The sequence below is a fragment of the Erinaceus europaeus genome, chromosome 15 (genome assembly GCF_950295315.1).
Source record: "Erinaceus europaeus chromosome 15, mEriEur2.1, whole genome shotgun sequence".
NCBI classification, from domain to species: domain Eukaryota; kingdom Metazoa; phylum Chordata; class Mammalia; order Eulipotyphla; family Erinaceidae; genus Erinaceus; species Erinaceus europaeus.
In genome coordinates, this window is record NC_080176.1 from 72,516,784 (window position 1) to 72,588,872 (window position 72,089).

The 72,089-nt window shown below is 41.7% G+C and overlaps 1 long non-coding RNA gene across 1 annotated transcript; it reads right to left on the bottom strand.

Annotated features, from left to right (window-relative positions):
- Positions 1–2,608: 2,608 nt before the first annotated feature.
- Positions 2,609–28,894, bottom strand: LOC132533173 (uncharacterized). Its single transcript, XR_009545087.1, has 7 exons — positions 22,913–28,894; positions 21,824–21,951; positions 20,257–20,349; positions 17,987–18,114; positions 4,736–5,304; positions 4,007–4,088; positions 2,609–2,755 (listed from the first exon to the last, which is right to left on the bottom strand). It is a non-coding gene; the product is annotated as an uncharacterized LOC132533173 (long non-coding RNA).
- Between the last annotated feature and the right edge of the window lie 43,195 nt (positions 28,895–72,089).

Sequence of the window (72,089 nt, forward strand, 5' to 3'; positions counted from 1 at the left end):
ACATGGAAATAAGGCAACTGGGATTCAGAAAACAGAAAGGGATTTATCAGTCCAACTAGCTAGCTGAAATTAAGAACTCAAATCTCCCAACCACATGACTGTACTCTACTACACCGTCCTTTAGATGAAAAGTTGACAATTCATTGTAAAAGTATTTGCTATAAGTTAAGACAAAAGAATGTGATATCTTCCCTCACTTACCCTACTTGGTTTCATCATTTTATTTCAGTATCATTTTTAAGAATGGTATATCAATGTAGAGTGAGGAACAAAGCTCTTTGGAGTGATGTTGGAACCAAAAGATCAGGAAGTGGGAGATCAATGACTAAGTTATTAGAGGAATGAGCAAGAAGCATGTCAGAGAAAATAAATGTTTCTTATATTGTTGTGGCCATGGAGCTCCCTCTAATTTGATGGATTTGTTTTTGCAAAGTGTCATCTTATGCTAAGGGACTGGCACTGAAGACCCCACTCCTTCTCAACCACATCAGGAGTTCTCCTGTTCAAAAAGCTGGGGTCCTTAGGAATCAGACTCACATCTCTAGTGAGAGGTAGCCCCAGCTGCCAGGCTGACAGCCATGGAGACTCACAGGAAGCCAGCACTGCTGAACTGAGGAACATGTAAATATCTTCTACCTTCTTGGTAAACAAGGACGATTATCTTTCTTTTGTAGAGGTAATTGTGTGTATATTGTGATTGTACTTTGTGAAGAACATACAATGGTTTGCTTTGACAGCCCCCAAATGTCCCTATTAAGTATGAATGTGCCTGCCTCATTGCCTCATGTGCCAAAAACAGTACTGAATGCATTGTTTTTAAATAAACTTTTATTGTGCATTGGAAGATGTTACTGTGTCTGTTTCATTTGGAAGACCCCATTCACACACTAACACTCTTCTTTATTCAATGGAAGATAAAATGTACCTTCTATTTTTCTCTTTCTTGGTGTTTTGAGGAATTCTTATGGGGCATTTGTAGGACTCCATAAAGTTTGGGCTTGCTCCACTACAGCCATAAACTAGTAGCAAATACTGAAAGCATCTTCATGCATGTTATCTCATAGTTATTTCCATGCATATCATACAGTGGGCTTGAACATTGCTAAGGGACAGATTTCTCTCAGCCCAGAAGGTATCACAGTGGATAAAGCTTTGAACTCTGAAGCATGAGGTTCTGAGTTCAATAACTAGCACTACATGTGCTGCAAAGATGTTCTGTTTCTCTCTCCTCTCATCTTGCTTCTAAAATTTTTTTAAAGAATACTGGTGTTTTGTTTTGGTTTTGCCTCCAGCGTTATCACTGGGGCTCAGTGCCAGCACAACAAATCCACTGCTCCCTGTGGCCATTTTTTTTCTTTCCAATTTATTGGATAGGACAGAGAGAAATTGAGAGAGGAGGGGGGAGACAGAGACAGAGATAGAAAGATAGATACCTACAGACGTGCGTCACCACTTGTGAAACAGCCTCCCTGCAGGTAGGGAGTGGGGGCTTGAACCCAGGTCCTTCTGCAGGTCCTTGCATCAAGTACTATGTGTGCTTAACTGGGGGCACCACCCAGCCCTGGAAAAAATTTCATGCATACAATTTTATTTCATTAACAACTAGATAGGACAGGATTATGATATTACCTGGTCCATATTGCAGTTAGTGACAGAGGTAAGAGGAGACTATATAATATTGCGGTGGAGGTGGGGTAAAGAGAAAGACACAGAAGTGAATGGTGGACCCCATTACTGCCTCTGAGCCACCAAGTTGCAGATTCTACCATGATGCCAACCTGACTTCCCCGGGCAGACAACCTCACCAATGTGTCCTAGAACTCCACCTCCCCAGAGCCCAGCCCCACTAGGGAAAGACAGAAGCAGGCTGGGGGTATAGATCAACCTGCCAAACACCCATGTTTAGCAGAAAAGCAATTACAGAAGCCAGAACTCCTACCTTCTGCTCCCCAAAAACAACCTTGATCCATATTCCCAGTGGGGGAGAAGTGATAGGAGGAAGATAAGAGGGCTCTGAACTCCAGCTCCATCAGCACCAGAGACAGAGAAGGAAACTGAGAGGGACATATAGAGGTAGTAGTGTTGTCGTGAGTGGCTTGGAGGGAAAGAAAGGATTGTATCGGGTAAAAAAAAAAAAAAAGGAGACAATTATGTATAAATGTGGACAGATAGTCGTAGAAAAGATGGTTGGCCCATGTCTATAACCTTAGGGGAAGTCTGGTGGATTACAGTGGGGAGGCTGAAGATTCAGAACTCTGATGGTGGGAATGGTGTGGATTCAAACCCCTGTTGACATGTAATTTTGTAAAAGAAAGAAAGAAAGAAACAGGCTGGGGGTATGGATTGACCTGCCAACATCCATGTCCAGAGGAAAAGCAATTACAGAAGCCAGACCTCCCACCTTCTGCACCCCATAAAGGCCTTTGGTCCATAACTCCCAGAGGGATAAATAATAGGGAAGCTTCCAATGGAGGGGAGGGGATGTGGGACTCTGATGGTGGGAATTGTATGGGGTTGTACCCCTCTTATTCTATGGCCTTGTCGATCATTATTAAATCAATAAAAATGATCATAAGATAAACATTCAGAAGCCAGAGGTCACATATAGTACCTGTAGTTTCTGAGGGGTATTTGCCACATTGTTGAACTCCTTCCACCACCTTCCAGAGAGAAATGGTAAGTGGTCGAAGACAACATTTCACAGACTTCAGCAATACATGACATTGACATCAAGTTTATTGCAGGTTCTCTTTGCCTGGAGCCAATTAGTACAAATTAAATTTTTAAAGTAGAGTTTTTCCCCCCAAAGGGAAAAAGAAAATACTGCTACAGCTTGATCAAGATAAAGATGAAGAAAATCACTCATAAAGGAGTCATCTTAATCCAGTGCTGCCAGTCTCTTAAAGAAGGAGGGTTTCTGTTTGCATGGATTTCTCCCCCAGCAGACCACAAAGGCTGGTGCAACCCTTTAAAAAGGTATCTGTAGAAAGTCAGGTGGTAGTGCAGTGGGTTAAGCACAGGTGGCATAAAGCACAAGGACCGGTGTAAGGATCCTGGTTCCAGCCCCTGGCTCCCCACCTGCCTGCGGGGGGGTCGATTCACAAGTGGTGAAGCAGGTCTACAGGTGTCTATCTTTCTCTCCCCCTCTCTGTCTTCCCCTCCTCTCTCCATTTCTCTCTGTCCTATCCAACAACGATGACAACAATAATAACAACAATAAAGGGCAGCAAAAGGGAACAAATAATTTTTTTTAAAGTATCTGTATTCTGGATGTGCTGTTTATTCCTAGTGAGTACAATGGAATCAATAAAAAGGTCACTTTAAGTACTATCTCCTGCCATCCAGAATATCAGAGGTAACCAAAAACTTTAAAATTACATTAATTCAGGGGGCCAGGCGGTAGCGCAGGGGGTTAAGCGCATATGGCACAAAGTGGCAAGGACTGGCCTAAGGATCCTGGTTCGAGCCCCTGGATCCCCACCTGTAAGGGAATCGTTTTGCAAGCGTTGAAGCAGGTCTGCAGGTGTCTATCTTTCTCTCCCCCTCTCTGTCTTCTCCTCCTCTCTCAATTTCTCTCTGTCCTATCCAACAACATTGACAGCAACAACAACAATAATAACAACAACGATAAATAACAAGGGCAACAAAAAAGGGAAAAAAATGGCCTCCAGGAGCAGTGGATTTGTAGTGTAGGCACCGAGCCCCAGCAATAACTCTGAAGGCAAAAAAAAATTACATTAATTCAATGCTCTCCACAAGAACTCAAGCCCTAGGGCCAGGTAGTGGAACACCTAAAAGATCTACGAGTTATAAAGTTCAAGTCCCAGGGTTCAAGTCCCCCCTTCAGGGGAGAAGCTTCCTGAATAGTGAAGCAGGGCTGCAGATATCTTTGTTTGTCTCTCCCTCTTAGTCTCCCCTTCCCTTCTTAATTTTTCTATGAAATAAACAAAAAAATAGAAGTCGAGGCTCATAGAGTGCAGCATAACTTACACAGTACGGTTCCTACCTTGCTGCACACACAGTTGGGACTCAAGCCCAGGCCCTGGTGGGAGTAGCATGGCCTGCAGGGAATTTCTGGGGCTGTCACTCTGATGAAAACAGTAATAAAAATGTTGGGAGTGGTGAAGTTGAGTACTCACGAGGTCCCAGTTCTGGGGGAGAGAGAAGAGGAAGAAAAAGAAATCAAGGCTCAGGAGAGCGCGAGCATCACTTGTGCGCACACATTCCTTGTGAGCGACAACTTGGCAGGCTTTATCCATTTCTGTGGGTAGCCAAAGGTGGGGGAAAAAATTCTACTTATATCAGCTAACAGTTCTAATCCTCAAAGCCCACAGATTCTACTTAAAATTGGCTTTATTGCGAGTTGGGCTTTAGCGCAGTGGGTTAAGCACAGGTGGCGTTAAGCTCAAGGACCGGCATAAGGATCCCGGTTCGAGCCCCCGGCTCCCCACCTGCAGGGGGGGTCCCTTCACAGGCGGTGAAGCAGGTCTGCAGGTGTCTGTCTTTCTCTCCCCCTCTCTGTCTTCCCCTCCTCTCTCCATTTCTCTCTGTCCTATCCAACAATGACGACAACAATAATAACTACAACAATAAAACAACAAGGGCAACAAAAGGAAATAAATAAATGAAATAAATATATTTAAAAAGTTGGCTTTATTATCACAGAAATATTTAAAGATAATTAGAAAATGGAGATAAGCAAAGGAATATAACTTAAAATATCTCAAGTTTTCACCTTTTTTATTGTGTGCTTGTTTTGCACCATACAAATGGTGGGTTTTTGTTGTTGTTGTTCTTTATTCACACAATTTTTTTTTTTGTCTCCAGTGTTATCACTGGGGCCCGGTGCTGGCACTATAAATCCACTGCTCCTGGAGACCATATTTTCCATTTTGCTTTTGTTATTGTTGGGTAGGACAAAGAGAAATTGAGCAAAGAGGGGAAGAAAAGGGGAAGAGAGAAAGACACCTGCAGACCTGCTTCACCGCTTATGAAGCAAACCCCCTGCAGGGCTCAAACTGGGATCCTTGTGCAGGTCCTTGCACTTTGCACCATGGGCACTTAACCTGTGAGTTATCGCCTGGGACCCAGTCACATAAAATTCTATCAGGAGTGTCTTTCTGTCTCATTAAATATTCTCTGATAAAGTCACGTTATTGTGGCCCTATAACTTATTTAACCAACTCTCCATTGTTGTTTCAAATGTAAGTTCTTATCCATGTTTCATAGTTGTATACAGTATTCTGATGAGTATCTTCATAATTAAGTATCTGGATATTCCATGATTATTTTCTTAGATAAATCCTGTGAAGTGAATTTTCAAGAGGTAAGAAAAAAAAAAGTGTGTAAGAGGAATCTTTCTCAAAGTCAGTCAGAAACATTAAAGTAGAATTACAGTCACCTAATGTTTAAATCTTTATTTCCTCACAAAGCTTGAAAATTCCCATAAAAAGGCAAAAAGTTTGTGAGAAATGCACACATCATCTTTGAGGATGACTGCTTCAGTGGAGAACTAGTGCCTTCTTATGTACAAAACTAGAGTGAAGAAGTAAGTTATTGTTGTGTGCTACTTAAATTCAGCTCCCATCGTTCTTATTTAAGAGTTCTTTGTTTAAGAGCTGGTAGAAACACCTCAAAGAGAGAAATCCCATCCAATCTCATCCTCATTGCTAATCAAATAAGATGCACCCAGGACTATCTGGGAGAGACGGACCTTCAATACAATGATAGATAGCTCTTTTCCTTATTCTGAGAGTATGTTTATTGCTTACTCAATCCTACTAACCTAATAATGCTTCCAATTTGCATTTAGTCCAAGAAATCAAAATAAGAAGGTGGAACTAAACAATCTACCTTGAAGCTACACAAATCCTCTGATTTTGCTCTTTTCATTGAACGTTTTTTTAAGATCTCCATGTATATAGGAAAAATATGACTATAAGCAGTTCAAATTATCATATAGATTTTGAAAGCAGATATGTCAAGGGTAGCCTAAGAAATCTCAACAGAACTCCCTTACACTGTCCCTTTTCCTAAGTAAATACCTACTTCCACATAAACATATTAATAATATTTCTGTGAACGTTAAGAGTTTCTGTTACAGCTCATCAACCCAATCATTGTAGCACAATAGTTGCCAGAGATGATATGTAAATGAGTGTGGCTCTGTATCAATAAAACTTTATTAATAAAAACAGGCTGCAGTGAGATTTGACCCATGAAGTTGTGATATGCTATAGGCCCTGCTATAAGGAACTAACTCCTACCTGAATAAAAGATATTTCATTTAACAACTTTCGTGGCATTCTTCTCCTAGAGCTGTCATAATAAATGATCACAGACTTAGTGTGTTAAAGCAACCAAAGTGTATTCTGTCACAGTTCTGGAAGCCAGCAGTCTGAAAGTGGGGTGTCAGCAAAATTCATTCCTTCGGAAGTCAGAGGTAGAATCTATTTCATATCTCTCGCCCTCACTTCCAGTGTCTTGGAGACATTCCTAGGTTTGTGGCTGCATAAGCCTATCTGACTCCATGTTCACATGAGTGTGTATGTGTGTGTGTGTGTGTGTTTTCTTTTTTTTTTTAACCACCAGGGTTATCAATAGGGCTCAGTGCCTACACAAATTCATCTACCAGTAGCCATTTCATTCTCTTTTTTATTTTTGAGACAGGGAGAAATAAAGTTGGGAAGAAGAGACAGGAGAAAGATATACCTGCAGCACTGCTTCACTGCTCACTGCCTGCAGGTGGGAACCAGGGGCTTGAACCTGGGTCCTCTTGCATAGTAATGTGTGCTCCTCCCTGATGCACCTCTGCTCAGTCCCCTCTCTTTCTCTTCAAGGACTTGCTATTGCATCTGGGTCCAACCTCAGCACTGGATAACATCAAGATCATGACTTTGATTACATCTGCTATGATTATTACAGCTATGATTACATTCCAAATGGATACCTGGGCATGGAAGGGGGGGGTTTACAGTTTACCATATGCATTTATTTATTTTTTTAAACTGTGAATGATACATCCCAATTTATCTTTTTCCATGCATTTCTTAAGAATACAACTACACGGGGGTTGGGTGGTCACCACATCCACTTATAAGAATACCCAGCCCAACAAGTAAGTAAAGAACTCATGAAGAAAACCCAGACACATACATCAGTGAAGCACTGACACACATATAACTCCAGATATGATCACTGCCCTTCAGAAGTGAAATATCTAATAGTATTACAGGGTTGAATGTAAAGTGGAATTGTCTAATGAGATATAGCTTGGAGAAAATTTGTCACAAGCCACTCTCAAATATTTTCTGATTTTTTTCTTAATCTTTTCAGTAATAATAGAACATAGACTCAACTACAGTGGTGATTTCAAGGTATTCAGTACACTCACAATGTTATACAATCACCACCTTTCTCTGTTCCAAAACATTTTCATCACTCCAGAATAAAATCCAAATACTCACTAGTCAATCTCTCACCATTTCCCCCACTCCCTAACCCCTAGAAATATGCATTATATTTTTATGATCTTATTCATTCTGGCTATTTCATACAGTTAAAATTATACAACATATGAATTTAAAAGAGCACTATTGGATGATAGAAGCCATTTCCTAAAATTACATTTTATAAAGCTCTTCAGTATCAACAGACAGATGTGCTTTTAACAACAAATTATGAAACACAGCAAATGGGGCCATGCAGTGGTGCACCTGGTTAAGTGCACACGTTAAACGAGCACAAAGCCCTGGGTTTCAAGCTTCCCTCACTCCCCAGCTGCAGGACGGAAGCTTCATGAACAGCAAGGGAGTGCTGCAGGTGTCTTTCTTTCTATCTCCCTCTCTATTCCCTTCCCCCTCAGTTTTTCTCTGTCTATATCAACATTGAAGGAAGGAGAGAAGTAAGGGAAGGGCAAAATGAAAGAGTGACCACAGGGACAATGGGCTTGTCATTCAGGCATTGACCCCCTGTAACAACTCTGGTTGGGAAGGGGGGGGGGAGAGGAAGGGAAGAAGAGAAAAAAAGAAAGGGAAAGAGAAGAGAAGGAAAGAGGAGTAAAAGAAGAGAAAAGAAAAGCACATAGGGCTGGGCCTAGTACAAAGCTCAAGGATTCATACAAAGATCCCAGTTCGAGCCCCTGGCTCCCTACCTATGAGGGGACACTTCACAAGTGGTGAAGCAGGTCTGCAGGTGTCTGTCTTTCTGTCTCCCACCCTATCTCCCCCTCCTCTCTCAATTTCTTTGTCCTATCCAATAAAAAAAATGACCTCTATGAGCAGCGGATTTGTAGTGCAGGCACTGAGCCCCAGTGATAACGTTGAAGGCAAAAAAAAAAGAAAGAAAAAAAGAGAAAAGAGAGAAAGCAAAAAAAAGAAAAGCACATCACCTCCCAAACCAACACATTCTAAAAACTTTCCAATATACAAGTATATAGCAAGTCACGCTCCTCATCAGGGAGGTGCTCAGTACCAAGGATACTGATCTTGAATTTGTGAGTTTTTTGGCAGGGATGCATGCACCACATTGAAGGAAGAAACACATGTATGGAGAAAATATGAAAGTTGACCAACCTATGACATGTAGTGATAAGCTTAGAAGAAATATCTAAAATGTTTCTGTGGATACAGCTGTTCAACACATAAAGATCAATTTAAAACTCATTCTCATCTTGCAGAAGATTTCATAGATATATAGATATAGATCTAAACAACGTTAGTCACAAACACTAATATATTTGATTTAGCTTCCAGAAACCTTTGTGACCTAATCAGAAAAAAAAAGCTGTTGGAAGCTAAGGTAGAGATATCTTTCTCAGAAGTGGAACCTGCTCTATCTGTCTTTAATAAAATGTAGGGGAGAGTAGAGAAGGGTGATTGTGTGGCTGAATGGAGAGAAAAGTCAAAAGTTAAGTTGAAAAGCAGAAACTGATAATGATCCACACAGATTTATTTCCTCCTATTGGAAAGAGTCAGTGCGGTCCCCAGAAAACAAAGACAACATCACTGAAGCACTATGCTGGGATCATGGAGAGGGCTGCCAGAGTTAACTCCCTCAGCACAAGGGGAAAAGTCAGGGCAGTCATAGCAAAAGGAACATGGCAGGCGAGGGGCATGGTGAGGAGGAAGAGAGTACTCTGGTTTCTTGTCTCTGGCTGACAATTCAAGATTCTCTCCCCTAGATAGTATATTAACCGACCTAATTATCCTTCTATGCTAAAAACACTTTGAAGTTAACCTTTTCCATCACACCTTCTCCCTCCTCTCATGTTTGCCACTTATCACATGGAAAACCCCCTCTGTCAAAACTGGTTCAGAGAAGAACAAAAGGCCATGGGTGCTTCCTGGCATCACTGGATACTTTAGGACCTACGACATCCAGATTGGTGGACACAGCCTTAACTAGATGAAGGACAAGGGATCTGAAAGTAAAGCATCAGGTAAAAATGATCAACCAAACAAGAGAAGCCAGAAAAGCCAAAAGACTCAAATGCTCTTATCACCTCACATGTTAAAAAAAAAAAAAAAAAAAAAGGTTAAGTGCACGTGGTGCAAAGCACAAGGACTTGTGGAAGGATCCCGATTTGAGCCCCCGGCTCCCCACCTGCAGGGGAGTCACTTCATAGGCAGTGGAGCAGGTCTGTAGGTGTCTATCTTTCTCTGCCCCTCTCTGTCTTCCCCTCCTCTCTCCATTTCTCTCTGTCCTATCCAACAATGACGACATCAATAACAACAACAATAATAACTACAACAACAATAAAACAACAAGGGCAGCAAAAGGGAAAATAGATTAAAAAAAAACAAAACAGCCTCCACAGAGTGCTATTTCAAATAAGTCACCTGTTTGTCCCTGGTGTTGCGATCATCCCCCCAGGGTTCCTTGTGAGGCACCTGCAGGGGAGAGACAGGAGCTCCATGAACCTCAAGTAATAACACTCTGAGACCTGACTCCTCAGGAAATGGGCAAAGACGGATATGCCTTGGTCAAAGTTAGCTCAGCACACATCCTAGAAACCAGACCTTAGGGGGTAACCTCTTTCAGAGAAATAAGCACTAGAAGCATCTACTTCTCAGATAGGCAACCAGAGGACAGCAGCAAGGGAAGGAGAGTCCCAGAGTCTCAGAAGCATGTCACACAGCTTGCAAAGTACTGAGGCAAGACTGGAATCTAAGTTTCTTACTCTGGGGCCCTTTCCATGATGTTGTCTGGGAAAAGAAGCATAAGGCCTCCCAGAAACAGTGCAACCATGTACCCCATGCCTTCCTGAAGAGCTGTGGATGCCTTTCCCACTTTGGTTGCCCAACGGTGTGACTTTTTAGGACCCATAGCAGGCTGGGGGCTTTCAGACTGCTCTCTGATCAAAAGGTAGCTGTCTAGACTGGAAACAGCCACTGCTTCTCTGTGATTGGGAATTGGCTTGGCAGCATTCCAATAAGCAGTAATGAAAACAACAATGTGATCCATTGAAAACTAAAAACAAAACAAAAGTTTTTCAAAATATTAAAGTAAATGTAAAAGAAATCTATCACTTGGCATGGGGATAGTCCTTGATTTCTTCTGAGAGATGAAGAGGAAATAAAGGGGTAAAACAGTATCTTTGGAGTGAAATCCAGGGGCTGGGTGGCGGTCACCTGATTGAGTGCACATGTTACAGTGTACAGGAACCCGCATTTGAGCCCCCAGTCCCCACCTGCAGGAGGAAAGCTTTCCAAGTTGTCTCTCTGTCTCTCTCCCTCTCTATCTCCCCGTTCTCTCTTGGTTTCTGACTGTCTTTATTGTATAAATAAAGATAATAAAAAAATTTTTTAAACTGTTCTAAAAGAGTGACATCCCTAACTGAGGTCTACTAAGTGACCCACTCACTGTCCCAGCTTCATGGAGCTGCTATGGTTTTAGCAATGAAAGTTCTTTGTCCTGGAAAGCAGTGGGTCATCCTAAAGAGAAGTTGTGAATGTGGGTGGGAAACAGGTAACATCTGTATTTTGACTAAGCTCAAACTGAAATTAACAAATTTCCTTCAATTATAAAAGCAGGCAACAAGTCACAGCAGCATTATTAATGCCTGTGACTCAGTCACCAAGAGAAATCACAGATATAATCTCAGATATTTCCTTAGCACCTTAAAAGGCAACAGGTAGAAACAGATTCCTTTTTTGTCTCCAAGGTTGTCAGTGGGACTCAGTACCTATACAACGACTCTGCCTTTTTTCTTTTCTTTTCTTTTTCCTGTTAGAGATAGAAGGGGGAAGGAGAGACAATGATAGCACTGTTCCACAGCTGATGAAGCATCCCCCTTGCAGATGGGAACTGGGTTCTTGAACTCAGATCTTAGTGCCTGGTAATGTATATGCTCTACCAGGTGTAGCACCGCCTGGCCCCTGGAAACAGACAACAACTTCTTATTATTATTAATCTTCTTCTTCTTCTTCTTCTTCTTCTTCTCCTCCTCCTCCTCCTCTCCCTCCTCCTCTTCCTTATACTCTGATATGATCTTTTATAAAGTTTTTCATAAGATTTTAATTTTATTTTTATTTAATTTGATAGGACAGAGAGAAATTTAGAGGCAATGGGGATATAAATGGAGAGAGAGAGAGAGAAAGAGTCCTGCAGCACGGCCTCACCACTTGTAAAGTTTATATATCCTACAGATGGGGACCGGGGCTTGAACGCAGATCCTTGTTCATGATAGCATGTTTTGCCTTAACCAGGTGTACCACCACCTGGCCCCAAAACAGGTATCTTAAAATACAAAATGTTCATTAGTATTTTTAAATAAACTGGTGTCAAAATCATCACTAAACTTTATTTAATACAGTAAGAAATACATATGCTATTTTAAAAGATTTTGGCTTCAGGCTGGCAGATCAGCTCACTTCATAGTCCACTACTTTGCTATGTTTGACCCAGGTTCAAGCCCAACCCCCACTGCACTAAGAAGCTTTGGTGCACTGATTTCTCTCTCTCCTTCTCTCTCTCTCTTTTTATCTCTGTCTCTCTTTATCTCTCTCTCTTTATCTCTCTCTCTCTCTCCCTCTCTCTTCCTTCTTTGCCTCTATCTAAAAACAAACCAAAAAACTTTTTTGGCTTCACAGTGTTGGTAGTTTTATGTAAGATAGCAGCATTTAAAAAATTGCATGGTGTGGTTTACACACTTCACTGTGGTGAGGGGGAGGGTGGACATGCGGCTTCCTGGGCCAGTGGGGGGTGGGGGTGGGTGGGTGTGATGGGACACAGTCTTTTGTGGTGGGAATGGTGTTTATGTACATTCCTAGTAAAGTGTAGTCATATAAATCACTAGTTAATTAATATGAGAGGGGAAAATTAATTGTATGTCTCGAAGTTTTTAAAACACAGACTGAGTCTTCTTAATATATAGGCTGTGTATTTGATATTCGGACTCTCTCAAAAGCCTAGACCAAGTAGATCAGAAGCAACCAATGGCACAGCTATATACAAGACACTGGGTACTATACAGCAAACCCTAACAAAAGGACTTTTCAAAGTTAACCCAATTACCAAGTAATGTGATGATAACATTAACTATCCATTGTCTTTTTGAACCCTAAGACAGCAGGAACTTCACATCTCCACTACAGAGCCTACATTTCCCCCAGTCCTGGAACCTTAGGATAGGGCCCACTTTCCTACATGCCTCTCCCAATCCATATCAAATAATATTGCATCTGCCGATCGCAACCTAATCAACACGATTGCCACCTCAACATGCTTCAGCTCAGACTGTGTCCAGAGACTTCACATGTGGAATGACAACCCTTCAGCTTCATTACTTGGGTGAGATCTTTCCTTTCATAGTATTCTCTAATTCCATCCCAGGTGGTTCACTTTCTAACAAAGTCCCAAAACCTAGATATAGACCAGGTTCTGTGACAGAGAACATATGTTCACACGTATCCATAAACTAGTGCAAAATATATACCTGAAAGCAGAAGTACACTAGAGTTTGCAGTGAGTAACCCCCTAACACTTCCTCTCCACTATTCCAAGCTTTGGGTCCATGATTGCTCAACAATTTGTTTGGCTTTGTATGTTAACTCTCTTTTCAGCCACCAGGTTCCAGATGCCATCAGGATGCCAGCCAGGCTTCCCTGGACTGAAGACCCCACCAACCAATGTGTCCTGGAGCTCCACTTCCCCAGAGACCCACCCTACTAGGGAAAGAGAGAGGCAGACTGGGAGTATGGACCGACCAGTCAACGTCCATGTTCAGAGGGGAAGCAATTACAGAAGCCAGACCTTCCACCTTCTGTAACCCACAACGACCCTGGGTCTATGCTCCCAGAGGGATAGAGAATGGGAAAGCTATCAGGGGAGGGGATGGGATATGGAGATTGGGTGGTGGGAATTGTGTGGTGTTGTACCCCTCCTACCCTATGGTTTTGTTAATTTTTCCTTTCTTAAATAAAAAATAAATTTAAAAAATTGCATGGTGTGGTTTACAAACTTCACTAGGCTTCCAGAAAAATCCAACAGCAATCAAAGGTTAAGAAGTATAGAGACACCATGAAGAATGTGAGAAATGAACTTTCTAGTAGTGGAACTTATGGAATAATGTTCCAGAGAGTATGCTGAAGGAGGAGTTAAACACTTCTACACATTGTGTCCTCTCTACTGCCCTCTAAGATAGTTACTGACCTTGCAAGGCCAGGCTGGCAAAGTCTATGCACTTAACCATTAGGCAATCTGACCTTAGCAAGGCAGACCTGAAACTGGCATCTCCACTCCTGGTACTTAGCACAGGCTGCAGGCACTGAACCCATTAGCAGTAAACAGAGTGGAAAGCTACCATCTTGCTCTAAGAGACTGGTGTTCTAATGCACAAGGACCTGAGTTTAAGCCTCTGATTCCCCCACCCACCCATCTACCCCCCGCAGGGTGTGGGAGAGGGGGGAGAAGGTTCACAAGAGTGGAACAATTCTGCAGGTATTTCTCTCCATCTCTTCTCTCAGTTTCTCTCTGTCTTGATCAAAAAGAAAAAAAAAACAGAAAAAAGAAAAAGAAGGAAGAAAGGAAGGGAGAGGAAAAGGGAGGGAGGAAAAAGATAATGGCTGCCAGGAACAGTGGATTTGTAACGTAGGCCCTGAGCATGAGAGAGAATCTGATAACACTGGTGATGAGGGAGGAGGGGGGAGAAAGAGAGAGGATGGAGTGAGAGGGAGAAGGGGAAGGGGGATAGAGGCTGATTTTATTTAGAAATAATGTGTATTTCTTTCTCTTTTTTGGCTCCAGGGTTATTACTGAGGTTCAGTGCCAGCCCTACAAATTCACTGCTCCTGGTGGCCATTTTCTTTTTCCATTTTATTGGATAGGGTAGCAAGAAATTGAGAGAAGAGGAGGAGTGTTATGTATTTCTAAGAGTCTGTGTTCCTTCCTAGTTCTGAACATAGCATTTATTCCATCCTCTAAAACCATTCATATCCCAAGATGTTAGGGAGTTTCACTCACTTTTGGAGCATTTTTACGAATACCTCCGAGATATTCTCTAGTCTGTACTCTTTTACTTATTTGATATACAAATGCATATAATCCAATGAATTTGTCCCTGACAGTTTATTCTGGTCATATGCCTCTCTTAGTAGACTGAGTTCCATCAGCATGATGTTATCACACTTCAGGATGGCTAGAACTCTAATCACTTAGGGCCCCCTTCCCAATCCCTTCAAAGCTTGGTCAGCACAAAGGTGACACTAATAGTTTGTAATCTCCATTCATTTTATAAATATAGTTACCTCCAAATATTGAAAAAAACAGGTGACTATTATAAAGGAGACCCATTATTTTCATATTATCAGAGCAGAGAAAACGAGATTCATTTTTCATCCTATTGAGAAATTAGTTTCACTCCAACAATAGTTTTTAACCTAGAAATGTCAGTGTTTTCCTATTGGAGTGTCTATTATTCCAGGGACTCACACGGCATTATCCCTTGACTGGAAAGGCTTGAGGTCCTCACTTCCCTCAAAAGTGGGACTTGTGAGATAACACTAGATCCAACTCCCAGATCCAGATCCCTGTTGCTGCCATCAGACTGTCATCTCCTTCAGTCTCATAGCTCAGATGCTTCAGAGATGAATGGGTGGGGGACCTGTTCATGCCACTTACCCAGGACAGGCATAGTTCACAACCTTCCCTTTAGTGTAACTATCAATAGTTTCTTTTCCCTTTCCAGAAGGCCATGATGTAGACAGTCTCTCATGTTTACTGGTTATCACCTTATTTATTGATAACCTATTCTATTCATGTCTTTTCACAGAGAGGAAAGGCAAAACAAAAGCAAAATGACTGGCAGAAACAAAGCAAGATGCTGGCACCAACTTGCCCAAGTTATTCATCAAGGCTAGTTCCTATAGCTCCCTTTCATCAGTAGTTGTGTTACAGACACTAGACATCACTGTGTTTCCCTATACTTACAATCTGGGGATGGTTAGTTTATTTGTTTCCTATTATGCTACAGTTTACAGAAAAGTATACAGGTCTCAAGTATTCAGTCTCATGACTATGGTCTCCCAAAACCACACATACAATATTTCAACCAGCCCTGAAGTTTCTATCCTGCCCCTTTCAGGCAATTCCCACACTCCACAGGCCAACACTTTCTGATTTCTACCTCACAGATCACAGTCAACAGAGGTCATAAGCTTTAAAAACAGAACAAAACAAAATAAAATGGGAGGCTGGGCGGTGGTGAACCCGGTTAAGTACAATTACCCATGCCAGGATCTGGTTCAAGTCCCTGGCTCCCCACCTGCAGGGAGGAAGCTTCACAAACAGCAAAGCAGACCTACAGGTGTCTATCTTTCTCTTTTCCTCTCTATCTCCCCTTCTTCTCTCAATTTCTTTCTGTACTATCCAATAAAATGGGGGGGGGGTGGATGCCAAGAGCAATGATTCATAGTGCCATCACTGAGCCTCAGAGATAACCCTGGGGCCAAAAAAAAAAAAAAACATATTGGAAAGGGTGAACACAAGGCTGAGAGTAGGGGGCATGGGGCAGGGATAGAGGAGAAAAATGTGGTTGTGGAAGAAATGTCACTAAAGAAACAGGCTCACTACAAGACTGAGAAGCCACTTCCTCAAAGAAGAAACACATAGCAAAGAACATAAAAATATGTTCAACATTGTTAACTAAGGGAATGAAAAGATAAGCAATAAAAATGCACATGCAAATTACTAGAATTTAAAAGCTAGGCTCTAAGTAATAAGACGATGGAGAAACTGGTACTCTTACAAGCTGCTAATTGGAATATAAAGTCTTACAACCACTTGAGAACATGATTCATTGGTTTCCTAAAAGGTGAAACATCTATCTGCTAGATGAATTAGCCATTCTACTCCTTGAATATGACCCAAGAAGAAAGCATATTAAATACTTGAGCTGTATTATAGGACAAATATAGCTCAATTAAACAATTGTTTCTGACCATCTGAAGTTCAGCTGGCCACTTAGCCCTACTTCTGGATTAAGTCCCTCCTTGGATTAAGTCCTCAATTACTGGGTTGTATTTCCTTTAAGTTCCTTTCTCTCTTTAGCTCTCTGGTTTGGTTTAGTTTGGTTTTCAAATTATTGCAAAATACACATGACACTAAACTTACTGTTGTAATCATTTTAAGTATTAAACTTCAATTAAATTTACTGTTTTAATCAATAAACTTACTGTTTTAATCATTTTAAGTAAACGTGTCAGCGACATCGAGTACATCATCACCACCATGCAGCTCCAAAATGTTCTCATCTTCCCAAACGGACACTTTGCCTCAGTGAAACCAGAGCTTCCCCTTTCTCCCTCCTTGACAGACACCAGTCACTCTTCACTCTCTCTCTCTCTCTGAATTCAAATACCCTAGGTATTTCATGTAAATCAGAGTATTCAGAACTGTCCTTTCACGCCTGGCTTATTTCACTGAGCATAACTTCCTCCATGTTACAGCATGTGTCTGTCAGACAGCCTTCCTTTTTAAAGTGGAATAATAATAGTCCAATGTGTGTTCATCCCACTTTTAGCTGATTAATTCACCTATCCAAGGACACTCAGTTTGCTGTTATGTCTGATGGGCTTATTAAGTTATGATTTTGTGGCTTGTCTTGCTTTTTGTAGGGTAGTAGTAGTGCTTTCTTGTGACTTCTTGCTCCCTAATCAAAATTAAAAATCATCACGTTAAGTTATAATTTTACTTTATTTTATTTTATTTATTGGATAGAGTCAGAAAGAAATCAAGAGAAGTGAGATAGAGGGAGAGAGAGGATTCAGGCATTGATGCACCTTGTTAAGTGCACACATTACCATGTGCCAGGACCCAGGTTCGAGCCCCCCTGCTCCTCACCTGCAGAGGGGGCTCTTCACAAGTGGTAAAGTAGGTCTGCAGGTGTCTCTCTTTCTCTCACTCTATCTCCCCCTCCCCTCTCAATTTCCTTTGTCCTTTTCAACTAAAAGAAATAGAAAAAAGAAAAAGAGAAAAAATGGCCACTGTGAGTAGTGGATTCATAGTGCTGGCACTAAGCCCGTTCAATAACCTTAGTGGCAGAAAAAAAATTAAAAAATGAAAAAAGAAGAAGAGAGACAGAGGGTACTGCTTCACCACTCAGGAAGTTTTTCTCCTGCAACTGATTACCAGGTTCTTGAACCCTGGTCCTTACACATTGTAATATACACTTAGCCAGATGTGCCACTGTCTGGCCCCAATTTTATTTTAATTTTAAGTCTTTAACTTTTCTTTCCCAGAAGTTTTTTTAATAATGTATTTATTTACTAATGAGAAATATAGGTGAGAGAGAGAGAAAGAAGCAGACATCACTCTGGTATATGTGCTGCCAGGGATTGAACTCGGGACCTCATGATTGAGAATGCAATGCTTTATCCACTGTGCCACCTCCCAGACCACATAATTTTATTTTTTAATCTGACATAAATCCTAGAATTATATCAAAACATAATTAATCATTCTTAAAAATCCATAAATAGTAGAGCACCAGATTTGGAGATGCAGTTATGTTTTTCAGTCTCCAAGGTGAGAAAGTAATAGCATAAACAGCAAGGTCACAGCCGGACAAACACCACAATTATAACTGCAGTCTGGTTGTTGTCTGTTGTGCTGTCTCTGTAGAATTAATAACAGATAAAACGTCACATTGAGAAATAAACTATCACATACTAGTCAATTTTCTCGCACGTTGATAACTTGAGTACAACACTAATTAAAATTTCAACCAGATTCTGAGATTAGAAGGCAGAGAGTAAGGTATAAAAGTTCCTTGGCAAAATCACTAGTGAGGTCAGCCTCCAAGACAGCTCTGCAAAAAATAACCCCAAAATTATTGAAAAACAATTAGTAATGAATGAATAGTCTTGGCAGATGTTAAAACATATTAGAAAGTCACTATAATTAAAAGTGTGTTATTAGTGAATGAGTGGACAGAAAAATCAATACATTCTGTTCTAGAACAGAAATTCTGAAAACAGATCCAAGAATTCATGATATGATTATAATGACATTTAAAATCATTTAGATTGGTGATTAAATAATATTGAAAATGATGGCCAAGAATCTGGGAATTAACATCACAGCCTTTCAAGTCACCATATGTGAAGAGATATGGTAGTGGTGGCTGTGTTTAACCAAATCTTTCACAAAATCTTTTCACACTCCTTCATTTAATTTCTTGTTTTATTGACCAGGCAGATTTTACCAGGTAACTCAAATGTTTGGATAAGTGAGTCATTTTGCATCCTTTTCTATTGATCATTTAAAAAAAAGAAGATGAATAAGGGGGGCAGGTGGTAGTACACCTGGTTGAGTATACATGTTATAATGTGTGAGGACCCAGGTTCAAGCCTCTGGTCCCCACCTGCAGAGGGAAAGTTTTTTGAGTGATGAAGCAGGGCTGCAGGTGTCTCTCTCTGTCTCTCTCCCTCTCTGTCATCCCCTTCCCTCTCGATTTTTGGCTGTCTCTATTCAAATAAATAAAGATAATAAACTTAAAAAAAAAAAAAGACGTATGGCTGAAGTAGAGAAATGTTTAGATAGTTCCAAAGGCTAGACTATTATTTACAAATAGTCAACAAACATCAAGTCTTTTCCTTGCACAAAGTACTGAGGATCCCAAAATAAGAAAGACTCTGTCCTTACTTTTGGAATCCCATTCAGTCCCAGGGCAGAAAGTTCCCCCAGACTGTCTGCAATATGAATCATCTCTTGGCATAAGTGGTTATGGTTTGGTTATAATAGGGGGTTATTGGGGGAAATCGGAAGCCCTGGGTGAACATATAAGATGTCTGAGAAACCGGTCACTGTGGCTTTTGTTTCTTCAGTCTCTGCTGGGAAGGAGCTGAAACCAGGGTGTCAGATGGGAGGACAGGGCAGACTGGCCCAGCAAGATGGATTCTCACGTCCCTCCTCTGCACCACACAGCTGGCACAGCTGGATGCTTCATCACGGTGCTGCCCTCTGCCCAAATCACCCTGACAAGCCAGCCACCTTCGGCTCTGACATACAGAATATGGTGTGATTGTAGCTTGAAATCATCATGATGGTAGCTGGCTTGAGAAAGAGAGGTCAAATCCCATTCTTTCATCCTAAATTTCTAAAATATGGTTTCATAAAAATAAAATAAAATAAATTTCTCATTTTTCTAGTGTTCACTTGCAGAGGAGATAACTGATCAAGCCTAAATCCCTTACTTCACCCAGGGTTGTGTGAACAGCTCCACCCCAACAAGCCACTTGAAGTAGGGCCAGGCAGATGGCAGCTGTCCTATTGCCTCTGGGCCGGAGCCGCTTCAGAGTGAGAGCACATTTTCTTAGCTCCTCTGTTAAGACTCTAGCAAAAGCCAGGCTCATGGAATATAGATGCTCAGCTGGCTCGTTTGGGTTTTGTGGTCCTATTTGTGGATAAGATATTTATAAAATCCGGTGATTACAACGCTGTCTCATTAACATTCGTTAAGTTGTAAACCACAAAGTGCAGGATAGGAACTCCAGTCAGAGGGGAAAGAGGAATGAAGAAGATGAATAGGAAGAGGGTTTTCCTATCTGCCACCAGAAAGAAAGAGATACCCCCATCCCACCAGTGGGGGACAAGGCCTTCCCCCATGTCCTTTAAGTTAGGCTTTCTTCTAGTCCATTTTGTTTGATTCCCAAAGCAAAGCAAATCTAAGATCAGCCCAAGATGATTTCCCAGAAAATGTGAATTCTCTACTCCTTGTATGATTCAGCCAGGGGACTCCTCCTCCAGGATGTTTACCTAGACTGAACATATCCACAAGATGTGCTCATGCTCAGCGAGGCTGCACATAGTTGTGGATGGCTGCCTTATGACTGATTTCCAGCCCTGTTCCTGGGGGAACACAGGGTGACTAGAGGAACTAATACCCTGATAGACCCCTGATACTCTCCACTTTGCAAGAATATTAAGGCAGAGACAAGGGGAGTGGTAGCTCAGGTGAATGACACAATATCTAAGGAGTGAGCATTCAATACATGGCAGCCACCACTCTTATGCAATAGTACTGAATTTTCTCTCCTAGTTAATATCAAACCCAAAGGTGGCTGTATAGGACCAGTGATGAAATCCTCCACTTAGTGGACACTGACTAAATGCCAACTGGATGGATGAATGAGCCTGTGTCCAAAGGCAGAATCTTGGAAAGTTGGATTCCACAACAGGGGAAATAGCATAATGGTGATACACAAAGATTCTCCGGGGGGCTGGGGGGGGGACTGGACAGTAGCGCAGTGGGTTAAATGCAAAGTGCAAGGACTGGCAGAAGGATCCCAGTTTGAGCCCCAGTTCCCCACCCATGGGGGGGGGGTCACTTCACAAGTGGTGAAGCCAGTCTGCAGCTGTCTTTCTCTCCTTCTCTCTGTCTTCCCCCCCTCTTGATTTCTCTCTGTCCTGTCCAACAACAGCAGCTATCATAACAATAACAACTACAACAAGGGCAACAAAAATGGGAAAAATGGCCTCCAGGAGCAGTGGATTCATAGTGCAGGCACCGAGCCCCAGCGATAACCCTGGAGGCAAAAAAAAAAAAAAAAAAAAAAAAGATTCTCCTGTCTGAAGCGCCAATGTCCTAGGTTCAATCCCCCGTACCACCATAAGCCAAAACTCAGCAGAGTTCAGGTGAGAAAAAAGAATTTTGATTGGTGTACTGCACCCAAGTAAAAGACTCTGGGGTGGGTAGGGGGAATGTTCAGGTCCTGGAACAGGATGGCAGAGGACCTAGTGGGGGTTGTATTGTTATCTGGAAAACTGGGAAATATTATGCATGTACAAACTATTGTATTTACTATTGACTGCAAAACATTAATCCCTCATTAAAGAAATAAAAAATTTTTTATTCCATTTTCAATTATTTATCAAATTCAACGATCATGATATATGCAGCAAGTGACTAGAGGACTCCACAAAAACTGCAAACAAGTTTTTCCTTTTTGTCACTTTCAGAGTAAACTGAGCTTCTGGACTTTCTTCTCTCCAAACACCTGAACCCCAACATAGTCCTCATTCCTTTCTTCTCTGTTTCTTCCCCCCTCCATCTCTCCCTTACACATACACACTGCAATTTCTTTTCTCTTTTTCTCACACTCTCTCTTTTTATGATTAACAAGATTGTGGGATAAGAGGGGTATGATTCCATACAATTCCCACCACCAGAGATCCATGTCCCATCCCCTCCATTGGAAGGTCCCTTATTCTTTATCCCTCTGGGAGTACGGCCCAAAATTCTTCATGGGGTGGAGAAAGTGGGAGTTCTGGCTTCTGTAATTGCATCTCTGCTGAATATGGGTGTTAGCAGGTTGATCCATACCTCCAGCCTGTTTCTATTTTTCCCTAGTGGGGTAGGGCTCTGGGGAGATGAGGTTCCAGGATACATTGATGGTGATGTCTTCCCAGAGAAGTCAGGATGGTGTCATAGCAGCGTCTGCAACTTGGCAGCTGAAAGGCAGTAGATATAAAGCAGGACAAACTGTGCAATAAATAGGAACCCAAAGAGCAGATGAAACTAGGGGTCTTCAGGTAGGAATAAACCAGGAAACCTATTTTAGGTATGTTCCAAGGAGCCCGTGACTAGTAATTTTTGCCTGAGCCCAATAGCTAACATTAAGGTAGACTAAAAATATTGTTTTGGAAGATGGCGTCAAAATTGAGAACAGGACTAGAGAGCTGGATCATGGCAGAAAGTAGGTCCCAAATTTTAGGAAGATATATAAATATCATTAACTGTAAACTCCATTGATCTGACCAAGTGCTCATATCTGTTCATATTTACCACAGGTGCCTGTGTAACCACCAGGGGCTTAGTGCCTGCATTATGAATCCATGACTCCTGATGACCATTTCTGTTTATACTTCTTATTATTATTTGATAAGACAGAGAGAGATTGAGAGGGAAGGGAAAGATAGAGATGGAGAGAGAAGAGACATCTGTAGCACTGCATCACCACTAATGAAGTTCTCCCCCCTGAAGGTGGGGACCAGGGACTTGAACCCATGTACTGACAAGTCATATGTACACTCAATCAGGTGCACCATGCCCAGACCCCAGTGGGACTTCTTTATGTAGTCCTCAGAATTATCAAATAAGGAGCCAGAAACTCCAAATAAGGATTCAGAGACTTCATTGCTCAGATCTATCATACAGTCCACAGAACAGCTATGCAAACTTGTATCTTTTACACTTTTCTGTGCTTGTGGATGGAGGAAGGAGCAAAAGACTGTCTATAGAAAATCATAATTCAGCAATGCCCACTAAGCCTTTCCTGGAAGAGCTGACATAATTAGGCCTCCCTGGCTGAGAGCACAGAGGCAGTGCAGATGGAGGGCTGAATCTTCTCCCCAGAGCCAGCACAGACCAAGGAGTGGAAGGCACTAGTCAGAAGAGCATTTCAAAACCTACCAGCCTGAAAGTTAGTGAAGGGGCTGCCTCCAGGATGCAGTGAGATCCTCAAGATAACAACTATGAAACACTTGGAAACCTCCCTCCTCAGGAAAAAGCGAGTGGACAGCTTGGACTTTTCCTTCCACTTCTCATGCGCTGGAGCCCACCTTCAATAATCAGGCATCCCTGGGAGACTGAGGTCAAACTGGAATACCAAAGTGAACACCACTGATGCAGTGATCTTGGAGCCTCAAAGTTCTGGTCCTAAACCTCCCTGGTCATGAAGGATAGGTTCTTGCAATAGAGCTGCTAAGTATATAGTCATATTTTCTTACCGAGCTAGAAAACAAAATTAAGTTCTATTCACTAAGCTCTTTAAGAGGGAAAAGAAGTCTGGAGGAGAGATTTTTGTTCTCATTTTTCAGCATTAGAAACTTGAAAGTCTTGGTCTGCCAGCCAATGGCAGCTGATGGCATCCTCATTACTGAAATATCCCAAATTCAAGTACAGACTGTCTTTATACCTAGGCTTCCTTCTCTATGTTGCTTCATTCAGCATAAGCAGAATGGGCAGAAGTGGCCTAGAATAAAAGTCTTTCCAATCCTCTCCCCACACTAAGTCTAGTTCTTCATATCTAATGACAACTGTCCTTGAAAAATCTACTATCAGCGATATACCTTTGCATATCTTTACTTCTTGCAATAAGAACTTATTAAGTGCATAATGGATACCAGGAAGATTAAGGCACATCATACTTCACCAACTTTCTAGCATTGGTCCTACAAAGAATAGAAGCAAAACTCAGAAAGAGTAGAGGGGTGAGGAACTGAACTTAAAGATGATAAATAGATTATACAGTTAAGAAACAGGGCAACCTACAGAGAGGACCAAATTCAGAGAGGGAAGCTGAGTGGTCTATAGTTCCAGAAATGAAAACAGAAATTGCAATGAAGTAAAACAAGCCTTGGTCAATATTCAGTTGAGAACCACAGTCCCCACCCTGGAATATCTGCTATGTAGTAGGCACTATTCTGGGCACTACATGGCATAGTGAAAAATATCACTGCCTTTGGTGTCAATCACGTCTGTGCTAAGTCACTAATTCAGGCTATTCATTGGTAAGAATGTTAATCAATGAGCACTGGTTTTCTCTTTTGTTGGGCCAAGGGATTAAATGAGATCATTGTGTACACACATGAAGTCTAGTACATAGTCATCATTCTTCCCACCCTCATTCTACAGTTTGACTAAGATGGACTCTCGTTTTCATCCTAGATGTCCTCACTGTTCTAGACAAGAACCAAAGGATTCAGGATTCAGTGTAGGAAAGGCACTGAATTCCACTAGCCTTGGGTCTCAAACATGCTTTTATCTACAGGGCTTTTATTATTTTTTTAATTTTTGAGATATTCAGTCAATTTTCCCCTCTCATATTAATTAGTGATTTATATGACTGCAAATTGATAGGAGTATACATAAACACTATTCCCATCACCAAAAGACTGTGTCCCATGCTTTTCTTATTTTTATTTATAAAATGAAAATATTAACAAGACCATAGGATAAGAGAGGAACATTTCCAAACAATTCCCACTCCCAGAGCTCCATATCCAATTCCCGCCCTTGATAACTCCCATATTCTTTATCCCTCTGGGAGTATGAACCCATAGTAGGGTGTAGAAGCTGGAAGGTCTGGCTAATTGCTTTTCCACTGAACATGGGCATTGGCAGGTCAATCCATACTCCTAGCCTGCCTCGCTCTTTCCTTAGTAGGGCAGAGATCTAGGGAAATGGGGCTCCAAGACATTTGGTGGAGTCGTCTGCCCAGGGAAGTCCGGTTGGCATCATAATAGCATCTGGAACCTGGTGGCTGAAAAAGAGTTAAGATATAAAGCAGAACAAATTGTTGACTAATCATGAACCTAAAGGCAAGAATATTACAGATGAAGATTTGTGGTCTCCATTTTGAAAAAAAAAAAAAAAGTAGTAGTAGGTCTATTTTAGGTATATTCCAAAGGGCCCATGACTTTAGCTTTTGCCTGCGCCTGACATCTAATATGCAGGTGGACCCAGGTTATTGTCTGGGGAGATGGTGTCATAGTTAGAAAAAGGACTAGAAAGCTGGATCAGGGAAGAGAGTAGCTCCCAAATATGGGGAAAGTGTATAAATACTGTTAACTGTAAACTCCATCAATTTGATCTGAACCCCATATTCAGCACAGGGGCCTATGTAATAAAGGGCTGTTTTATCTCCGCTATCTCAGCAAAGAAAGTTCTGGAGCCATTTTAATGGTGGATACTATTTTCCCTTGAGAATAATTAGGCACTACAGATGGAACACACCACTATGCAAATGAGTTGTCAACCTATTAAGAGACCATAGAAACCAGAGAGTGTAATGAACTAGCCAGTGGCAGATAAGCAGATCTACTAAATGATGGCTCCAAACTGGCTTTGAAAGGGTGAGTACTGGGGCAAAAACTCATCAATTAAACAAATCCTCAGGTTATTTCCACAAAAGGCTGGCGCCACCACCATAATCCAGTTCTTGAAGCAAGCGTTATTAAGAAGTCACTGAACTGAAGTTTGGACTGGGTGTGGTGTACTGCACCACAGCAAAAGACTCTTGGAAAGAGGTGAAGGGAGAGAGTGGAGAGAGTACTGGGTTACTGATGCCTGGTGCTGGAAAAGGACTTAAGTAAGGGGTGAGTGTGTCCTGCAGACACCTATCATGGGGAGATGAGAAACTGTACCCATGTATCAACAACTGAACTGTAGACTATAAATCTTCCAATAAAATAAGTAGCTGAGGGAGTCGGGCAGTAGTGCAGCAGGTTAAACACACGTGGCACAAAGTGCAAGGACAGGCGGAAGGATCCCAGTTCAAGGCTCCAGCTCCCCATCTGAAGGAGGGGTCGCTTCACAGACGGTGAAGCAGGTCTGCAGGTTCCATCTTTCTCTCCCCCTCTCTGTCTCCCCCTCCTCTCTCCATTTCTCTCTGTCCTAACAACAATGACATCAATAACAACAACAATAAAAAAGGGCAACAAAAAGGGAAAATAAATAAATAAACATTTAAAATAATAATAAGTAGCTGAACTAATACAGAGACAAATGTAACAACAGGATAGATGCAATATCTAAGCACCTGAAGGTACTGAGGCATTTACTCCTCACAGATTTACTGGCAACAAGGCAACCCACCTACCCAGGCCAGTTAACACAACCCAGATACTTCTAGATGGAATATGGATGGACTCTAAGAACTCTTCTACTGGTTAAAAAAAAAAATCCTAGCTACAGATAGTCCAATAATAATTGTTTTTATCCAACTTAATGGACCTTTTTCAGGCATTGAACAAATATTTACAGAGCACTAGCTATGCTCCAGACTCTGTCATAGATGTTTGGGGTACAACTACATATAAAACACTGGCTCTGTCCTACCCCACAAGGGAAAGTAGAGACAGGCTGGGGGTATGGATCAACCTGTCAAAACCCATGTCCAGCAGAGAAGCAATTACAGAAGCCAGACCTTCCACCTTCTGCACCCCATAGAGATCTTTGGTCCATACTCCCAGAGGGATAAAGAATAGGGAACCTTTCAATGGAGGGGATGGGCTATTTTACTCTGGTCGTGGGAACTGTATGGTATTGTACCCTTCTTATCCCACAATCTTGTTGATCATTATTAAATCACCAATAATAAATTTTTAAGAAGTTGAAAAATAAGAAAACACAAAGCAGAACTTGGACTGGGTTTGGTGTACTGCGCCAAAGTAAAGGACTCTAAGGTGGAGGGGAGGCTTCAGGTCCTGGAACATGATGGCAGAGGACCTAGAGGGGGTTGATCTGTTATGTGGAAAACTGAGAAATGCAATACATGTACAAACTACTGTCTTTTTTTTTTTTACTGTATTTTATGGCTGACTATAAACCATTAATCCTTTCAATGAAGAATTATACTAAAAAAATACAGCCTCTGATCTTACACAGCTCACATTTTAGTGAAGAGAGACACAGCAAGCAAACAAGAAAGGAAAGAAAGAGGAAAGGAAGGCAACTTCCTCCATGCATTGATCACTATCTAAGATGAAAATCCAGGGCGCTGGAGTGACTAGGTGGTCTGTATAATGAGAATCCAGTCATTCAAAGCTGATAGTGTATTTGCTATTGTGTCATAGCTCACAGAACCATGTACTTTCTTAGAGGAAGTGACCACAGTAATCGAGCACAAAACTCTCAATTTACAAAGCTGCAGTTCAGAGATGTAATGTGACAGCCCCAAAGAAGCAGTGACAGTGAATCAGGATTCTCTGCACAGGGGAACGGTTCCCCTGGTCATTTGCTAGAAAGTCTAAGTAGACAGTTGACAGTTACCCAACAAATATGCATGAGCCAAGACTTTTTTTTTAGCACTTTGATGGCCACTCTCCAGATTCTATAGGGAAATAATGTGACAAGTAGAGACCCAGCCTATGCTAACTGGGGCCTAGCTATCTGGTACACAGTGACAAAGAGAAAAAGTTACATGAGCTGGACTAACCCCTGAAAGGTGAAAGGAGATGAAATGTAAAGGGTTCAGTACATACAGAAGGCAGGAGAATTACCCAGGCAGTAGAAGCATACTGGAAAGGTGTAGGAAAGAGTGAGACCTACAAGGATAAAGAGGTTGCACAGGCTCCTGTGCTGAATATGGGCCCCGGATCAAATCAATGCGGTTTACAGTTAGCAGTATCTACACTTTCTCCATATTTGGGAGCTACTCTGCCCTGATCCAGCTGTCTAGTCCTATTCCCAACTCTGACACCATCTCCCCAGACAATACCTTTAGCCCACCTGCATGTTAGCTGTTGGGCTCAGGCAAAAATTAGTAGAGTCATGGGTTCCTTGGAATATACCTAAAATAGACTTCCTAGCTTTTTCCAAAATGGAGACCCCAAATCTCACCTGCTGTATTCTTACCTTTAGGTTCCTGATTATTAAACCATTTGTTCTGCTTTATATCTTATTGCTTTTCAGGTGTTAAGTTGCAGATGTACTATGACGCCAATCTGACTTCCATGGGCAGATGACCTCACCAGTGTGTCCTGGAACACCACCTTGCCAGAGCCGTGCTCTACTAGGGGAAGACAGAAACAGGCTGGGGGTATGGATCAACCTGCCAACGCCCATGTCCAGTGGAGAAGCAACTACAGAAGCCAGACCTTCTGCCTTCTGCACCCCATAATGATCCTGGGTCCATACACTCAGAGGGATAAAAAATAGGAAAGATTCCAAATGGAAGCTCTGGTAGTGGGAAGTGTGCCCCTCTTATCCTACAGTCTTGTCGATCATTATTAAATCAATTAATTTTTTTTTAATCTAGCCAAAAAAAAAAGAAAGATAATTGGATAGATATAAAGAGTGAGAAGAGCTTGAGAAAACTTGGAAAGACCTGGGACATAGAATTAACTAAAGTCTAGATGATAGGAACTCATATGGGCAGGACAAAGGATTTGGGAGAAGCAGAACTTCAGAAGATATAAGTATGAGATCAAGGTTACTCCTTAAACTGATCTTATCCATCATTCTCACCCTTTTGCTCAAGCCTCCAGGCCTCCCTGTAATTTCTGTAAATTTAGGGCAACAGGTCTAGGTAGTTCTGAGAACCTAAACATTTTCTATGCCTGCACCTCTCAACTTGTACAGATTGACATCTGAGGCAACTCCAATTCATCTTGACCTTTCTTCCTCTCTCCCAATGTTGCCTTCACAACAGGTGCTGCACTGGGCAGTCTAAATAAATTTGTTTAAATTATAATTCCTGAAATTATGCCAACCACTTCACTGGGAATATCTCATTTAATCCTCACACGGACCCTCTGAGGTCTTACTGCTAAATACAATCTTTATCTGGCAAAATAAATCTCATATTGGTTAAATAATTTCCCTGAGTTGGAGCTAGGATTTTTGAACACCAAAACCCAAGTACTTTTCAATTTTCACTATAAAAATAAGTTTTGTCTCTTTCAAAATCTATCCTCAGTCCTACCTACTTAAATACAGTATTGGCTCTATCTAATGTCTCTATTTGGTGCTTGGCCAGACTCCTATGTGCAGCATAGCAAGGGGTAATTGGTATAAGTGATTATCCTTACAAGCTATTACTTATTCCTTAACCCAAGAAACAGGGAGTATATTAGGTCCATGGACCTCCTCAGATGGCAGAATGCCAGATTGTCTTTTTGAGACAAGAAAAAAAGAAGTGCATAAAAGATGGAGATGACCCAAGTAGAATCAGGTCCTGAGAGTAGGGATGGCCTGCAAGTGGGAAGACCGAGGTATCCTCCAGTTGTCCTGCAACAGCTCTTCTCCTACGGTTGCTAGATGGAATCTCTCAGGACTTGGTGACGTAGAAGCGAAAAGGCTAAGCTACTGCTCAGGAGTTGGCAAAAAAGACAGCAATCTTCCCAGAGTCATAGCCTCCAGTGAGGCACTTGTCTTTCACTCTGCAGAATAAGTGGTCAAAGGCTAGAAGATACATGTGCTCATGGACACGGACCTAGGCTCATTAATCAGGCATCTCCTAAGAAAGAATCCAGAAACTTGGGGTGGAGGTGTGATAAAAGGCATATGGATGACTTATGGCAGAGGGCATGAACCATGAAAATCTGTCTTACATGTGAATCTTCGCCAGAGAGCATATCTGCTAGAAGATACTCAAGTAAACAAGTTGACAGAGTGAATTGTTGGAGGGGTGAGATAGCACAATGGTTATACATGAGATTTTCATGCCTGAGACCCCCAAGGTCCCAGGTTCAATCCCACACACCACCATAAGTCAGAGGGGAGCATTGCTCTGGAAAAAAAATTAAAAGAGTAAATTGTCTCACCTTTGCCATCAGCCACACCAAAGCTGGGACAACAGTGTTACAGTCAGCACCGTACTGACAGGGATGTAGTCTATGCATAAGCACAACAGTACAGTCTCCCACTTACCAAGGGTTGGCACCAAATGGCCGCATATGCCCCAACCTTCATAAAGATCAACCAACCAGTTGGTGGCAAGCCAACTATACTGGCCCTTTCTACCAATGGAAAATGAAAAAGGTCATCTCAGCTCATACAGACACCTAACCCAGGGATTTGTCTTTCCTCCCACAGACCTTAACAGCACCACTATCAAAAGACTTATAAGAATATTTAATGCACCAGCGTGGGATTACACAAAATGTTACCCTTACAACAAACATGCTTTGACAAGGAACACGTGACCATGGGAACTACTGGCCCTATCACATCTATACTGAGAGGTCCCTAGCCTAAGACAGCAGTCAGAATGACTTCATTTTTTTCTTTTCTTTTCTTTTCTTTTCTTTTCTTTTCTTTTCTTTTCTTCTCTTTTCTTCTCTTTTCTTTATTTATCAATCAGAGGGATAGGAGAGAGAGACAGAGAGACAGAGAGGGAGAGAGAGAGAGAGAACCAGACATCATGCTAGTATGTGTGCTGCCAGAAATCGAACTCAGGACCTCATGCTTGAGAGTCTAATGCTTTATCCACTGCACCACCTCCCAGACCACATGACTTCATTTTTTAAAAATTTTTGTTGTTGTTGTAGGATAGAGACAGAGAAATTACAGAAAAACTGAGAGGGGAAGGGGGAATAGAGAGGAAGAGAGAGAGACATCTACAGCCCTGCTTCACAACTTGTGAAGTTTTTCCCCCTGCAAATGGGGACCAGGGACTTGAACTTGAGCCCTTGGGTACTGTAATGTGAATACTTAACTAGGTGTTCCACCACCTGCCCCCAAATGGCTTCTTTTTTATTTTTTTTATTTCTTTATTGGGGAATTAATATTTTACATTTGACAGTAAATACAATAGTTTGTATATGCATAACATCTCCCAGTTTTCCATATAACAATACAACCCCCACTAGGCCCTCTGTCATCAATTTTGGACCTGTATTCTCCCCCACTCACTCCAGAGTCTTTTACTTGGTGCAATATGTCAATTCCAGTTCAGGTTCTACTTGTGTTTTCTCTTCTGATCTTGATTGTCAACTTCTGCCTGAGAGTGAGATCATCCAATATTCATCCTTCTGTTCCTGACTTATTTCACTTAACATGATTTCTTCAAGCTCCATCCAAGATCGGTTGAAACAGTGAAGTCATCATTTTTAACAACTGAGTAGTATTCCATTATATATATATATATATATATATATCACAACTTGCTCAACCACTCATCTATTATTGGACACCTGGGTTGCTTCCAGGTTTTGGCTATTACAAATTGTGCTGCTAAGAACATATGTGTACACAGATCTTTTTGGATGGTGTGTGTTGGGTTCCTTAGGATATATCCCCAGGAGAGGAGTTGCAGGGTCAATGGGTAGGTCCATTTCTAGCCTTCTGAGAGTTCCCCAGACTGCTCTCCACAGAGGTTGGACCAATTTACATTCCCACCAGCAGTAAAGGAGGGTTCCTTTGACCCCACAACCTCTTCAGCATTTGTTGCTGTTACCTTTCCTAATGTATGACATTCTCACAGGAGTGTAGTGGTATCTCATTGTTGTCTTTATTTGCATTTCTCTGACAACCAAAGACTTGGAGCATTTTTTTCATGTGTTTCTTGGCCTTGAGATAATTAGTGTTTTCTCCCAGAGTCTCATTTGTTGTTTCTGCATTTCTGATGACAATTCTTTCAAACTCTTTACTCAGTCCTGTGATTATTTCCTTAACTAGTATTTGGATGTTGACCTCATTATTCTGTGCTTCAACATTTGGGGGGCTTTTAGCTAGACTCTTGTCCTGGTTCACTTCTCCAATATTTCTTCTTCTTGGTTTAACCATTTTATACAGTATGTTATGAGGTCCCCCTGTCAGTACTTTTCAAATTACTGATCACTCTTGCCTGGATTGACTTGTGTCTAATAAGTAAGGTAATTAAAGGGTTCACATTCTTGGAAATTGACAGTTGTTTCAATAGTATTTTAATCCCTGAGTTGGAGCTCAGTGGCTTAAAAGCCTCTTGTTCTATTTCTTCCCTGTAGGCTATGGGAGCCTGAGGGCTTTTAAACTATAAGTAGACTTCTTAGCCTAATCACTGACTCCTGACCAAGAGATAAAGCAAGGTGGGGCAGAGATAATCCAGTGGTTATGCAAAGAGACTTTCAGAGCCCCACCACTAGGCCAAGGAGGTATAGATCTTCTCCTGAGTTTCCTCTGTTCCCTGGTGTCAGTCAGCACAGAGCCTCCCTGCTGCTGCTCCAGATTCTGAAGGCAATAGCAATGAAGACTCACACTTGCATTTGGTGAGACTTAGGGAAGTCCTCTCCTCCCTTCAGCCGTCCCCTTGTTGGTGAAACAGACTAGAGGTGGTGTCTCAACTGGTAAACTGATGGATTGTTACCAGCCACTTAATCTCTCCCTAGGCTCCTCTCGGTCCACGAGCCACATGTGTTTGCACTCACCAGTGATTTTCTGGGTTCCTGAAGTCGTTCTAGTCCTGTCTTGTTGCAGTCCCAGGTGGTCTCCTTTGGTATTCCTAGTTGACCTGGGAGAGGAGAAGAGAGAAATACAGCTGCTGCTGCTCCCCAAATGGCTTCTTAATGACACAGCTGATGCACCTGACTGGAGAAGATCCCCTGTGTGGACAACATACTAACCTCCACGACTCACTACATGCTCTTAGCAATAATAGACAATGGCAGCTTACATGGATCCAGAAACCATGAGATGGAAAAATTTATCTTCACCTCCAGTAGCTCACTTATGATATCTCTGCTTGCTACTCATAGAAGCTTAGGGGTTGTGGGTCTAAAAGCTCTAATTCTCAAAGGAGGAACATTGCTACCTAGCAACACAGTAAGAATTCCATTGAAGTTTATGACACAGATGGCAGTCACCCTGTTACATAAGAATCCTCATGCCAAGAGGAAGCCAGCAAGGAGTCAACCACATGGGGAAGTGTAATTAGCCTAGTTCACAGGAGAGGCTTGGCTTCTACTACATAGTGGACACAGGAAAGAATGTGCTTGACTACCTGATGGCTCACTGCAGAATGTCTTGATGCCTCCATACTATTTGTCAACGGATAAGAACAGCAGCCCTAGCCTGAAAAGGACACAATAACCAGGGCTCGGCAACCTCTCAGAAGTAAATCACTGGGAGGCGGATAGTGGCACACCTGGTTAAGCACACATAGTACTAAGCCAAGGACCTGTGCATCGAGGATGCCTCACAAGTGGTGAAGCAAGTCTTCAGGTGTCTATTTTTATCTCTATCTTGTCTACCCCTGTCAATTCTTCTCTGTCCAATCCAATAAAATGGGGAGGGGGTCTCCAGGAGCGCTGGGTTCATAGTGTTAACACCAAAGCCCAGCAAAGCCCTGGAGGGCTTTAAAAAAAAAAAAAAGTAAATCATGTAGACCAGAGGGGCTAGTCTGGGTTTAAAAAGGGGATCTATAATGGGGGGGGGGCAATACAAAGTAGCATCTACAACTCTAAAAATCAACTGCAACAGCTTAAGTTGTAGTATTCCTCCCCAAAATCTCCATGTGTAAGTCCCCAAGGAATAAGAGTAACCCAAATATATTAAGGCATGTTTCCAGTAAGGTGAATTTATAAGGAGGAGGTGAATTTCACTGCACAAGCAAAGCTAAGACTGACTCCTGGCCCAGCTCCTAAGAATACTGGGTACTGTTAACTCCCAAATGGGTTTCTCACTGGGAGCTGCCCTCAGTTTTGGAGTCTGACAACTCTGAGAGAGGGTGGCTTCTCCCTCTTCCAATTCTGCCTTCCCCATCACCTCACAGATATGTCCCCCAAGTACATTCACAAGCTAACTTAAGGAGGAACTCTTGCTTCAAGTTTATTTCCAGGTACCCAGTCTAAGGTGGCTACATTCACATACATCACCACAAGTCCTGGGGACAGAAGACAAGTTTCCTATCTTGTCTCCATCTTTTTGTCTCTTTTTAAATTTTATATTAGTAATTTAATAATTATTAACAAAACTGTAAGATAACAGGAGTACAATTCCATATAGTTCCCACCACCAGAGTTCCATATCCCATCCCCTCGATTAAAAATTTCCCTATTCTTTATCCCTCTGAAAGCATGGACAAAAATTCTTTATGGAGTACAGAAGGTGGAAGGTCTGGCTTCTGTAATTGCTTCTCCACTGGACTGGACATTAACATTGGCAGGTGGATCCATATCCTCAGCCTGTTTCTATCTTTCCCTAGTTGGGTGGGGTTCTGGAGGGGTAAGACTTTGGGATATTTTGGTGAGGTCATCTGCCCAGGGAAGTCAGGACGGTATCATGGCAGCATCTGCAACTGGTATCATGGCAGCATCTGCAACTTGGTGGCTGAAAGGCAGTAAGATATGAAGCAGGACAAATTGGTTTTATTTATTTATTTATTTATTCCCTTTTGTTGTCCTTACTGTTTTATTGTTGTAGTTTTATTGTTGTTATTGATGTTGTTGTTCTTGGATAGGACAGAGAGAAATGGAGAGAGGAAGGGAAGACAGGGAGAGAGAAAGATAGACACCTGCAGACCTGCTTCACTGCTTGTAAAGTGACTCCTCTGCAGTTGAGGAGCCGGGGGCTCAAACCGGGATCCTTACACCAGTCCTTGCACTTTGTGCCACCTACGCTTAACCTGCTGCGCTACCACCCGAATCCCATAAAGCAGGACAAATTGTTTAATAAACAGGAACCCAAATGTAGGAATATAATAAACAAATCTGCCTGTCCTCTCAGATTCTGGGAGTTTAATAATTTCTTGTCATATTCAGAATCTATGTAGCTGTACTGGTTATTAAATAACTTCATTGCAAAGTATTCTGCTTAATTCCAACACTTAGTTTTGGACTATAGACATAAAAATACAAAAGACAACTAATGCTGATTTCACTGTAGACTGCTTTTTCAGAAAAGAGGAAGAAGACTAGGTCATTTAAGAGGCGAATAACCAAAATATATAAAGAGTTCACCAAAATCGGCAACAAAACAACAAATGACCCCATCCAAAAATGGGGAGAGGATATAAACAGAATATTCACCATAGAAGAGATCCAAAGGCCAACACACATATGAAAAAATGCTCCAAATCACTGATTATCAGAGAAATGCAAATAAAGACAACAATGAGATACCACTTCACTCCTGTGAGAATGTCATACATCAGAAAAGGGAACAGCAGCAAATGCTGGAGAGGGTGTGGGGTCAAAGGAACCCTCCTGCAGTCCTAGTAAGAATGTAAATTGGTCAAACCCCTGTGGAGTGCAGTCTGGAGAACTCTCAGAAGGCTAGAAGTGGACCTACCCTATGACCCTGCAATTCCTCTCCTGGGGATATATCCTAAGGAACCCAACACACCCATCCAAAAAGATCTGTGTGCACATAAGTTTTTAGCAGCACAATTTGTAATATCCAAAACCTGGAAGCAACCCAGGTGCCCAACAACAGATGAGTGGCTGAGCAAGCTGTGGTATATATACACAATGGAATACTACTCAGCTATTAAAAATGGAGATTTCATCTTCTTCACCTTATCTTGGATGGAGCTTGAAGGAATCATGTTAAGTGAGATAGATAAGTCAGAAACAGAAGGATGAATATGGGATGATCCCACTTATAGGGAGAAGTTGAAAAACAAGAACAGAAGAGAAAATGTTAAGCAGAACTTAGACTGGAATTGGTGTGTTGCACCAAAGTAAAAGATTCTGGGGTTGGGGGGTGGAGGGGTCAGGTCCTGGAACAGGATGGCAGATGAGGGCCTAGTGGGGGTTGTATTGTTATGTGGAAAACTGGGGAATGTTATGCATGTATAAACTATTGTATTTACTGTCAACTGTAAATCATTAATCCCCCAATAAAGAGATTAAAAATAAAGACTAGGTCATTGAGGTCATAGGCCTGTATAACCCACTTTTCTTCTATGATTCTATTTTCCTAATCCTTTTCTTTCTTTTTTTTTTTCCTTCAGGGTATTGCAGGGGCTCAGCGTTAACACTATGAACCCACTGCTCCTAGCAACCATTTTCCCCAATTTATTGGATAGGACAGAGAGAAAGAGGAGGAGGAGATAAGGAGAGAGAAAGATAGCCACCTGCAGACCTGCTTTGCCATTTGAGAATCCTCACCTCAGCAGGTGAGAGGTGGGAGCTGGAAGTCAGATTCTTTTTTTTTTTATATTTATTTATTCTCTTTTGTGGCCCTTGTTTTATTGTTGTAGTTATTATTGTTGTCATTGTTGGATAGGACAGAGAGAAACAGAGAGAGGAAGGGGAAGGCAGAGGGGGAGAGAAAGATAGACACCTGCAGACCTGCTTCACCGCTTGTGAAGTGACGCCCCTGCAGGTGGGGAGCCAGGGCTCGAACCGGATCCTTATGCCGGTCCTTGTATTTTGCTCCCTTAACCCGCTGCACTACAGTCCGTCTCCCGGAAGTCAGATTCTTGTGCACATCCTTGTGCTTAGTACTATGTGTACTTAACCAGATGTACCACTTGCCTGACCCCACTAATTGATTTTCAAAGTTCGTTCCTACTACCTTCAGAACTGCCCTAGTAATCTTACGGATGAAAATAACTAATCTCCAGTGTTGCATTGCCAGAGTTGAGCAGTGCCCTTGTCTCTCTCTGTAAATCTTTAAAAAAAAAAAGATATAGGGGGAAGGCAGGCAGTAGTGCAGCGGGTTAAGAGTACATGGCACGAAGAGCAAGGACCTGCATAAGGATCCTGCTCCCCACATGCAGGGAGGTGGCTTCACAAGCAGTGAAGCAGGTCTGCAGGTGTCTATCTTTCTCTCCCCTTCTCTATCTTGCCCTCCTCTCTCGATTTCTCTCTGTCCTATCGAACAACAATGACAGCAATAACAATAACAACAGCAATAAACAACAAGGGCAACAAAAGGGGAAAAATAGCCTCCAGGAGCAGTGGATTCGCAGTGCAGGCACCGAGCACCAGCAATAACCCTGGAGACAAAAAAAAATGGGGTGGTTAGGAGGCCGGAAGAGGTTAAAAAGACTTTGGAGCACCTGAGGGTTGGTGCACCAGGTTGAGTGAGCACACTGCTATGTGCAAGGATCCGGGTTCAAACCACCAGTCCCCAACTGCAGGGGGAAGCTTTTGCAAGCAGTGAAGCAGTGCTGAAGGTGTCTCTTTCTCCCTCTCTATGTCCCCTCCCCCTCTCAATTTCTCTCTACCCTCTCACAAAAATTGCTTTTTAAAAAAATTTAAAATATGGCTACCAGGAGTGGTGGAGTCATTGTTCAGGCACCAAATCTCAACAATAACCTTAGTGGCAATAAAAATCAAGATTTTGTGAAGAGGTGTTAGTACTTTGGTGGTGGGTGGGTTGTAGAAATATACATCAGGAAGAGGTGTGAAACTGTACCCCTAAAGCAAAAGTACACAATAGTCTGCAGTGAGGACCCCCGAACTCTTCATCTGCACTATTCCAGCCTTTAGGTCCATGATTGTTCAACAATTTGTTTGGCTTTGTATGTTAACTCTCTTTTCAGCCACCAGGTTCCAGATACTAGCAGGATGCCGACCAGACTTCCTTCGACAGACAACCCCACCAATGTGTCCTGGAGCTCTGCTAGTATCCAGAGACCCACCCTACTAGCGAAAGAGAGAGGTAGGCTGGGAGTATGGATCGGCCAGTCAACACCCATGTTCAGTGGGGATGCAGTTACAGAAGCCAGACCTTCCAGCTTCTGCATCCCACAATGACCTTGGGTCCATACTCCCAGAGGGATAAAGAATAGGAAAGCTATCAGGGGAGGGGATGGGATATAGAGATCTGGTGGTGGGTATTGTGTGGAGTTGTACCCCTTGTATCCTACAGTTTTGTTAATGTCTCCTTTTTTAAATAAATAAAATTAAATTAAAAAATAAACTGTACCCCTAAGATATTGAGCTTTGTAAGCCAAAGTAAAAGACTAGTGCCTACCTCATGCCATTCTTAAAAAAAACTAAATGAGATCATCTCTTGTGATTTCTAGCAGATACTGAACACTCCATATATGAGTAATATCAAATGTAAGGGGCATGTAAAACTGCACTGAGAACTGCAACATGCTATGAAACACCAGCAATTATGACTACAACATAATTTGCTTACCATGTTATGGGATGCATGTGTTCCGAAGTTTAGTTTTGTGTTAGTCTCAAGACCAGGGGCCTTCTCTTCCATTTCCCACAGTTCAAGACAGCTACGATAGTGACTGCCCCTTGCTAAGTGCTTAAAATCTTTCCCCTGACTTACAAAGTAGGAAACAGGGAATAATGCAATGTCTTGGCACCCTATGAATCCTGACAAGTGTAAATGCTTCTGCATTTCTCAGTTGCTGAGAGATTTTTCTCTACTTCCTTTCGTTAAAGAAAGGGAGGGGGACTCCATTTCTCAAACCACCTGAAACCTCACCCAGTGGTTTCAAATATGCTTCTATCTGTCTGAATGTATTCCAGTTAAGTTATTTCTAACCATTTGCTATTTCAGGGTGCTGGTGTGTGTGTGTGTGTGTGTGTGTTTGTGTGTGTGTGTGCATGCACACCAATTCCCCTTCATGTTTTATTAAGGAATTGAGGATCACAACTATCCTTTGCTCAAAAATTTTAATGGAACAGAAAGCCTCCAAGGACTATCTCAAATCCGGGGAATAGTCTTAAGTGAAAGCTGAATGGAGCCAAATGGTTGCCTGGTTAGAAACCTGTCTCCCTGTCTCCCTGTCTCCTTAACACAATTCTATGACTTTGTCTCCCTGGGTCACTAACGCACTTCAGTGTTAGCAGGTATATTGTAAGGAAGCACAGTGAAATTCAAAAAGCACTCAAGCAAATGCCAGATCAGGATGATTTGGGGGGGGGAACCCATAAATTCAGTCCATCCTATTGAATCTTATCTTGAAACAGCCCGAAGTTCTATTCCCTTCCTGTAAAGTTAACTTGTTCCTCACAACTCATCAGCCAAACAACTTTTGTTTTTTTCCCAGTTACCTCAAATCTCACTTCCTGTTTAGGTCTTCCTAATACATATTAATTTCTAGAATCCATTTGTCTCTTTGAAACTTGGAATTTGCCTCCAGGCCAAGCCAGAAACTTTGTTCAGCACTGATCTGCTCTCCACAAGACTAAGCCTAAGTAAGGCACGAGTCACCTGCCACCATAGGAAGGGTTGTAATAACTACATAATAATAATAACCTAAGACATCGACTTACATTTGACATTCAAATGACACATCTCCCTTTCAGAGAAGAAGACTATCACAGAACTTCAAAAATTGGTTTCTATTTTAGAAAGCTGTTTCTTCACATGAATAAACCACATTCTGTCACACTGGAAGATTTATAAGAATTGAAAAAAAAAAGCTTAATAAAACAAAGACAAAAATAAGCCAATAAGACTACATCAAACAGAGAAGCTAAAGGGTAACTTCATGCAAACAAAGACAATGGAGAAGAAACTCTTTATATAATATACTTCAGATTAGAAACTAATAACGAAAGTACACAAAGAGCTCAGTAGACTTGGCACACACACAAAAAAAACCCAACATTATACAGTGGGACAAGAGGGGCCAGGCAGTGGTGCACCTACTTAAGGGCTCACATTTTAGTGAGCAAGGGCCTAGGTTCAAGTCCTTGGTCCCCACCTGCAGGGGGGAAAGCTTCACAAGTGGTGAAGCAGAGCTGCAGGTATCTCTCTGTCTCTATCACTCTATCTTTCTCCCTCCCCTCTCAATATCTGTCTTTATGCAATATAAGTAAAATAAATTTAATAAAAAAAGAAAATAGGGCAAGGACATGAACAGAACCTTCACTGAAGAAGGGATCTAAAAGGGCCAAAAGACATATGAAAGAGTGCTCAAAGTCACTGACAATCAGAGAAGTTCAAGTAAAAACAATGAGATCTCACTTCACACCCATGAGAATGCCATGCATTAGAAGGAACAGAAACAACCAGTGTTGGAGAGGATTAGGGGGAATGAGGACTCTTCTGTATTTATACTAGCGGGAGTGTGAATTGGTCTAAACCATGTGGAAAACAGTATGGACATTTCTCAGAACATTAGAAATGAATTCACTGTGTTTACTAGAGGGAAAAGAAAAGAAATGAATCTGCCCTATGACTCAGCAATTTCTCTCCTGAGAATTTACCCAACGGCAGCAAAACACCTATCAGAAGGGACCCATGTTCACAGCAGTACAAGTTTTAATAGCCAAAACTTGGAAGCAACCCAGATTGCAATAGCAAATGAGTGTTAAAAAAATTGTGATATAATGAAGTTATCATTAACAGTCAGCAGCTATAAATAATGAAGTCATTTCCTTTGCCTCACTTTGGATTTGGAAGGAACTTGAAGACACCACGTTAAATGAGATAAGCCAAAAAGGAAAGACAATTGGTGATCTCATGTATAGGTAGAATTTAAGAAATAAGGACAGAGAGGACAAATCAAAACTTGGGCTGGGTATGGTGCATTACACCAAAGCAAAGGACTCTGGGGAAGGAGAGGGAGAGATGAAGAGAAGCTTGGGGTGCTATAGCCTGATAATGTGGATCTTCTCTTTTCTCATATCAGGAATGGAACTTGAAAGAATGAGTTTAAGTGAGACAAGCCAGAAGGAGAAGGACAAATACCAGATGATCTCACTTTGGGGTGTTAATTTAGAAGCAAGCCAAGAAAAAGAAAGCATGGGGTGAAATTTCAACTGAGTGAGGTATATTACAGCAAAGCAAAAAAGCCTCTGGAGTAGGAGGAGATGGGAAGAGAGGTCATCAGGTACCCAAGAGATGATGGTGAAGAGAGACTTGGTAGTGAGAGTGGTGTATAGGCACTGAGAATGAGATTACTTTTTTAAAAAATGTACTCATTCATGAAAAACTTCCCTGTAAACTATTATTTCTCTCAATGAAATGATTTGAGGAAGAAGAAGAGAATAAAAGGAAAGAAAGAAATGTCAGTCCCTCTGGCCATACCAGAAAGCCAGTCACTTTTCTGGAAAGTATATTCAACACAACTTTAAATGATTTATGTTGATCAGATTAAAGAATAGATCAGAAAGAGAGAGATGGCCAGGAAGCAAAAGACCCATTTCTAACCCTGCCTCTTACCAGTAGGCAGTGTGACTTTGGAAAGAAGACTTCAGCTTCTCTGTAGCTAACATGCCTCCTCTCTGGGGTGGGGACAATTCAGTCTTACTTCCTAATATAGAAAACTAGAGATATACACAGCTAGGCCCCATACCCAGTGAGTGAGTCATTACTACGCTGATGGGGAACATTGCTCATGGAACAGAGCAGCAGAGCAGCTTGGCTTCAAGCATCTCCATTTTTTAAATATATTTTTCAAAGATTTTATTTCTTGGATAGAGACAGAAAGATATTGAGAAGGAAGGGAGAGGTGAGAAGGAGACAGACACCTACAGCACTACGTCACTGCTTGTGAAGCTTTCTCCCAGCAGGTGAGGACTGGGGACTTGAACCCAGGTCCTTGTGAATTGTAACATGTTCATTCAACCAAGTGTGCCACTGCCCAGCCCCCTCAAGCGTCTCATCTTGCCACACCTCTCTGTTTCAGACTCCTTTCCACAGTTGGCAGGTGTATCAGATGCCAGTGTTTTTATTTATTTGTACTTTATAGTATACCCCATGCTACAGTTCCCTTCCTCTGTTATTACAGCGCCACATATAGTACACTACTGAAGAAATACTTTAAAATGTCTTAAATGTCATAAAGGATGCAAATGTAATATTAAGCTATATCTAAAGATGGGTGGTGAACCCACTATCGATACCGTATATTTTGCCCAAAATACTACTAAAGGGGTAGTTTTTCATTAATAACAAATTTGCTTAACAACTGAGTGTTAGCAAGTGAACCAAATTACTAAATGAAAACGATCTACAAAATCTTTTATCTTATATATGAAAACAGACACTTCGTATAAGTAACTGAAGGCATTAAAAGTCTATAAAAGATGCAGGACTAGCACCTAATATTCTAAGCTTAAATCTTTCTTTTCTGTTTTAAGATTTTCGTGTTTTTATCATTTATTGAATAAAGGCAGAAAGAAATTGAGAGGGGAGAGAGATATAAAGAGGGAGAGAAAAAAAACACCTGCAGCACGGTTTCACCACTTGTGAAGCCTCCCCTCTGCAGGTGGGGACACCTGGGTTTGAACCTGGATCTTTGCGCACCATGATGTGTGCTCCACCGGCACGCCTCATAGGCTCTAGTCACTATGCAGTTCGACTTCTGGTTTACTCCAGCACAACAAGATCTAAATTCCTGTGAAATAATTAGTATTTTAACCCTATTTGACCAAAGGAAAAAGAAAACAAAGTGATGCATGGAATAGCTGTGGTTCAATCATGTCTGAACTCTGACAAGAACACAAGAATGCTAACCACTCAACCAGAATTACTCTACTCTGTTAAGCTTGACCTCTTCTCCTCACTAGTATATATAAACTTGCCCCCAAACTGACATATTTATATATAGCAAATATCCTAGAAGTCCCAATCAGAATCTTAGGTCATTGGTTTCTCCTTTTTTAGTACTTTATTCCTTCTCCTTAGTTTGAGCTTAATTTCCTGTTATTTTTATCATCTTGAGACATTGAGATCACTTATTTTAGTCCTCAAAGATTTCCATTTAATGTTACAAATTTATCTCTAAGTATAAACTTAGTTGCAACCTCCAAGTTTTGATAAATCGTATTTCAATTAGCATTTAAATTTGAAATTTAAGTTTGAAATTTCTTATTTAACCCAAGGTTATTCAGAATCATCTAGCTTAATTCTAAAACTTTGGAGAATTTTCTGTTTACCTGTATTTTTATTGATTGAAGGCATAGATCCTTTGTAGTCAGAAAATATACTTTGAATGATTAAAATATCAAAATCTGTGTTTTGGTTGGTTTCAATCCCTACATACAGTCAACTATTCTTGTTTATCTGTACTGTTATCAAGAGACACAACAAATGTTCCCATTTTAATCATATATTTATCTGCTTTTTCTTAGTCAACTTTCACTTTAAGGCTGTTATTAGATGTAGATATGTTGTTTATCTACTGTAATATTTGTCTCTTAAAGTTTAGTTCGTCAAGTATATTTTAGTTCATCAGATACTTAGTTCGTCAAATATATTTTATATATTTTGTATTTATATTTTGTATATAAATATACAGTTTTATATTTTTCCACTTTTTTAAAACCTTACTGCATTTATGTTTAAGGCACATCTCTTCTGAGTTAAACATAATATAGGTAAATTTTTAGCCAGTCTTATAATGGTTGTCTTTTAGCTAAAGTATAAATTCAACTAACATCTAATTTTTGATGCGACTTGTATAATTCACATCACTTGTCCACTACTTAGCCTACCTGTTCTTTGTTTCTTTTTCTATTTATCTTAGTTAAAAGAAGTATTTCTTACTATCAAGCTTCCTCCCCGTGCTGATTTGCACTCTTTAAGGAATAGAATCGACATTTTTTTATTTATTACAAACTATGATGATTACAGTTGGTTGTGTCAACTTGGGAAAGCTACTGTAGCCAACAATCCTATCAAATGCTAAGCTACGTGGTACGTGAAGGCATTTTGTAGATATGACTAGTATCTATAATTAGTTGACTTTAAGTAAAATAAATTACTCTGGCAATGTGAGCTTTAGCCAGTCATTTGAAAGGTCTGAAGAATAAAACTGAGGTTAACCTAAAGAAGAAGAAATTTGAACTCAAGAAACACCAGTTTCTTCTGAAAGCTTCTAATTTGCCATCCTAATATAGATTTCAGATTGTCCAGTGCCCACGATCACAGAAACTGATGCACTGAAATAAATATATGACATACAGCCTATAATAAAAGTATGTTCTCTGCTTCTCAATACTGTGGAATTAGAATAAGCAGTGGCACACCTGGCTAAGCACACATACTATATAGTACACAAGGATCCAGCTCAAACCCCTGATCCCCACCTACAGAGGGAAAGCTTCACGGGAGGTAAAGCAGAGTTGCAAGTGTCTCCCTGTCTTTTTCCCTGTATTCTTCTCCCCTCTCAATTTCTCTCTGCTTCTAATAAAATATTTTTTAATTTAAAGTATATATGAAATAAAAATAGTTTAACACAACCTACCCATTCATATCTTCAATCATTTGTTTCACTGTGCATTTGAATTCTATGTATTTCAATGCCTCACATCATATTGGTGTTAATTTCTATTTATACACATGCTTATTTTCAATACCCTTCACTCTCTGTGAACTGTTTTCATACAGGATCATTTCCTTTGGCCTGAAAAGCTCTCAAGATCTGCTAGATAGAAATAGAATTAGAAATAGAAGTACACTCAACTTTTATCTGGAAATGTTTTTGGTTTGCCTCTACGTTTGAAAGATAGTCTCATTGTAATGAGATTGTACATATGTTTCCTATCATACACCCCAGCATCTTAATGTTTCACTCCACTACCTCTGGTTTCAACTTGTTTTTCTACCATTTGTGTTTTAGATCTTTTAATGTAAATGCATTGTTTCTCTGAGTGTCTCTAAGACTTTTAAAATAATTTTATTCTGAGTTTTGCTTATATATATCCTTTTAAAGGTTAGGGAGAACTGCCCATTTTGAAAACTTCTTGGCCATTTTCTCTTCAAATAGTCCTTCTGCCCCAAAGTTTTTCTCCTGATAATCTAAAATGCCAGTTTTATATATGTTAGAAATTCCATATGTTTTATATATGGAATTTCACTTTTATGATATGAAGCTTTTTCATTGTTACATAGATTTCCTATACAATTTGTTATGTTTCTTTATTTTCTGTTTTCCACGCAGTAATTGATATGTTTTCTATGCAGCAGCTTTCTAGTTCCCCGAGAGGGTATCTGAAATTCTACCACTACTTGGCAGTCATGAGACAGTGAGACAGTCTTATTATTCCCTGGGAAATTAAAAGGAAAATCCAGTTAAAACAAACAATTAAAAACCGAAGTCTACAGAGGACCTAGTGGGGGTTGTATTGTTATATGGACAACTGGGAAATGTTATGCATGTACAGACTATTGTATTTACTGTTGAATGTAAAACATTAATTCCCCAATAAAGAAATTTTTTTTAAAAAAACAAAGTCTTGGGACCAGGCAGTGGTGCAACCAGTAAAATGCCCAAATTATCATGCTCAAGTACACAGGTTTGAAGCCCTAGTCTCCACATGCCAAAGGGAAACTTCACGCATTGTAGCATAGACTGAAAGAGTCTCTCTCTCTCTCTCTCCCTCTCCCTCTCTCTCTCTCTCTCTCTCTTTCTCTCTCTCTCTCCCCTTTACTCTCCCCCTCTCTCCCTGAGTCTCTTTGTCTCTATCATAAACATTAATAAATGCCAAAGTCTTATGACTTTGAGAGTACCCCAAGTGTCCAAAACAAACTTCTGTAAAAGACTATGAAAAATCTTTTTGTGTTCATTTTACTTGATAGGTCAGAGAGAAATTAAGAAGGAAGGGGGATATAGGGAGGCAGGGGAAAGATAGGCACCTGCAGACATGCTTTACCACATGTGAAGCGTCTCTGCTGCAGGTGGGGAATAAAGCCTCAAACCTGAGTCCTTGAATGAGTCCTTGCTTAACCGGGTGTGCCAATGCCTCGCTCCTGACATGAACAATCTTAACATCAAAGAGAAATAATACCTTTCCTAGAGCAGAAAAACAATTCAAATTTCTGTTCAAAAACCAGATAGCTCAAAATAAAGTGGCACTTCTACTGCTAAATGAATTGTTAGCTGAAACTTTCATAGCCAGACAAATTAGCCCTGAAATATGAGACAGAAATCAAGACATTCTGAGATGGGGTCGGGGGAGAGACCAGCATAGTATCTGTTAGCAGATTTCTCCTAAAGGAATGACTAAATGAGGGTCTAGTCAAAATGGTCAAAGAAGGAGAACCTGCATTTACTTCTTTCCACAATCTTAGCAAAGCTTCACCAAAACATGGGTCAACATGCACAGAAACAGGTCTGAAATCCCAACAAACAAGCTTCCACAGCAAGGGACAAAAGGTCAACATCCAGGCTGCAGGGATGAGGAGAAAGTCCACTGCCCAGTGCCACAGAAAGCCAGATGCAGCTATTCCAGCTTTTGCATGAAGTGAAAGTTGATTGTCTGGTGAGTGTGCAGTAGAGATAGGACTCCCTGCTCAGTTGTGCCTCCTCACTCCCTTGTCTCAGAAGACATAGACATGGTGGCAGGTGGCAAACACGATGGAGAGTTGAAGCTACCAGTTCTTTCCAGCTCATGGCTCCTGGGGTCCTGAACATAATGAGTTTTCTGAAAATTTCCTTCTAAATAAAAGCTGATGGAAGTCTTATCTCCATATTTTGAAGGGGCAAAGCAACTAGGAATGGGGTGAATGTGAGTTTCTATTGTTATCCAAAGTAAGTTTAACATAGCAACTGTTCCTTGAAAAACAGTTCCTATAGCAAAGAGAGTTTTTTAAATGTTTTATTTATTTTAATGATACAGAAAGAAATATATACACAAACATATATATATATATATATATATATATATATAGAGAGAGAGAGAGAGAGAGAGAGAGAGAGAGAGGGAGAGGGAGAGGGAGAGGGAGAGGGAGAGGGAGGAGAGGGAGAGGGAGAGAGCACTCTGGCTAATGATGGTACTGAGGACTGAACCTGGGACTTTAGAGCCTCAGGCATGAAAGTCTTTTGCATAACCATTATGTTACCTCCCCAGCCCAAAAGAGTTACTTTTTTAACTAGTCCAAATCATCAAGAAATGGCACTGATCCTTTTGGGGCCACATTTTCAACCCCTATTTTTTTTTTTTTTACTCAAACCGCAATCTTGAAACATTTGGTTTTATTGTTGTTTTTAGTTTCTATCCAATGACCATTCTAGCTGCTTCATACACAAGTAGAATTAGGAAAAGCAGTTTTCAAGATATAGGACCTCTACTCTGAGAACACATTAATCCAGTCAAGTAGCTACGTACATGTGTCCCCAAAGTTAAGACAATATAATCCCTAAAAAATATTCTTATGGGCTCGAAGTGGTAGCACCCCCAGTAGAGTGCACACACTGCCGTGTGCAAGGACTAGCTCCCCACCTGCAGGAAAGAAACTTCACCAATGGTAGAGCAGCGCTGAGGGCATCCCTCTGACTGACTCCCCTCCCCCCCTGTTTCACTCTCTATCAAATAAGTTTTTTAAATAGCCACTAGGAATGGTGGAGTCATTATGCAGGCACTGAGCCCCAAAGATAATGCTGGTGGGAAAAAAATTCAAAATAAATGGGGGAAAGTCAACATAGAAGTAAGCTAAAAATCCAGTTAAGAAGTCAGAAAGTATCCTGTAGAAAGATTTCTAGATACTTCAGCTGAAACATCTTCAAAAGGCAGAGTTTCCTGTGTTGTAGTATCCCTAAGATCATCAGATATTTGGAAGGCAGTACGCTATCACTGTGGTGATCTCTCTGAAGTCAATATTTTTGAAACTTGCATAGTTTCAAGAAGAAGTCTTACTTATTCAAAACATTGTGAGAAAAACAAGAAATGTGAGTCTGGAAACTTATAGCCAGATAATGAAAAACTTTAGTACCCATTCTATTTCACATGTAAAAAGCAAACTAGAGAAAGAATTTTTTAATGATTAACTAAACTAGAGCTTGATGGCTACATACAAATGTTACTGAATCCCATTTTTCTCTTCAACTTCACTTCATTTTATTAAGTGAGAGCAGTAAGATCTATTTCTTTGCAAATTAAATCTAGTTCTAAAAATGTGACCAGCTACCACTGGGAACATCATCATAAGCTCTCTTGCCGGCCTTCCCAGGACCTTGCCCTCGTCATAAAGCAGTGATAGTGGGGACTTTCCCAGTCTCTAAAGGGAGGCTAGGCCATCCTGCTCTGCCACTTGAGGAAGACTGGCCCTGAAATGAGTGCAGTCTAAAATGTTCCCAGCTGTGGCCATGAACTGCAAGCTCAGACCAGTAGGGACTGAGAGGGTACACAGGATCCTGTGCTAAATATATATATTTGCCTTGGGTCAGGTGGATTAGGTAAACAGTTAATTTTATTCAGAGTTTTTCTCTGCAAGAATGGCAACTACTCTTTGCCCTAATCCATCTTTCTATACCTTTACTCTGACACCATCTTCTCAGACAATATTTTTGTCCAAAACTTCAATAGTTATGGGCCCTTTGAAACATTCCTAAAATGAACTTCCCAGCTACTTTCCACCCTAAGACCCCTATTCTCATCTGCTCTACTCCTGCTTTTTGTTTCCTGTTTAATCATTTTGTCCTGGTTTTTATCTCGCTGCCTTTCAGCCGTCAAGTTGCAGATGCTATCATGATTCCATCCTGACTTCCCTGGGCTGATGATCTCACCAATGTCTTGGAACCTCACTGCTTCAGAGCCCCACCACACTAGGGAAAGATAGAAGCAGGCTAGGGGTATGGATCAACCTAACAACATCCATGTCCACTGGATAAGCAATTACAGAAGCCAGATCTCCCAAAGAAGAATTTGATCCATACTCCCAGTAGAGGAGGAATAATAGGAAGACGACCAGAGGGCTCTGAGCTCCAACTCCATCAGGAAACGGAAGACAGGAGAAAAAAAGGAAGGGACATTTGGATGTAGTAATAGGTGTATGTGTGACTTAGAAAGAAAGAGAAGATGAGACCTATAAAAAAAATTTTTTAAGGCCAAATAGTTAACCCAAATCTGCAACATTGGGAGAAGAACTTCTGTAGCTTACAATGGTGGGGGTTTTTTTATCATGTAATTTGTAAATCAATATTAAATAACTAAAAAAAATAAGAATGTGACCAATTATTTTTGCATAAGCATGGGAAGAACAGAGATAATTATATAGATTCTTTAACCTGTTTTGCTGAAACCTTATCCTTAAAGTAATATGGTCTCTGACATTCCAGAGCACACTACATCCAAAATCAAAATACCAATATTCCTCTACCAAAATCTGCTGTATTCCCTCCAACATTTCAATCTGCTCCATCTTTACCTTTGGTTCTTTAGTCCTAAACTAAGGGTTTGGTCTTACTTGATTTTTGTCCCCTTGCCTTGTTTCTTTATGAGACCACTTAGAATTTTCCTTTTTTTTTTTTTTTTTGGAAGTCCTTTTGGTATTTTTTTTTTTTTTTGTAGAATTAGGATAGTAGCTATGAATTCTTCTAACTGTTGTTTATCTGAAAAACATTTTCACTCCTTTGAAACTGAATGATAAGCTGAGTAGGTAGAGTGTTCTTGACTGGGGGCCATTTTTCATGCAGCATTTTGAATACATCATGCCATTCCCTTTGACTCTTAGGATTTGTATTAAGAAATCTTCTGATAGCTATATAGCAGGTTTCAAATATGTGACTCTTTGCTTTTTTGATTGCTGTCTTTCTTCCAGAAATATTCACAGGAAAGATCACAAGTAGTGCTTTATCTAAATAACCATTATCTGCTCAAGATGGCATATAAAACAAAGTATCATGATAACTAAGAGTGCTTCTCGAGATACGCAAGGCTAGTTAAATATTAGAAAGTCAATCCATGCCACTTACTATATTAACAAAAGAAAAATTACATAAGCAAATCAATCAACTAATAAAACTATTTGACAAAATTACTCATGATATAACTCTTATAAAAACTGGAATATGGGGAATGTCCTCAATTTTATAAAGGATATCTACAGTGAACATTAAATGACAAAAGAGCAGATATGTCTCCCCTTAGATAAGGAGAGAGCAATAATATCCACTCTTACCACTGTTATACAACACAGTACTAGAAGCTCTCTTCAGAATCATAAAGCAAGGAAAAAATACAAATCATAAAATGATCCTTATTTTCAAATGACAATAAATGTCTACAAAAAAAATCCCAGATACTCCATCAAAAAAAGTATGAGTTCATCAAGGCTGCAGGAGATAAAAAATAAGAATATATATATGTATAAATTATATTTCTGGGAGTCACGCAGTAGTGTAGTGGGTTAAACAAACGTACTTGGCGCAAAGTTCAAGGACTGGCTGAAGGATCCCGGTTCAAGCCCCTGGCTCCCCACCTGCAGGGGAGTTGCTTCATAGACTATGAAGCAGGTCTGCAGTTGTCTTTCTCTCCCCGTCTTCCCCTCCTCTTTCTATTTCTCTCGGTCCTATCCAACAATGACAACAATAACTACAACAATAAAAACAACAAGGGGGGAGGTGGCGGGCGCTAGCGCAGTGGGTTAAGCGCATGTGGCACAAAGCGCAAGGACCGGAGTAAGGATCCCGGTTTGAGCCCCCGGCTCCCCAGCTGCAGGGTAGTCACTTCACAGGCGGTGAAACAGGTCTGCAGGTGTCTATCTTTCTCTCCCCCTCTCTGTCTTCCCCTCCTCTCTCCATTTCTCTCTGTCCTATTCCAACAACAACATCAACAATGGCAATAATAATAACCACAATGAGGCTACAACAACAAGGGCAACAAAAGGGGGAAAAAATAGCCTCCAGGAGCGGTGGATTCATTGTGCAGGCACCAAGCCCAGCAATAACCCTGGAGGAAAAAAAAACAAGAGCAACAAAAGGGAATAAATAAATAAGTAAATATTTTAAAACATTGCATAAATTATATTTCTATGTATCACTTTATACGTGGATAGAAAAATTTAAATACAATATAATTTATAATAAGCACTCCAAAGAAGCTCTTAGGAAAAAAAATGTTACAGCACTTTTATGCTGAAAGCTACATATCAGGGTAAAATAAACCAAAGAAGATATAGAGTGACAAAAATAAATAAATAAAATAGAGTGACAAACCATGTTGATAAAAATTCAACTTAGTAAAAAGTTACCTAGCATTGCCCAGGTTCATTTAAACACATACCTCTGGCTCAGATCTTCAGAGAGCATCAAACACAATGGAAAGACAGGTGAAATCACCCTCAATGATAGACCAAGACAGCAGTTGGAGGAAAACCCCCAAGTTAACAGACCTATATGGACATTCTAAATAAGGCATCAAAGCTTTGATCCTAAAAATACTCACAAAAATGAGAAGTTCTGTTGGAGAAAGTTTCAACAAAGAAAAAGTAGGGTAGAAATTAGAGAGATAAAGATGACAGTAACTGAACTTAAAAAAAGAATAATAGAGTAAAAAAGAACACGTGCAAAAAGACAGAAGCAAAGGTCAAAGCAGTGAGCAGGATAGGATGAAGGAAGTCATCCAAAAATACCAGCAAACAGAAATATGAACTAATCCAAATAAAGATAACACAGAGAGTTATGGGGCAACATCAAGAGGAACAACATTCACATCATAAGGGTGCCAGAAGGAGAAAAGGGAAAGAGACAGAATTCTTACATAAGGCAATATTAGCTGAGAATCTTCATAAATTGAAGACATAAATAGACCCACAGATCCAGAAAGCTCTAAGAGCTCCACAAAAGGCAAGTCTAAACCTAAGCTCACCAAGACACATAATAATTAAAATGACAAAGCTCAAAGACAGAGAATATTAAAACCAGCTAACAAAAAAAAAAAAAAAAAACTGAGTCACCTGTAAAACGATCAGCTGATTTCTCAACAGAAATCCCTAAGATTAGAAAGGAGTAGATGGAAAGAAATAAACATCCACCCAAGAATGTTATATCCAGCTAGATTGGCAATTTGGTTTGAAGGAGTAATGAAGAGAATTTCGGACAACCAAGTTAAAAGAGTTCATTAAAACTATACCAAGATATGTCAAAGGAGCTTATAGAAAAAATTAAAATTCTAAATTCTTTCTCATATGGATAAATTAAGGGACAAGCAAAGCTGAATGGAGGCAAGTCTTTGTCGATGGCTGCAAAAGTGAGGTTCAAGGTCAGTAGTGGTAAAGTGGTCTTGCAAGGGTGGAAAGGATCCAGTAGACTTTGGTGGAAGGATGTTGGTGCTTTGGTATAAGGCTGAATTATAGAAATATATTCTGAAGCAGTGAGAAAGTATACTTCTAAAATATTTACTGTCTTGTAAATGTTATCTCAAAAGCAAACCTTTCTTAGAGACCCTTCTCATATAATTTCCCTTTTAGAAGAAATAGATACTACTTGAGATTATTAATTTTTGTGGACTATTTTAGATACAGTAAAATTTATACATTCTTTCACGTTTCCTTTAATTTTATGATGGTTATGTATGATTTTTCTCTTTTATACTATTAGTGTGGTATATCTTATTGATTTCGGTATATGTGCCAAATCACACTTATTTCCCAGGGATAAATCCTTCTGATCACATATCATCACCACAATAAATGCAAAAATTGCACTTGATAATGTTCAACACCCTTTCATACTAAACAACAACAACAAAAAAAACTCAACAAATTAGACCTAGAATGTACTTGCCTCAATACAACTAGAACCATTGTGAAAACCCATAGCTAGCTAGCGTCATACTCAACAATAAGAAAAAAAAACAAAAAACTAAGAGCTTTTCCCTTAAGAACTAGAATAGGAGGTTGGGTGGTAGCACAGTGGGTTAAGCACACATGGTGTGAAGTGCAAGGACCAGCATAAGGATACTGGTTCGAGCCCCTGGCTCCCCAACTGCAAGGTGGTCACTTGACAAGTGGTGAAGCAGGTCTGCAGGTATCTATCTTTCTCTCTCCCTCTCTGTCTCCCCTCTTCTCTCCATTTCTCTCTGTCCTATACAACAACAACATTAATAGCAACAATAATAATAACCACAACAATGATAAAACAACGAGGGCAACAAAAGGGGAAAAAATAGCCTCCAGGAGCAGTGGACTTGTGGTGCAGGCACCTAGCCCCAGCAATAACCCTGGAGGCAAAAAAAAAAACAACTAGAATACAGCCAAGAAAGCCCACTTTCATATTTCCTATTCAGTGTAGAACTGGAAGTCCTAGCCAGAGGGCTTAGACAAGAAAGGGGGGGGAAGAAAGGTCATCCAAATCAGAACAGTAAAGCTGTTTACAAATGACATAATCTTATTATGTAGAAAACCCTGAAGACTACAAAAACTGGTAGAGTAAGAAAATTCAGGCAAGGCACATGATGCAAAATCAACATACAAAAACCAGTTGTGTTCCTTTCTTTTTTCTTTTTACCAGAGCACTATGGTATGTGGTGTTGCTGACAGACTGAACCTGGGATCTGGGAGCCTTAGGCATGAAAGTTTGTTTGCATAACTGTTATGCTGCTGTCTTTTCCACCCACAATTGGTTGCTATACACTAATAATCTACGGGGGGAGGGGGGAGACAGGTTTAAGAAAACAATTTTGTTTATAATAGCCTATTCAAATATATTTTTAAAAACAGTGCATAGAAATAAGTTTAATTAAAAAGATGGAAGAATGATACACTGAAGACTGCAAAACAGTAACAGAAAATCCTAAAAGACAGGAATGGAAGGACAACCTATGTCTGTACATTAGAATAATGAAAATAAAAATATCCATACTTCCCAAAATGATCTATACATTCAGTGCAGTACCTATCAAAATCCCAATAGCATTGCTTACTGAATTAGAAATAAAATTCTTAAAACTCATTTAGAACTGTGACAGACCCTGAATGGTCAGAGGAATGCTGACCAAGAACAAAAGCCTTCCCAGATTGACTGGCACCACAGTAAGCCAGATCTGAGGACTCTGGTTAAGACAAAAAGTTAAATAAATCAAAAAAGAAAAAAATTACAAAACTGATCATATCACACTCCCTGACTTCAGTTTCAATATAGTTAAATCTCTAGATGATCTGTTAACCAGTCCTACAACCAGAAATATTTATGTGTATGTATATATATATGTAATACTATATAACTGTATACAGTATATAAAAATATACTTAGGACCGGGAGTTGTTGTACTATACTTGGTTGAGTGCACACATTACAATGCACAAGAACCCAGGTTCAAGCCCCCATTTCCCACTTGCAGGGGGAAAACTTCACAAGTGGTGAAGCAGTGCAGCAGGTCTCTCTCTCTCTCTCTCTCTCTCTCTCTCCCCTCCTGATTCCTTTCTGTCTCTATTCAAAGTAAATAAAAATAAATAAATACAATATATCTTTAACCTCAACTTCTCACCTCAACTTCTGGTTCTTGTCCAGTTACCTACCTAATAACTCCTCCTAAGATCCCTAATAAACATTCTGATATGTAGGCAGATGTGCCACTGGCCCTGCTCACTCCTCTCTATCTTTGTTGGCATTCACCAATAAACATTCTGGTTATGAAATACAGCCCCAAGTTCTTTGACACTCTGCTCTCTCTTCTTTGAATTTGGCTGAGCCTGCGAATTATTCTAGCCAAGAATATGGTGGAAGTGACACTGTGCAAGAAGTGAGGTCATAAGAGGTCAGGTACCTTCTGGGTTCTCTTGGAATGTTCATCCTCAGGCAGTTTTCTCTCTCATGCTGCCGTTGCTAGGCTGTGAGAAGCCCAAGCAAATGGAGATAATAAAAATAATAAACAACAAAAATAAATAGATAATAAAATCTTAGAACAATACTTTTAAAATTATCTTTCCCATAGAGAAACAGGCTGGGTGTATAGATTGACCTGCCAATGGCCAGTGAAGAAGCAATTACAGAAGCCAGAATTCCCACTCTCTATATCTCATAAAGAATTTTGGTCCATACTCCTGGGAGGGGGGGAATGTTAGGGGAAGATGACCAGAGGACTCTAAACTCCAATTCTATCAGGACCTTGAGAGAGAAAAGGAAGGAGGGGGGGGGGGGAGGAGGAGGGGGGGGGAGGAGGAGGAGGAGGTTGGGACAGAGCATACTTCCTCGGCTCAGGGTCTCTGCTTGGGCAGTGCTTTTATCTGTGGTTCACTGTCGTCCCCACCACCACACACACACACACACACACACACACACACACACACACACTCACTCACTCACTCACTCACTCACTCACTCACTCACTCACTCACTCTTGTTTGGTGCCGGGGCTCAAACGGAGTCCCAGCAAATGGTAAGGAACTAGCCACACCCATTTATGTCCGCCTCAGTGTCCACTTTGATTCTTTGGTGTCGTACTCGATTGGCTAAGCTTAATTAACGGTCCCGAGTTCCAGCTACCAGGGGATGGAAAAAAAGAAAAGTAACCAGTGAAGAAGACCAATTTCCCATTGATTTATTTTATTTATTCTTTCTGTTTATTCTCCTGGCATGAAAAGTGGCTACAAGTTTCACACAGTAAAGTAAATGTGTGATTAGAGTTGGGTAAGAAAATACATTTTGGGGGGAGTCGGGGTAGCACAGCGGGTTATGCGCACGTGGCGCAAAACGCAAGGATAGGCCTAAGGATCCCGGTTTGAGCCCCCGGCTCCCCACCTGCAGGGGAGTCGCTCCACAGGCAGTGAAGCAAGTCTGCAGGTGTCTATCTTTCTCTCCTCCTCTCCCCGTCTTCCCCTCCTCTCTCCAATTTTCTCTGTCCTATCCAACAACAATGAGAGCAATAACAACAATAACGACAAACAACAAAGGCAACAAAAGGGAAAATAAATGTTAAAATTTAAAAAAAAGAAAAAAGAAAGAAAGAAAATACATTTTTGGGAGCCGGGCGGTGGCGCAGCAAGTTAAGCTCACATGGCGAAAAGCTCAAGGACTGGAATCAGGATCCCAGTTCAAGACCCCGGCTCCTCATCTACAGGGGAGTCGATTCACAGGTGATGAAGCAGGTCTGCTGGTGTCTGTCTATCTCTCCCCGTCTTCCCCTCCTCTCTCCATTTCTCTCTGTCCTACCCAATAACAACGACAGCAATAACAACAATAATAACAACGACAATAAACAAGGGCAATAAAAAGGAAAAATTTTAAAATAAAAAATAAGGGAGTCAGGCGGTAGCGTAGCCAGTTAAGTGCAGGTGGCACAAAGCACGAGCACAGGCTTAAGGATCCCCAGCTGCAGGGAGTTACTTCACAGGTGGTGAAGAGAGTCTGCAGGTGCCTGTCTTTCTCTCCTCCTCTTTCTTCCTCTCCTCTCTCCATTTCTCTCTGTACTATCTAACAACGACGACATCAATAACACCAACAATAATAACTACAACAACAATAAAAAGGGCAACAAAAGGGAAAATAAATAAATATTTAAAATTAAAATTAATTTTAAAAGAAAATATATTTTGTATGGCAAGCAACACGTCTTTAGTATGCGTTAACATGATGGAAAAATAAGTAACCTATATGTAAAACCCTTGGATCCAAGTCCTAGTCTACTACTTACTGGATGTGTGGTTCAGAGAATGAATGTAACTTTCACAAAACTGCATTATCTTGAATGAAACAATGGTAACGATAATATTTGCCCATTTAACCTTGCGGTTATTAGTAATTCTATGAGCTTGTGAACATAATAAGGCTATGACTACCTTCCTCTCATTCATCCTTGTGACACTGCTTATAGCTTAGGGCCGGTCTGGCATAGGCGATCCATGATGTCTACAGTATTAGGTACTAGTTATGAGAGGATGTGGAAAATGGAAGTTAGGAATTGACTTATTCATCCTTCATGGACCTGTATTCTCCCCACCCACCCACCCCCGAGTCTTTTACTTTGGTGCGATATGCCAATTACATTTCAGGTTCTACTTGTGTTTTCTTTTCTGATCTTGTTTTTCAACTTCTGCCTGAGAGTGAGATCATCCCATATTCATCCTTCTGTTTCTGACTTATTTCACATAACATGAATTTTTCAAGGTCCATCCAAGATCGGCTGAAAACGGTGAAGTCACCATTTTTTACAGCTGAGTAGTATTCCATTGTGTATATATACCACAACTTGCTCAGCCACTCATCTGTTGTTGGACACATGGGTTGCTTCCAGGTTTTGGCTATTAAAAATTGTGCTGCCAAGAACATATGTGTACACAGATCTTTTTGAATGGATATGTTGGGTTCCTTAGGATATATCCTCAGGAGAGGAATTGCAGGATCATAGGGTAGGTCCATTGCTAGCCTTCTGAGAGTTCTCCAGACTGTTCTCCACAGAGGTTGGACCAATTGACATTCCCACAAGCAGTGTAGGAGGGTTCCTTTGACCCCAAAACCTCTCCTGCATTTGCTGCTATTACCTTATTCTACTAAGTTCTCCACCAAAGCCAGGAAAGTGTGGCAGTGTCATCCAAAACAAGCCATTTATTTACGTGTGCGTATATATTTTACCACAGCACTGCTCAGCTTATGGTGGTACCAGGGATAGAACTTGAGACCTCCAAGCCTCAGGAATCAAAATCTCAAAGTCTGTTATCATCAACCATGGCACTGTCTTCTCACCCCATACTAGCCTTAATTAATATCAGATATACTTTGGGAGGAATCCCTGGAAAACTGATCATTTTTACTACCTATTTTTTTCATAAAATAAATAATCCTCCTGCCTTAGGGACCTTTCTTTAAAGAAAGTGACTTGTTATGGGTATCAGCACACAGATACATTGGTGCACTTTCAATATTATAAAGGTAAGATAGAGACTGAATGCAAACCCTATAAACAGTGTTAGCAGTTATTTTTATTAAAATGGAAAAGTTTACCCTATAATTCACATGGAAGTTTATGTGACTTAAAGTAGCTAAAAGCAACTTTACAAAGAACAAAGTTGGAGTACTCGTCCTTTCAAAGCATTACAAATACATAATACTGACAAGTATAAATACAAACCAGTGGAGTAGAATTGGGAATTCAAAGATAAACCCATACATCTATAGACAATTGATTCTGTAACAGAAATAACAAGTCCATTCAACAAAGGGAAAGAAAAAGACTTTTCAACAGATTATGGTACAAATAGATTTCCACATGCAATACAAACATTATGTCAGATGCATAAATGAATATAACAATCCTAAAATGCTTAGAACAATACATAGGTGTAAATGGCAAGATATCTATAGAGTAGTGGATGAGAAGGGCTTTTTCAAATATTTTATTTATTTGTTAGAGGATAGGGACAGAGAGAAATTGGGGGAGAGAGGGAAAGAGACAGAGAGTTACCTGCAGCCCTGCTTCACCACTTGTGAAGCTTTTCCCACTGCAGGTGGAGACCTGGGGCTTGAACCAGGGTCCCTACGCACTACAATGTGTGCATTCAACCAAGTGCACCACCACCTAGCCCCATTAGAAGGGTTTTGAACCAAGAATAGTCTGTGCTGCCAGACTTTCATTCAGAGTGAAGAGAAACACAAAGACCTTCTCAGACAAGGAACAGCTGAAAGAACGTATTGCTTCCAAATGTCTTCCACAACTCACCCTAAAGGGACACTTATAGCTTGATAATAATCCTTGAGAATCATTCTAGCATGTATTCAATAGCTTCTTATCCAGGTGTCTGGAGAAGTTAACCTGAGAGAACAAGAACTAGTCAATTGTAAGGTAACTAAGAATAATGATGCCTTTACCTAACTCTTTCCAGATAGTGTTCAGAATTGAAAGTTTGAGGGGGCTATTTGAAAGGTGTTAGTGGCAAAAAACAGAAATCACATAACACCAAGCAGGATCTAGAATAATCCAACACAGTAATCCTTCTGCACCGAAGTTAATTATTTTCTTTTTAATAATACAATATACTATTTCCTCCCCCACCCCCACCCCCAACCTCACCAAGCACTATTCACCTCTGGTTTTTGGTGGTGTGGGCAATTGAACCTGGGACCTCTGGCCTCAGGCATGAGAGTCTGTCTGCATAACTATTATGTTACCTCCTCCCAGAAAGACATTCTAAGTGGAATAAAGAGTGTCATAGTACTTTGAGATAGAATGTGCTCTACCATGTACATTTACACTGCTTCCAAGTAGACAGGGGAGAGCATAATGGCTATGCAAAAAGACTGTTATGCCTGAGACTCCAAAGCCCCAGTTTGAATCTGGGATTTATTTATTTTGCCAGACTACTTCTAAGCTCTGACTTATAGTGGTGCTGGTAATAGAACCTGGGACCTTTGGTGCCTCAGGCATGAAAGACATTCTACATAACCACACATTATCTCTCCCCAACTCTATTTACTTGAGTAACTGATTTCAAATACAAGTTTGGCTACAATAGGGCATTTCAAAATATGTCTGTCACTGTTGAAGTGTGCATATATATGTATTAAAGTTACAACATGAGATGCATTTCCTACTGCGAATCTCACCCACAAAGTTTAAAAACAAATGAATTAATAAATGAATAGAGAGTAAGACCACTCAGTATTAAAACACCGAATACAGAACTTACCTGCCCGAGAACACAAAGGACACAGGTTCAATTCCAGTACCAGCAGATGCCAAAGCTAAGCAGCACCTGAAGCGTGCCCGCCCCCATGAAAAATAAACCCTTGTAACAAAGAATGAAATAGGGGTGCACTGAGTTAAGCACGCACAGTGTGAAGCCTAGGGACCAGTGCAAGGATCCTGGTTCAAGCCCGGTTCCCCACCTATAGCATGGTCGGTTCAAAAGCGGTTAAAGTAGGTCTGCAGGTGTCTATCTTTCTCTTCTCCTCTCTGTCTTCCCCTCCTCTCTCAATATCTCTCTGTCCTACCCAACAACAACTGCAACAACAAAAAAATGGAATAAATTGGTTCCAGGATCAGCAGATTCATAGTGCACGCAACAAGCCCCTGCAATAACCCTGGAGGAAAAGGGGGGAAAAAAGTGGAGAGTGGGAGAAAGTGATTCTGCAAAAAGACTTTTATGCCTGAGACTCCAAAGTCCCAAATTCAGTCCCCTATACCAGCATAAGCCAGAACTGAGTGAGCAGTGGTCTAGAGAAACAGAAAAAAAGAAAAGAAAAGAAAAATGGGGGAGTCAGGTAGGGGCACACCTGGTTGAGAGCACATGTCACAATGCACAAAGACACTGGTTTGAGTCCCAGGTCCCTACATGCAAGGGGAAAGCTTTGCAAGTGGTGACGCAGTGCAGCAAGTATCTCTGTCTACCTCCCTCTCCGTTTCAAACTGTTTCTATCCAATAGAGATAAATAAAGATAATAAAAAAATTTTGTAAGCAAATTTTAATGCCTAGGGGGAGAATAAACCAAGGGGGAAAAAAAACTATCCCATTATGGGTCAATAAAACCCTACAGAAGTCAATCCTCTCACCATCTACTGCAAACACCCACAGCTGTAAGCTATTCCAGTTTACAGAAATAAGAGAATTGAGACATGTAGATGGTTAGTGATTAGGTGGTTTGCTTTTGGGATGGGGGTGATTCACTTTTTAAAATTAGTCATACAAAGGGCTCGTGTACAAAGCAAGTGAGCCTGGTTTAGTATGAGTTCATATGATGAACACTGAATTTGTTTTTTCAGAATACCAAGAATACAAGACATTCAGGATTTCGGTTGTTTGCATGTGTTGTGCAACAAATCTAACGTTAAACATGACCCTTGAAATCATCCCCACATCTTTCCAGCCAGAACACTTTGATGATATAGTAAATATCACCATGGTTCCACTTTGAAGAAACAGGGATTGAGCAAGGTTTTTGCTCTGGCAAGTAGGTTTTTTTTTCACATAAGAGTAAAAGTCCTCTTAAAAATAAAAATCTCAGTCAAAATTTTGTAGTTAGAGCAGCTTAGACAGTAGACAGGGTCATCACACAACTGGTGGGAGCATCAAACTTTCCAACCTGAGATGATCCTAGCACTATGTCTACCAGAGTGGTACTCTGGCTTCATATGAAATTCCCTCTCTCTCTCTCTCTCTCTCTCTCTCTCTCTCTCTCTCCCTCTCTCTCTCCCCCTCCCTCCCTCCTCATACACAGTAAATAAAATGAATCTTAAAAAAATTACAGTAAGGACCGTCGAGATAGCTCACTTGGATAATGTGCTTTGCCATATACACTACCCAAGTGTGAGTCTCACCCTTGTGAGTGTGAGTTGTATGGGTTAAGTAATGAGTCATAGAAGTTCTTAAAAGAGAACAGAGAAAAGAGAGAGAACAGAGAGCAAATCCCAGCCATGCATGAAAGACAAAAAATGAATTTCAAAGGAAATTAACAAGCACACAAGTTCACAGAAGAGGTGTGTGAGAGGTATCCTAAGGAATCCACCGCATGGCGTATCACAGTATCAGTTCCCACTATGAGTTGTATGGGTTAAGTAACGAGTCATATAAGTTCAAGGCACTGAAGGAAACTTAAGTGCTGTGATGTCTTTCTCTCTGTCAAAGTCGGCCTGGATCAGTGAAGCCCCAGTGGTGAGTGTGTGTGTGTGTGTGTGTGTGTGTGTGTGTGTGTGTGTGTGTGTAAATGTGTATAAATGTATGTATGTGCATATATAGATATATTTGTAGTTAATTACAAAAAAAAACAATGTTAAAAGAATTCTGGTTTAACCAATCACCTAAGTCATAATGATTTCTGTTCTCTCATTTTCTTTTCAGTTTCTCCCTTTATACTGTAGAGAGAGCAAGAACACACGAGTAATATAAAAATTACTTGGTCTGAAAATTAATTACAGATAAGAACCCAGAATCCAGAAAGCAATTTGGAACTAAAACTAACAAAGTCATTCACTAATGAGATCATTTGGAATAAGAAATGAAAGAGAACATTGTAAAGATTCATTTATTAATGAGAAGAGAGGGAGAGAAAGAAAGACAGCCAGAGCATCACACTGGCATAATTTGGGGTACTCTGTGTTTTGTTTTATTTTATTTTCAGTCCATTATCCAAACACCCTTTTTTTTTTCTTTTCTCTTCTTTTATTTCTTTCTCTCTCTCTCTCTCTCTCTCTTTTTTTTTTTTTTTTTTTTTTTTTGCCTCTAGAGTTATTGCTGGGGTTTGGTGCCTACACTATGAATTCACTGCTCCTGGAGGCCATTTTTTCCCCATTTTTGTTGCCCTATTGTTATTGCTGTTGGATAGAACAGAGAGAAATCAAGAGAAGAGGGGAAGACAGACACCTGCAGACCTGCTTTACTGCAGGTGGGGAGCTGAAGCTCCTTAGGCAGGTCCTTGTGCTTCCTGCCATGTGCACTTAACCCACTGTGCTACTGCCTGGCCCCTCTACCCTTCACATTTTAAAGTGACTCCCTAAAAAGTGTAGTTAGAGGTAGAATGTACCATTCCTATTCTTCTCAGCTTCTGACACCTACAGTTCTAGGTGGTCTCCAATTAGCTTTTGAAGAGGCAACACAGAAATACAGGGGTAGCACAGAAGTCCTCTTGGCATCGTCAATCAGCAGCAAAGACCTCAGAACCCACAGAAGTATCTAAGGAATCCACCGCATGGCGTATCACAGTATCAGTTCCCACTATGAGTTGTATGGGTTAAGTAATGAGTCATATAAGTTCTTAAAAGAGAACAGAGAAAAGAGAGAGAACAGAGAGCAAACCCCAGCCATGCATGAAAGCCAAAAAATGAATTTCAAAGGAAATTAGACATGCACACAAGTTCACGGAATTGGTGTGTGAGAGGTATCCTAAGGAATCCACTGCATGGCGTATCACAGTATCAGTTCCCACTATGAGTTGTATGGGCTAAGTAACGAGTCATATAAGTTCTTAAAAGAGAACAGAGAAAAGAGAGAGAACAGAGAGCAAACCCCAGCCATGCATTAAAGCCAAAAAATGAATTTCAAAGGAAATTAGACATGCACACAAGTTTACGGAAGAGGTGTGTGAGAGGTATCCTAAGGAATCCACCGCATGGCGTATCACAGTATCAGTTCCCACTATGAGTTGTATGGGCTAAGTAACGAGTCATATAAGTTCTTAAAATAAAACAGAGAAAGAGAGAGAGAGAAGAGAACAAACCCCAGCCATGCATGAAAGCCACGCACATAAGTTCACGGAAGAGGTGTGTGATGCAGTAGACATGAGGTCACATCTGGCAGGCACACTAGGGGTAGACAGGGCTCTTTCTGATTGAGAGGCAACAGCATCAGCAAAGGCAAAAACTCTTTCCCTTCCTAACACAAAAGCTTTTACTTTGACCATGTGACTCTAACTATATACTTGGTTTGTGAATCCAGAAAAATATATTTCCACCCACCTCTAATTTAGTGGCCCATAGAAGCCACCTACACCTACTTTACTAACCCCTACCAAAAGAAAAAAATAAAGTTTTATAAAAGGGGTGGAAGGGAAATTTGCTAGTGAAAACTTCACCCAAGTCAAACACCATAGTTTTGTAGCAGATGACAGAATTGTCTAAACAATTTTTAGAATTCTTCCATCAAGTCCAGAAGCCACTACAGGGAATTTCAGAAACAATTTCTATGTTTCTAATTACAGACCCCGTTTGAAATTATCAGATCATATTTCAGATTTGCCCTAAGAGATTCCACTCTCTTTTTTCACTAACTTATCTAGACAAAGAATTTCAAAATATTGCAGTGCATTTGGACTGTGTGAACACAATGCCCCCCAAACAGGCTCCCAGTCTTATAGTTGGAAAACCATTACAAAATCCATTAAACCATCTCAGTAAGCAAGAGATGAAAGGCCATTTTGTGCTCAGTGACCTATACTCAGCCCTGTGGATTATGAAGCAGGCAATGGAGTGCCGAGGTCCCTTTCTAACTCTATTTCTGATCTCCAGGGAGTCAGTACTCAAATCTTTTCAGGATAGAGTCTGAAGAACCTGTCTCACCAACCAAAGACAACAGTAAGTGCTTAAACTTAGCTTGAAGAAGAAAGGGAAAGAAAAAAAAAAAGAAAAGAAACCTAAGAGAGAAGGATCTTGCTCATTTTAATAGCTACTCTACATCCTCTATAAATTCCCTGTGCAGGCCCTTTGGAATATAACTAAAATATGCCTACTAACTATCTACAAAATGGAGAAACACCCCCCCCCCCACTCTTCATCTGTACTATTCCAGCCTTTAGGTCCATGATTGGTCAACAATTAGTTTGGCTTTGTATGTTAACTCTCTTTTCAAACCACCAGGTTCCAGATGCTAGCATGATGCCCACCAGATTCCCTGGACAGACGACCCCACCATATGTCCTGGAGCTCCACCTCCACAGAGCCCTTCCCCACTAGGGAAAGAGAGAGACAGGCTGGGAGTATGGATCGAGCTGCCAATGCCCATGTTCAGCCGGGAAGCAATTACAGAAGCCAGACCTTTCACCTTCTGCATCCCACAATGACCTTGAGTTCATACTCCCAGAGGGTTAAAGAATAGGAAAACTATCAGGAGAGGGGATTGGGATACATTTCTGGTGGTGGCAATTGCGTGACTAAACTACGGTTTAGTCAACGTATGCTTTTTATAAAGAAAAAAGAAAAAAAGAAGAAGAAAAATTCCCTGTGCAGTTTGCAATTGCTATGAAATGTGATATAGTGATTTTAATTTGCTATGGAATGCCACATTGTTTTAAGATGAGTAAAAGAATAAATCATTAAATGTATATGCCTTGGCTTCCAGTATTTTTCTGATAATGATCTAAAAGTAAGAGATGGATTTCTTTGTAATTTTGTTTTTTCAAGTGTAAAATATCAATAAATTTTATTATTTCAAATGACCATGAAGTTATTCCCTAGGCCTACTTTCTTTATGCAGTGCTATTTCAAGTGTCTATTGCTGCCTTGCCCCATTTGGGGTTCTTTCTTTCTGCTTCTAAATTTTACCAGAATCCACAGTAAAGAACCAAAATCCTGGTCGTGAAATTTTATGTCTTCTTCTCTATCTTCTCCCAAGAAGGAACAAACCACACTCAGGTGCCTTTATAGGTATAGGTCACTTTGCAGCTAAAGCAACTTGCTCAGCTTTGAAACTGACCTTGAGGCAAAGGGGGGGAGGGGCGCTCCCCAGGCAGGATACTCATCCCTACACTAAATTCACCTCAATCCTTCCACAGGTTTGTGTCCACTGAGACCTCGTGGCTCCTTTAGCGCCCATTCATCCCACACTTGTGCCAGGGACTGGCTCCGAAATCACCCAGATATTCCTCCCTAGGACAAACATCCCTGACTTGCTGTGTGAAGCAGAGGGGAGAACGAGGCATCCACTGCTGCCCGCTACTCTGCACTCCAGCCCCGAGGACTTGTTTCTGGGCGGCGGGAACTCGCCCTTCTCCACCGGCTCGGCCTGCCCACGACGCGGGCGGCCCGTGCTCGGTCCCGGGCCTCGGGGGTCCACGGCGGGCCTCCGTCGCGCGGGCGAGGACACAAGGCAGCGCGGCCTAGAGGCCTGAGCCCCGCGGGGACACCGGGGGCACCGGGGGCCCCGCCGCGCCCGCACCAGGCCCAGGGCCCCGGCGAGCGGGGACCGGAAGCGCCGGCTCTCGGGCCTTCCGCATCCAGGACGCGGGCGCGAAACCGGGGCGCCGCTCCGGCCTGGGGCGCCCGCCGGGCCGCCCTGCCCGAAGGCCGAGCCTGGGCAGCCCGCCGCCCTCGCCGCCCTTTGTCTCCGGCTTTCCGCCGCCGTCGCCTTCGCCGCCCGGGGAGCAGGGCCTGGAGGGAGCCCGCGGCCCAGCGGCCCAGAGCCAGCGGCGGGGCCTGAGCGCGGGCGGCCCAAGCTGGGCTGCGCGCTGGGGGCCCGGCGAGGTCGTGGGGTCGAGGGCACCCAGGCCCGGGCCCGACCCCCGTCCCCGCCCCCCATGGCCTCCCCACCCCCTGCCCGCGCCGGGAATCAATAGTGGCCGCTGATTTTTCACGACAATTGCAGCTGTCTAATTCATCAGTGAATAATTAAATCAGGAGCAGCCAGGCCTGCCTGCGCCCGGCGCGGGGTGGCGTCGGAGGCCAGGGGGATGGGGATGAGGATGGGGATGGAGATAGCGGTGGGGGGAGGGATCCCCTCCGGGCCCCTGCAGACCCGGTGAGGCGTAGGGGGGTGTAGGGAGTCCGGTGGCCCAACTGGCCTCGCCCCGGCTCCCCAGTCTGGAGAGAGGCCCTTGGAGGGCAGCTCGGGAGACCTGGGAAGAGGGGGGTAGGTGTGCAGCAAGAGTTGGGGTGCAGAGTTGCACGAGGTGCAAAGGGAAGGTGAGGAGCGAGGCCTAGCGGGGCGCCCCAGCTCCAGCCCCGCGGGTGCCAGGCTAGGGGGGCCTTAGCCTTTGGGGGCGCCACACACACACCCCGCGCTGACTTGCCGGAGGGTGAGAAGAACCCCCCCTCACCAGCACCACCACCGCCCCAGAGGCGAGTTCGCCTCGGAGGAGGATGGAGAGGAGCCCCGAGAAGCGCCTAGAAACGGAATTGATTTAGACATCAATCCTGCCCGCCGCCCTCCGCCTGCTGAGCCGCGGGGCCGCGCAGCCCCCTCCCGGAGCGGCGGCTCGGCAGCTCGGCGGCTCGGCTGGGCAGGACCCGGGCGGCCCGGGGAGCTGAGCGCAGCCTCCGGGCCTCGACGCCCGCCGGCCGGCCCGCCCGCGCCGAGGCCAACAGGTCTCCCAAGTCCGCCGCGAGTGGGGGCAGCGCCGGCTGCGCTCTCCGGAGCCAGGCGGCTCAGCGCCCTCGGAGCCCCGGCTCTTTAGAAGCGACCCAACCACCTGCGCCCCTCCGGACCCGGCCCCGCGCGGGGGCGGCGGGGACCCCGTGACCCTCCCTCGAACGAGCGCAGTTACCCCAAGGGCCGCTTCTTTCGTCCGCGGTCAGCCAGCGTTGCTTTAAAATTTTTTTTTTAATCGCGCTTGCAAGCAAAAGTAATAATAATAATAATTTCGATTTTTTTTATGTGGCATCCAGACGATTTTCCAAAGATAAAATGCCCCGAAAAGAACGCACGCTGTTACTTTTGATCGGGTTCACCTTGACGATCCGTTCAGATTCTGTTTAATTTCTTTGAGAGCTCATACTCGGAGGGAAAAAAAAATCTAATATATATCTTTTCTTAAAGAAGAGGGTCGGATTCGTGTGAATAGGTTTAGCCTCTCGTTTGGCTTTGTTTTCAACATCGGAATGGTTACTTAAGGGGGGCGGATATAGTATTTTTCCAATTTAAAATCTGGCCAATTCCCTTAAAAATTACTTTTCATTATTCTTTTAATTCCATAGTAGACAAATTGAAATTGTACCCCCAAAATACCTTAAAGTCTCCGATTTTTCACATAGAGAGCAGTTTCTAAGTATTTTGTGTTAATGCCTAAACAATATTGAGCCTTCAATCAAAGTGGTTATGCCCATAACAAATAACCTTTTCAGAAAGTTGTAAATAAAAAGCCGAGTCTGGGCTTCGTGTCTTGAAGCAACTGGAAAACAGCTCCACTTTCAGAGAGTTAAATTTGTCCTCGTTACAATCAACTGCAACTTTTGCCTTCCTTTTGAAAGGACAACAAAAAGATTTCATGCACAACTTGACCCAAACAAAAGGACCTCACGCCAGTTTTTTTTTTTTTAACTAAGGTGACAACCAAAGGAGAGGAAAACTTTATTTTTAAGCATATTTGACTGTGCTTTTGGAAATCCAAAGTGAAGAGGAAACGTGGCTGCAGATGCTCGCAGCTTCCAGCCAAGGCTACAGGTTTTAGGGGAACTAGTTATTTTTTTTTTGTTTTTTTTTCTTAAAGCACCAGGTTCTCTTATAGAAATGGCTATTTTTAAATTCCCCTTCACTTTCTTAAATTTGATTTAGTTTTTTTCCCCTAAGAGTAAAAATTATTTTCTCATTGATACTAATTGAAAGAAGGGAGGGGAGAAGAAGAGAGAAAGAAAGAAGAAAAGAAAAGAAAAGAAAAGAAAAACAACTAAAGGGAGGAGGGTGCCCAGGGTCTTATGGTGAGCCTCAAATTAAGGGTAAAGGTGGGTTGCCCATGGGGTCGGAGTCAAAGTCTTAGGACCCAGTTTCTGTGAAAGTCACCTCCTATCTGGGTCAGAGGCCCAGGTGTCCACTGCTCCCCTGCTGGAAAGGGGCGCGCATAAGGGACCCCACTGGACAGGAAGGATAGAGGTAGAGGGATAGGTGTGTGTGTGTGTGTGTGTGTGTGTGTGTGTGTGTGTGTGTGTACACCTAATTTCCTGCTTTCTTGAAAATGAGGCAGGCAGTTTAGCCTGATGGAGCTGGCCAGTTTGCTCACCCCAGGAGCAGGTGCTCTCTTCATGGGGATGGGCTGTCTTCCCCCAAACCCCCACCTCACCCACAAGCACACTCAGTCCCAGCCCCAGTCCCAGCCCCAGTCCCAACCCCAGTCCCAGTCCCAATCCCAGTTCCAGACCTAGAGACTACTGAAGCTTCTGTTGATTTGCCCCCTAGCCGGGATACCCTTTCCCCCACCTCCTCACTCAAAGCACAAAGTTTGGTGCCCTCTGGGAAAGCTCCTCCTGGGTGACAGAGCTATTGCTACAATTTTTTCTTTTCCTAAAAGGCCAGCTGAGAGTGAGGGGAACATTATAGAAAATCCAACCCCCCCCCCACCTCCACCCGGTGCAAAGTGCCCTTGGTGGAACCAAAAAGTTTAAGGCAGCGAGTGCCCACCGAGGTCTGCTAACCTGGCGTTTCTGATTCAGCTGCATCTAGATGCCTAGAGGCAGGAGGAGGGAGTTGAAATACCCGTCAGCCTCACTGCCTAAAAAACTTTTTTTTTTCAAACTTTGCTCAAAACTGGAAAGAAAAAAAAAGTCATCTCTAGGTTTTTAAACTGAGAAGCCTAAAGGAGTTGGTGAGGATGGTTTGGGTTTTGATTCCCCTCTCCCGGATTCCATACAGCCAGAACAGAAGAAAATTGAAGCTAATGGAGATATCAAACAGAGCCAAGATGCCGGACTCCTCTTCCGCCAGGAGCACCCACCGTCCAGCTGCAAGTGCTAATCACTTGCTGCAGCGTCTTCATGGCCAGGAGCTTAGAGAAAAGGGGAGAAAATTCCCCATCGTGATGAGGAGCCTTCCAGGACCACTATTAGCATGTGTGCAGTCACATAAGAATCCCCTGTTTCCTCAAAGATTCCCCCACAATACTGAAACAGCATTTGTAGCCCAATTCATACAAACACTTGAGGCCTTTCTGGAAAACCATTACCATTCAATGGCTAGAAAAATTGCTCCCCTTCCTTTAAAAACAAAAAAACAAAAAACAACAGAAGCTACAACAGACAACAAAAACTTTCTCCCACATAATCCTCGCTCGTGGAATGACAAAGAAATGATACTGACTTACCCCAACAGATGATGTGTTTGATAAGGGGGGATCTCTCTGTCTCTCTGTCTGTCTCTCTCTTTCTCTCTTTTAAGATTTCTGTTCTGGAGCTACACAGACAGCTGCAATTCATGGGCGACGCTGATTGCCAGAAATGCTATGGATTGGCATGGGGTCTGCAGCTCCGGGATCCTGATCAATACCCCTACACTCACACACCAGATGGTTTGGGGAAGGACAAAAATAAAATCATCCAAATCAACCCACCATTATGTCTTTTTGTGTTGCCCGGGTAAACCGAGTTAGAGCACAAATGTGTTCAAGCCAACACAAAACCTTCTTCAGGATCTCCAGTACTTGGGTAGAAAGAAGCAGGCCCCCTCTTCTTGGGATTTGGACTGTAGTCACTGTTGTTTTACTTAAAACAAACAAAAATTTTAAAGAGCTGCTAGGGCCCTTTTCCAGAGTGAGTATACTTGTGATCTGTTGATTTTTCTGGGGGTATGAATAGGGTGTGTTTTATTTGAGTGTGCATCTTTTACACTCGTAGAGCATATGTGTGTGTGTGTGTGTGTGTGTGTGTGTAATAAACATACACTACCACTCTAGCAATGCACATTTCCAGTCTGTTCTTGCAGTTGCTAACTCAAGTACAGGACACATACATACACCATACACACACATACACACTGCAATAGCCTACAATAGTTGTCAAAGCTATATTTGCTTTACAGCGTTCTTTTAGCCCATTTAAATGTCTGGTCTGGAAGAAAATTGCACTTGTAAATGTGGTGGGCTATGAAATGAGTGCCCTGCTCTCAACAGTTCAGATTCTAACAGTCTAACCTACCATTCCCCGCTACCACATTTCTATAGAGCCTATTTGTGAATCAAATGCTGGAGGAGGGGGTGTGTGGAAATACAGCTACATATTAAAAAAAAAAATTCTGAGTCACAGAACTTCTGAAGGTGAAAGTCTAGGTGGTAAATAAGGGCAAGGAGAAAGCAGCCCTCTCCTGCTTGTTTTCTTAGCTATAGGGAAAGAGACATCAAAGATATTTCAAAACCTATTTGAAAATCATATCAGCATTGTTATTCTTAAGAAATTATCTTAAAATAGAACAATGTATGCCGTTTTCTTTTAGGAAGAAAGGGAAAAGGGCATGCAAATCTAATTCAGTAAAAAGGAGGCTGGTGCCTAAGCTGCAACATTAATTTTCCTTTTAAAATTGGTTTTAGGGCAAAATATAAAAACCTCAACCCACCATTAGAAAAACAACATGAAAAATCTGCCTTAATCTAGCCCAATGAAATTATACACAAAGAAGCCAATACGATTTCATGATTTCCCTGAGATCGCCAATATCGATTGAGGGAGGGGAGAGGGATGGTGGGAGCAAGGAAAGAAGGGAGGGAGACAGAGAGAATATGCAACTCACCTTTCAACTTCCCAGCACGTGACTGCTCCCAAGCTCACCAAAAAGCAATTCTCAAGAGCAGATTTATCTTGGTGGCCTGGTAGATGAGTGTATCACTTTGAATATATATATATATATATATATATATATATATATATATATATATATATTTAAATGGCGAATTATGTACTTAGCCTTCTGTATGGAGGCAGTGCCTACTCACCCCAGCCTGAGGGCTGTGGTCATTCCTTGAACCTAAAAGCCAGGGTAGAGAAGGCTGTGTTCAGGGTTAGGGCACACCAGACTGACCTTTTCCCTGGCCTTGTTCCTCTCCTATCCTATTTAAGTCTTGGACTCTTGCACCAACAGGAGGTTGCATTCTTGTGAACTTTTGTTCAACTCAGCGTGTATTTCAAACATTAACTCGTTCGAATTACCTCAAGAGCGTCCAGCCGCCATACAGAAAATGAGTAGCGGGAAGAGAGACAGTAGGAGAGGGTGAATGGGGTGGGTAGTGAAAAGACAAACAGAAAGCTAAACTGCTTTCCTGGTCTGGTGTTGTGATAATGACGGTATGGGCAGCCAGAAATATGTGTCCAGCAAAGCAGGGGATCTTCTGCTTTCCTACCCAGACTTTTGATATCACAAAGAAGAAGCTATTTGGAAGAATAATTGGCAAGGTATTGGCCAGACCCCAGTAAAGTTGATCTATGAATAACATCACCATATGTGGTACAGGGTGGTGTGTATGTGTGTGGCGGGAGTTTTTTTGCTATGTAGATGGAAGCAAGAGAAGGATCACCATAAAAGGTCACGGAGACTAAGAACTGTCTTCCGAATGAATTAAACCTTTCTCTAGCGTCAGAAAGGCACTTACAGTATTCCAGACTGTGTGCTTGCTTTCTTATCAAGTTTTCTCTAACAGCTGGAAGTGGTTGGAGGGGGTTGTCTTAAGGAGACCCCCTGCTCTTCTTTTGACAGCTGATCAAAAGAAAATAGGTCACGCTTCTCAAACTTATGTCCACCCTGTCCTTAATTACTGTCTCTTTAAACAAAGGCAACATCTGCGCAACCTCAGCTCGCTTGAATCTTCGGAGGCAAACCGAGCGCAACCTGCTTTGGAAGAATCTGTTACTTTTAAAGCTTTCATTTGCCCAGTGGCTTCAACCTCCCCCGCACCCGCGCCCCCACCCCCACCCGGGAAGCATGGGGTCCCACCGCGCGCGCTCCTCTACCCCGGTCCTCGCCCACCCCCGGGCCCGGGGTTGGAAAGACCAAGGTGCACTTTTGAAGGCTGCGGTAGGCGAGCGTTCTAGAACTCGCCAGAGCTCTGGTCTTTTCAGAAATCAGGCTTGGTGAGACAGATGTCGGTCCAGGCTCCGCGCCATCCAACCCTTGGGGGGTGGGTTCCTCTCCCGCGATGAGAGAGAGAGAGAGAGAGAGAGAGAGAGAGAGAGAGAGAGAGAGATATGCGGGTGGTTAGCATAGTCTGCCCCTCTCCCCAGAAGTTTGCTCGCTAAAGATATTTGAGACAACCCTGCGTGGTCTCAACCCCACGACCATCACCACCTCCAAGTCTATGCAAGCCGTTAGTCTGGCAAAACCTTTGGTCACCTTGAAACCGCTGCTCCAGGATTACTAGTTTGGTTTTAATTATTTATTTATATTCAATTCTAGCAGAGTCCTTCTGAAATCTCATAACTGGGAGATTTATGGGCTCGCCGGGTAATTAAATGATGTTACTGTGTTA